Source organism: Gossypium hirsutum, chromosome D06 (genome assembly GCF_007990345.1).
Source record: "Gossypium hirsutum isolate 1008001.06 chromosome D06, Gossypium_hirsutum_v2.1, whole genome shotgun sequence".
Classification (NCBI taxonomy): domain Eukaryota; kingdom Viridiplantae; phylum Streptophyta; class Magnoliopsida; order Malvales; family Malvaceae; genus Gossypium; species Gossypium hirsutum.
Window position 1 is genome coordinate 33,950,192 of NC_053442.1, and position 72,089 is coordinate 34,022,280.

General features: G+C 34.2%; 2 protein-coding genes and 2 non-coding genes across 18 annotated transcripts; 3 read left to right on the plus strand and 1 right to left on the minus strand.

Annotated features, from left to right (window-relative positions):
* Window positions 1-15,382: 15,382 nt before the first annotated feature.
* LOC107904891 (choline/ethanolaminephosphotransferase 1) lies at window positions 15,383-28,113 on the plus strand. 15 transcript variants are annotated; one of them, XR_005914637.1, is made up of 9 exons: window positions 15,383-16,145; window positions 16,474-16,552; window positions 16,662-16,737; window positions 16,835-16,857; window positions 16,938-17,054; window positions 17,283-17,349; window positions 17,537-17,668; window positions 27,602-27,694; window positions 27,882-28,113. XR_005914637.1 is itself a non-coding variant. In XM_041095532.1 (8 exons), exons 2-7 carry the CDS (start codon window positions 16,509-16,511, stop codon window positions 17,618-17,620), a joined length of 381 nt encoding a protein of 126 aa, XP_040951466.1. In that variant the 5' UTR covers window positions 15,383-16,145; window positions 16,474-16,508; the 3' UTR covers window positions 17,621-17,668; window positions 27,602-27,689. The 15 variants fall into 15 exon arrangements, 6 of the variants coding, with proteins under 6 accessions (XP_040951466.1, XP_040951464.1, XP_040951465.1 ...); XR_005914634.1 differs by having other exon boundaries at window positions 16,835-17,129; XM_041095532.1 differs by lacking the exon at window positions 27,882-28,113 and having other exon boundaries at window positions 16,938-16,997; window positions 17,283-17,376; window positions 27,602-27,689.
* Window positions 28,114-30,162: 2,049 nt separating this feature from the next.
* On the plus strand, window positions 30,163-31,504 carry LOC107941840 (glucan endo-1,3-beta-glucosidase 14). The gene is made up of 2 exons (XM_016875466.2): window positions 30,163-31,187; window positions 31,269-31,504. Exons 1-2 carry the CDS (start codon window positions 30,369-30,371, stop codon window positions 31,356-31,358), a joined length of 909 nt encoding a protein of 302 aa, XP_016730955.2. The 5' UTR covers window positions 30,163-30,368; the 3' UTR covers window positions 31,359-31,504.
* A 3,301-nt stretch (window positions 31,505-34,805) lies between these two features.
* On the minus strand, window positions 34,806-34,913 carry LOC121218939 (small nucleolar RNA R71). Its single transcript, XR_005915420.1, has one exon. It is a non-coding gene; the product is annotated as a small nucleolar RNA R71 (small nucleolar RNA).
* A 6,429-nt stretch (window positions 34,914-41,342) lies between these two features.
* Window positions 41,343-41,449, plus strand: LOC121218773 (small nucleolar RNA R71). Its single transcript, XR_005915250.1, has one exon. It is a non-coding gene; the product is annotated as a small nucleolar RNA R71 (small nucleolar RNA).
* Window positions 41,450-72,089: the final 30,640 nt, after the last annotated feature.

Sequence of the window (72,089 nt, forward strand, 5' to 3'; positions counted from 1 at the left end):
ATAAACAGTCATCACAATGTCGCTTTAACGAGCCATTCGATAACCGCTATCATGGTGCCACTCCATAAAGCTGATAAACTGTCATCATAGTGTTGCTCTAGCAAGCCAGTCGATAACCTTCCATGATGTTGCCAACCTTCATTGTATTCCCTTGACCATCCACCCATTCGTCCATTTCGCCAATTATTCCTAACTTCATCAACCTCGTCAAGGTAAATTTCCTTCGTACTTTGCATAGAATATAAACATGATTTACAGACAGCAGCAAGATGCTTGTTACATAATACAAAATCCAATTTCTCAATCACCATGTGATTACCACTTGTTATTTAGCAATCATACTTATACAAAGAATGCATCCACAACATACTCAGTCAACATTTTCATACATAGCTACAAATTCAGATAACTTAGAACAGTCACAACACATTTTCATCAACCACAAAAAGGTAGAGTACAAAAACTCACCTGAACTTGTTCGTCCTCATCAGCTTAGCTTTTCCAAATGCTAGAGCCTCCATCGTCTCGACAACTAAGCACGCCAACCATACATCAGTTAAATTGAAGACATTCAAACTTATAACCCAGAACCCAATTTATAGAAACTTCTTAGGAGTCCTTACCTTTCTTCTTTCTCTAATTCTCGAGCATAGAAAGTTAAGAAGCTTACCAGTTTCTCAATTTCTCTACTTCCAAACTTCAATTCTTACGATGTCTGTTCCATGTAGAGCTCTTCTAAATTCTCCTCTACTTCGAAACAACTAAAAAAGGCAATGCAAGTAAGAATAAATTTTCCAGACAAAATTGAGGAAAATTGAGGAGAATTTCCTTTTGCAAGAATGTTCATTCTCACCTAAATATATATAACTCATATACACGGTCTCCCAATCTCTTTTGTCTAATCATCAAAAATTATTGTGTCTCCCACTTTGAAACTAGTCAGCTCCATCCTAAACAAACTAGAATTGGAACTTGAATATTCTCCCAACAATCACAAAATTTTTCAAAATTCCTAATAGAGTTTGTCAACTCTCTACTTTGCTCAATTAAATCCCAAAGCTCCTTTAAATTCAAGCCTTAAAGAAATATAGGTGTGACATGTTTTCTATGTGCTTGAGCTTGTAGAAATACAAATGAATGGTTAGTATCATGTTAATAGGATTTTGTGAATAAAATGTAAATTTAGTTTGATAGTAATTGATTCTAATTAGTCTAATATTACGTTGTGAATAGATTTAAGATGTTAAGTATACCACATGATAAATAGATCTCTATATCATGCATGTTTAATTGAATTATAGGTTCTATAAATTGATAAACTTGGCTAAATTGAATCCATGAATTGAAATAGTTAGGGATGACCTATGGCATTGTTTGGTAGACAATTTTTCAAGCCAAAAAGATATCATGTATATATTGTCCCTAGTACCTATTTTGAAGCTTGAATCCATTTTATTGATGAACCCCAAATGAAACTGTAAGCTTATTAAATAATTTATTTGATCATTTATTTTCTTGGTCCTTGCATGGATTTAGATGTTCGACCATTGATATTGAGGGATTATGTAGATACATCACGGTGGTTTCAAAAGAAAAAAATGAGTGAACTAAGGAATTGTATGGTATAGTCAGTATAAGATTTTTTAGCTTGTAGAAAAAATATAGAAAAAGAAAAATTGTCAAATCGAGAAAACCTCGAAGAAAGAAAAAATAAAAGCAAAGTGAGTTGGAAGAAAAAAAAGTATGCTCACATTTGTCAAAAATACGAGCTCAGATGATTGTACTCATACATACTATACTATGCCTTAGTAAATGGAGAAATAAGAAAGGTGAGAGAAGTGGATATATGGTGGTGAGCTATATGTACATTTGGGGAAGTATAGGGGACAATATAATGTGCCAAACTACTTTCGTGCTTATCCATTTTGTCGAGCCTGTTCTTAAATTTTGAACCAACCTAAGTCGCAGAATGTTACAGGTTGAAAAGTCCTATGTGACCTAGGTAGTACTTTATGGATGACCATTGTGCCAAGTTTTGATATTTTTTACCACTAGTATTCATTTGAACATAATTGTATGTTTATATATTTATTTTGATGGATACTTATACTTACTATTCTTTTATTTGTTTGCTTTGTAATTTAGTGAACTAATTTGTTTAACTTTAGAAATTGTGAGTCAATTATATATCATTCTAGAATTATATATTTATTAGCATTATCTTGTTAATATAATTCCATTAAATTTTATGTATCATACTAGTTCAAGTACATTTTGTAACCCCCTAAACCCAACATAGATGTTATGGCTGAATCTCAAAAATCACATTGGCCATATTTGTAGCTCCCTAAACCCGGCCTAGACATTATGGTCAAATCTCGAATATCACATTGGCCATATTGATGGCGCAGAAAATCATTTAGCTATTTTCTCTTAGAAATTGTCGTTACTAAAAACGTCCTTGTTGGGAAAATCGAATTTTGTTCGAAATTGTTTATCTTTAGGAAACTCAAGTTTTGATATTTTTTTCAGAAAATGTCGTACTTTAATTAAACCATCTCAACAGATAATTTGCATATCTAAAACTCATTTGTCATTTCCAAAATGTAGATTTAATATATATATCTCATAAAAAATCAATTTTGTGAGAAGATAGTGTCCAATTTTGAAAACAAAGTATTGAATTTTGAAATCACCCTTGTTGAGCCTTGTTTGACTTAGTTATAAAAAATCCATCATAAATTGTCAATTTCAAAATCTTTTAAATGATAATTCTAAAATTTAAATCATGTAGAAAAATCCAAAATCAAAATAATCAAAGTCTAAAAGAAAATCCCATGAAAAAGTCCACAGTAATAGAACACATCCCCAAAATATCGAGAACCAAAATAATATATTTTTCTTAAAATGACTGAGAGCACCTCCATAAGCCGAGCCCGTCCTAACCTCAATTGTTATATGAAAAGTCAGAATTAAAAAAAGGTGAGCTTTAAAACCCCAGTGTTAGATCAACACAAATATAATCAAATACATTTCAAAATATTAATCTCATTATATCAATCATCATAATAATCACAAGTTCTAATACTGATACTTATGCATGAACATGTCGATGCATACTTTAAAAAAATGATGCACATTTTATAAAATTTCTTACCCATCTCCGCTACACACCATATATCGAGTTCCCCAAAACTCGTCCATCCAATAGCACACCATTTGCAGATAAAACACCACATAAATGTTGAAAATGGCCACATAGCACATTGTGGACAAGCCGCCACATAATTGCCGATGACAGCTACATAATCATAGATAAACTGCCACATATTATTCACTTTTTAACACATATTATTCACTTTCACACTTAGGCATGTAAACATGCTCTCATAATCACATATCACTTATTGATCACTTATAATTACTTTAACATGTTAAACATGTTGTTCACATTAGATCATGGATCTCAATTTTCACATACACATATATAAGTCTCACATGCTTAAATCATCACATAAGCCATACATCACATCTCATGAGGATGAGATTTGCACATACATCATAATCACAATCATAATCACATAAACTATCACGCGTTTCATAGAATCACTCGATTAGAGTCACTTACTTGGTGTTCATCTTGTTACGTTTTTCAATTTTTCATGAATATTTAGTGTACTCATTTTTTAATATAATCAAATTATTAATGTAATAAAATAACTATATCACACAAACAAATGGTGACAATCCCACACCTTATACCGTAGATTTGATTTGTCACAATCCTTAATAATGATCTTACTTTGATCTAACTCGAAAGATGAATCTAACGCATGAATGGCACTTATTAGTTAGGATCTATTTGAAAATATTAATCACTAATATATCGGTTACCAAAGTCCTCACCAACACTTACCCCACAGTTTTGGACTCTCGAAAAGATGATTCCGAATGCGAAACTAGGGGTCTCCCCTACGATTATTGTTTGGTCCTTCAAGATGCTAAGGAGTAGTATTAGTACGATAATAAATAAATGATAATAAAATGTAACATTGTCCCTATGGACACTATACAATTTAGCCATGATATGAAACCACTAAAGGAAGGATTTTACGATCCAAATAACCACACTTACTACTTGATTCAATACGGAATGGTTGATGAATCAAGAAAGGAAAGAAGTCAATAAATCAATTGATATAAAAAGATTGACAAAATGAAGGGAATATGAAAGTTTAATCAATCAAAGAATCGACAAGTGAAAGAGGAAGAGAAAGAAAGAATTTTCGATCATTGGAGGCGGTGACAACGGTGGTCCAACAGCGTCAACGATGGTGGTTAGATGGTGAAGACGGTGGCGGTTCAGCAATGGTGGAGTAGTGGTTCGACGTCGAAGGGAAATAGGGTTTCAACGTAATGGGGGAGGAAAAATGAGACCTATGGTGGAGTGCGGCGGCGATGGGAGGAGAAAAAGAGGAGAAGAGGAGCTGTGACAGCCACGAGGTGTGGTGAATGGTGGTGGAAGGGTTTGGTCACGGTGGAGGAAAGGAGCAAAGATTAAAGGAAAGGGTGGTGGTTATTTTGCAAAACGGAGAGAAAATGGATGAGAGCAAAAATGAAAAAAAAATAAAATGAGAACAAGAGGGAGGTAGGGATGACAAAGTGAGGTTGGGAGAGTGGGAATAGGTTGGTCAACTAGGTCTAGGTTCAATGAACCTCTTGTATGGTAAGGATGAGAAGTTTTGGTAAGGGAGGGAAACATGGAGTAAAAAGGAGGATCATACACCCTCAACTTAAGGTAAGTTTGGCCTATATTGAAGGAAAGGGATCCTCTTAGGAGAACTTAACCACTTGACCACTTCACATTCTTTTTTTAATTCCTACCACATTTATTTTAAAAATATTGTGTCACCTCTGCTAAGGTTTGAGGCAAAATTGCAGCACATAGAAAATAATGTAAGGGGAGGGATTCGAACACAAGTCATCATGGACAACTCCACCACTACTCAACCACTATACTTGATATTTATTAATATCAAAAGATATTCTAAAATAAATAAATAAAATTCGGGCGACCACTCTCTCGATTCATTAACCCGATTTCTACTAACCTGGTTTTTTAGATGTGACACATTTTCTTTTCTTACATGTTTATTTCTTGTTTTCAGTTGTTTTGTTTTCTAGTTGATGTTATTTTGGTTTTTTGTTTTCGTTTTAGTTTGCATGAGGGCAGGAAAAGACTTAAGTTTGGGGGTATTTTACCTAATTCCAAATGTAGTAATTATTTTAGTAGATGAAAAAGAAAAATGAAAATGACCTGAAAAATAAATTTATATTTTTTGAATTAAATGAAGTTCAAAAATGAAAATAAATCATTCGGTCATAGTGTACTGTTGAATAATGAAAAATTAAATATATTTTCTCATGGATTCTTTGACATTAAATTTGTCATGATTTTAACAGAATTAGAATTGGGTTGAAAAGATTATTTAATTAGAAATATATTGAGATGTTTCTTTTCGGAAATAGAATAAGAAATATGTTAGATCAAATTATAAAGTATTGGGTTAAAGGATTAGGAAGTACTTGTAATTGGACTCGATATGGGAGAGGCCCAAAAGCCCTTTATGTTAAAGGGGTTGACAACAAACCCTAGTAATATTAAATATGGTTTTCACCACCTATACTACTAGTTAGGCTAGGAGTTCATTTTTCTTGTGGAAATAAACTTCTACAATTCAACAAAGGTTCTACTTTCTCTCCCTATAAATAGATGACACCGGTAGTGTGACAGCCCTAAATTGACCCTAGTCGGGAAGTGGTTTCGGGACCACAAAACCGAGTTATGAAAATAATTAATTGTTATATTCTATGCTTATTATGTGTGTACATGCATATGTGGAAATTTCATTCCCTAATTTTGCCAATTGTATGAGGAATTATTAAATAGGGATCAACATGAGACATGGTGAAATATGATAGGCTAATTTTAAAGGGCTTATTAGTGCATGTCAACACAAAGGTGGACTTGCATGTCAAATTTGCCCAATTCCCTTATAGTGGCCGGCCAAGATGGATTGATGATGGGCAATTTATTTGTTGAATTAGATATTATAATAGGAAATTGGGTTATTGGAGACATAATGAATTAAAGAAAGAATAAATAAAAAAAGAGAAAGGAAGCCACTATCATATCATCTTCTCCATTGTCGAAACTGGAGAAAGAAGAAAAAGAGAAAAGCTTGGCTAAGGTTCGGCCATTGGGAGTTAGATTAAGGTTAGTCTTTTGTTTGGTTTTTGATAATTTTCACATTTTTGATATCATTGCTTTGTGTTCTTTAAAACCCATGGTTCAATTTTGTGAATTGATGATGATTTTGTGTTTTGCCATTGATGAGTGCTTGAGCTTTTTGATAGTTGTTGATGAAAAATGAAAGATATGTTAAAGATTAATATGTTTTGTGTTGAAGTTTTTGGTGATTTTGAGTAGTTAGGGCTAAATTACAAAAATAAATTTTTGAAGGACTCAAAGGTGAAATAAATGAAATGTATGGACTTATATGGGTACTAGGAAGATTCGGCCCTTAAGGAGTGTGACCAAATTTTGTGTATTTTGTGTTTTGTGGAATAAAGACTAAATTGTGAAAGTGCGAAATATTAGGGGTAAAAATGTAATTTACCCATTTATGCGTTATTAGACTAAATTGAATGAAAATATGTTAAAATGAGATTTATTTGAATATGTTAAGATCAAGAAACCAAGAAATTGGATTTAGATCGGGGAAAATCGAAAGTAGTTGAGTAGCCGATCAATTAGTCGACGACATCCGAAGAAAGTTTATAAGCAATTAGATATTAAAATTTCGGAATAAATGTTAGTTATATATGCTGAAATGGAAATATGATAAATGTATATATAGCTGAATGTGATATGTGTGAATTATATGTTAAATTAAGGCTTGGTAAGCTAGCTATTAAGGTGAAATGCTAATGTTAGTATTTGATTTGGTAATAATCTGTTTGGGGACAGCAGCAGTAAGGTGATTTTGGAAAATCGCCATAATTTGTAGGAGTTGAATTAGAAGCTGAGTGAATTATGTCATTAAAGCTTGAAGAGTCTATTTTCTTACAAAAGAAACTATAAAAACAAAAGAGTTACCGATCTTGAGATATTTGAAGTATTGTGGGCTGAGTCAAAATGACTACTAGATTCCCTGTTCTGTTTTTAGAAAATCATTATAAATTGTACAAAAATGATTATAAGATAAAATTTATATGCTTAGACTCCTTAATGAGTCTAGTTTCAAATGAGATCAAATACAACACATTTTGAATTCTGTAAAATGAGAAATTTGATTCGTAGTGAAGAGTGATCAGAATAGTCAAACAGTGAAACAGGGGAAACTTTAAGAAAAATCTGGTATTGATTGGCCAAGCCTAAAATTCTGAAAATTTTATGGATGGAAGATATACGAGTCTATATTCAGGGAAAATTAACGGAAAGTGATTTGGAGTTTAGTAGCTCCAGTTATAAATGATTTAGTAACTGCTGCTCAGGAAAACAGCTCGTAGTGAATATGTGATTTTGTTGTAAACATTAATGAAAATTTGCCAATGAATTATTTATTGATTATTATAAAGCTTACTATAATCTATGTGTGTGAAAGTCGGATCAATATATATATTATTCTGAAAGTAATACTTGAATAGTCGATTAATGACTATTTTAAATTTTGTTGAACTTAAGCTCAAGAGCAAAGGGGAACTAGATCCGATAAAGGGAAGGAAAAAGTAATTGAATAGCCATTGAAGTCGTTCGACAACATCTGAGGTAAGTCTTCGAGTAATGACCCTACTTGAATTATATTGAAATGATTAGTCATACTATGATGGATAGTCGAATGTGCATAGAGACTATGTTATAAAGCCAATTGAAATCATGCTCTTTGTGTGTAGCTATTGAGCCGAAATTGGAAAGGTTTAATAAATGCTTTGTGTTTCAGCCTTAGTAACGAAAGTGAAATATGGATGTGTCATGATTGTTGATATATGTGTGCATGAGCATTTGAATGATATCCGGGCTAAGACCCGAAGGCATTTGTGCGAATTGATATATCCGGGCTAAGACCCGAAGGCATTTGTGCGAATTGATATATCCGGGCTAAGACCCGAAGGCATTTGTGCGAATTGATATATCCGGGATAAGACCCGAAGGCATTTGTGCGAATTGATATATCCGGGCTAAGACCCGAAGGCATTTGTGCGAATTGATATATCAGGGCTAAGACCCGAAGGCATTTGTGCGAATTGATATATCCGGGCCGAAGGCATTTGTGCGAATTGATATATCCGGGCTAAGACCCGAAGGCATTTGTGCGAATTGATATATCCGGGCTAAGACCCGAAGGCATTTGTGCGAATTGATATATCCGGGCTAAGACCTAAAGGCATTTGTGCGAATTGATATATCCGGGCTAAGACCCGAAGGCATTCGTGCGAGTTGCTATACCCGGGTTAAGACCCGAAGGCAATTGAGCTTGTGGTTATATCCGGCTAAATTCCGAAGAAACTTGGGTTTGAATGTGAGCGTTTTGTGCTGCAATAAATTCAATTAATACGCTCGATAAACCCAAACGATAAGGTATGTTTGCATGTGCTTCGAAAAAATAAAAAAGTCGATTCGCTTTAAATAATATTCGTTCAATCGACTAACGAATTTTCGGCTTTTAGATAGGTTGATACCTTGTGTGTATATGTTGATGAAGTGTGAAGTAAGTATGCTTATGAGAATGTGAATTAATAAAGTGATTTATTTAGCTATGTGAATGCAATACTTTAGTCAAAGCCGATTTCATTACTTGAAACTTACTAAGCTTTAAAATGCTTACCCCGTTGCTTTGGCTCTCTGTTTTATAGATATTGTTCGTTAGCTATCGGATTCGGGATCATCGAAGTCGAAGTCATCCACACTATCAAAGCTCTTTTGGTACTCTTTTAGTTGAACTCTGGATATGGCATGTATAGGACTACCCGTTTGTTGTGGGTCATGGACCCTTTGGACTTGTATAATTTTGGTTAGCCATGCGAAAATGGCTTATATATGTTTGAGTATAATGTTATAATCATTTAGTGTGAATATGCTTGACAAGGATTGGCCATGGGAATGGTTAATCACCATCATCATTTGTGCTACTCATGTTAAAAGGGCTAGTTGAATTATGGAAACTATGAAATAGATAAAGTCTACCTTAAAGGCAGATGCTGACAGCAGCAGTGATGTAGATTTGGGAAATCACTAAAAATAGTAGGAATGGAATTAAATAGTGAATAAATTATGTAAATGAACCCTGATGAATCTATTTTCATAGGAAAGTAACGAAATGATCATATGGACAGTATGTTAAGCGATATTCAGGTTCTCGTGAGACAGGGCCAGAACAGTTTCTGGATTCCCTGTTCCGACTTTGGAAATTCATTATAAATTAACCAGAGATAATTAGGAGTCATACCATATATTTATAGATTCCTCTCTGAGTCTAGTTTCCATAGAAACAAACGGCATCAGTATTGAAGCTCTGTGCAGGGAGATATCCAAGTCGTAATGTGCAAAGGCCAGTGTAGTCGATCCCTGTAACATGGGGGACTTTGACTAATAAACTGTACTAATTGGCCTGACCAAAAATTCTAGAAAAAAATATGTAGATGGGCATATGAGTCTAGTTTCAGGGAAAAATCACGAAACTGATTTTCGAGTTGTGAAACTCAAGATATGATTTTTAAAGCGACTAGTATGCAGATTGGGCAGCGTCTGGGAAATATTTTTATAAGGGGTTTAAAGTCTGTTAACACCTCGTGTTCGACTCCGGTGTCGGTCTCGGGTTCGGGGTGTTACAGGTAGTGCTATTTACACAACTTTAAGATATTGTTACTCTACCAAAAAATAGAGAGAATTTATTCTCAAGTATTGAATCTATTTTCCAGAATAACAAATTCTGTCGGTTTCTATTTGAGAAGAGATTTTTTGTTTTCATACTAAAGAAAAGAAAAATATTTCTAGTTCTGTGTTTTGATTCAAATCGTTCGAGCCCACACTTGAAGCTGTTCATGGTACAAGAATAGCGAAGAAGATCATTTGGTCGAAAGTTAGGAACGACAAGGATCCTTCTATCCTAAAACACAGGTGCGAATTCGGTCTAGGGTTTATTATTATAAATATCACAAACCAAGTCAGTTTTCAAAATTTTTATTTTTCACTATGCAAGAAAACCATTTTAGAACTGGATTTTTTCCAACACCTTTATCACTAGGTTTTTTTTTTTATCTCTCGTCCTTTGGAAGAGAAAAGGGGTAAAGGAGTGGCTCTCAAATTTTTAGCTCTTTTTTGTCGATGAAGGAGGTAGGGAACTAGGAGAGTTTCTTTTTCCATGTGTGGCCCCTAGATTCTACTTGTTGCTTGTAGGCTTTAATATCTTCCAGCTTCTGTGCCCTCTCATATAGGGTGGTAAACTCTCTCAACTCCAGGGCTTTCACCAACATCCGCATGTCTTCGTTAAGGCTCATTCAAATCTAGTACACTTATTTTCATTCATCGTCAAAAGTTCCCTGCCATATTTGCTTAGCCACACAAATTCTCGTTCATACTCAACCACCAACATGTTACCTTGCTTTAATTAAATAAACTCTCTCTTCTTGTTCTTCTTCTCTGGATAGATGTGGCTTACATGTTTCTTATGGAATTCAATTTGAAAGAAACCTCAATTGAATTGATCTCGGGGTGTCATGATGGTCAAAGTGACCCACCATGAATATGCCTTTTCCTTGAGTAAGGAGACTTCAAATCTCAAACAGTCTTTGATGTGCAATAAAGCTTATTAAGGACTCTTTGAGTGTTTTATAGCCAATATTCAATCATAGGTGAATCATCCCCATTTTTACCTTTGAATTCTTCATTTCCAAAATTATGGAGTTTCTTAAGTGGGGGTTGGTGTATAGGTTCAAGAATAGGGGTCGGTGGTTGAAGAACAACAGAGGCTATAAGAGGAAAAGGTGGTCCTTGAGGTAGGGGAGTTGGAGGAGTGGCTCCCACATAATGATCAAACCATTTATTCATCGTGTTAAAGAAAGCATCCCTCACCTCACCACCAATTCCATGAGGGGCTTGAGGATTTGAAGAATTTTTGTTAAGTGTAGGAGCATTACTCTCTACCTCCTCATCAACCACATGTTTGGAATTGGCAGACATTGGTGATCTATAAAAAAATTGAAGCCAAATTTAAATTAGAAATACATCACACTATCATGGACCATTGTGGTATGTACTTCTAGACTCAATGCAATGTCTCATTTTAGTCCTAGAATCAACCAAACTCAAGCTTTAACACCACAAAATGTAACATCCCTCACCTATCTCGATGACCGATATGGATGGGAGATGCCACTTGACCACTTTCGTGTAAAAAATATCAAATTTATTTAATAAATTAAACAAGAAAACATTTTTTATAAAATCATAGAAAATAGATAAAAATTAATTTTTGAGATTCTGAATCTTGTTAAAATAATTTTGAATTGATTTATGGGTGTTCAGAGGTGTCCAAGACCATATAAGGGCCTTAGGGGGCTCATTTTCCATGAAATAGTGCAATAACACTATCAAGACCCTAGATATCGGTACCTAAGGTCTTATGGTCCAAACCTAGGTCCTTGTACTATTTTAGAAAACATTTTACTAAACTAGGTGCGATACTTTTGACAAAAGTACTGGACCCTAGATATGGGTATCACACCCAAGGTGTAAAGGACTAAATGTTTTATTTCTAAATACTAAAAATTCAATTCAAAACACCTTTAGATAATAAAACCAAGAAAAGATACTTCAAAAACAAACTTGTAAATACAAGACTCAATATAAAGCTTACTCAATTTAAATCATTAACTAACAAGCCATCCATAGAATAAGACTAGAAAATTAAAGCATTTGTAAAAGCATTCAAATGAATGTTACCATCACAAACCAAAGCTCAAAATTCTAGTGACCTACATGCATTCGTGCAAAATGAAACTTCTTTAAAATCATAAACTTAACAAACAAGAAAGCTTTCTATTTCTACATCACCACTAACATTTCAAGTGCTAAATAACATAGAAATAAGCATATTTATACAAATTAATGTCCTAAGTACATGCCACAATATATAAATACACAAACTCTAGCATTCAATTTCTACATCACCACTAACATTTTAGGTACTAACTAACATATGAATAAGCTTATTTATACAAGTTATTGACCTAAGTACATGCCAAAATATATAAATATACAAATTCCATACTCTTGTATTCTTGACAGTAGTGTGATGCTTCCAAAAGAGAGTGATGACTTTAATGATCTGATAGTGCAATCTATACGTAAAACAACAGTGTAAGCATATATATATATGTTTAGTAAGTTCAAATGGAAAGTACTTTCCTTACCTTGCCTCACAAAGGTCATACCAACTACATGCTTAACAAGCTCTGACAAGTCATGCATAGAACATAGCAAGCTAAGTTACAATAGCTTAACTAATAGTTAAGGCAAATAGCATACACTTTTGCAACTTATAAGTAATTCCCACATCAATTCAATTTTAGCTTATCATCATATATTGAATTTATGCCCACTGTAATCTCGGTAAAATAGGACTCAGACATTACGAGACTCCACATACACCAATAAGCTCAGAATATAATGTCCGAAGACAACAAAATTCCATTATATCGTATAATCCTAATGGTTGGCAACAAATGCTTAACTAAAGGCATCATAACAAAACTCCAAAATATATAGCACAACCCCAAGCCCCACATAACACCAATACAAAATCCAATGTAAATCATGCACATATGACCCTAATTGACATGCTAACCATACCCTAACTCTTCTACCAAACTTACATGAGTGTAAAGACAAATTTTAATGAGAATTTCATATTTTTTTATGATTCACGATGCCAATGAAAATTAATTTACTCTTTTTCATAATAAAATGGGGTAATTAGACCCTTCACAAACACATATCTCATTTCAATGTTGATTTTATCTATTCCAACCAAATTCCATTTTATTCAATGCATTAATCATATCATTACATACTCATGACTCATTCTTACATTTCTTTAACTTAAATATATTCATCATCATCATCACACACACATGACCAACTAAATAGTTTAACTTAATTCTTATTGAATATTATTATCACTACACCAAAACAGGCTTTTAGCGGCATTTTTAGTGGCGTTTGGACAAAAAACGCCACTAAAAATCGAGCATTAGCGGCGCTTTACACAAAACGCCGCTAAAGATCGAGCATTAGCGGCGCTATCAGGAAAGCGCCGCTAAAAATGAGCATTTGTAAAAACGCCGCAAAAAACCTAAGCCCAACGGCATCGTTTTCGGACTTTTCGGGGCTTTAGTGGCGTTTTTAAAAAGCGCCGCTAATGCTCAGGGCTTTAGCGGCATTTTTGGAGAAGCGCCGCTAATGCTCAGGGCTTTAGCGGCATTTTTGGAGAAGCGCCGCTAATGCTCAGGGCTTTAGCGGCGTTTTTGAAAAAGCGCCGCTAATGCTCAGGGCTTTAGCGGCGTTTTTAAAAAAGCGCCGCAAAAACATTTTATCTGTCTATTTACTATTTAATTTGTTTATTTAATTATATTAATTAAAATTAAATTTATTTTTAATTGAATATTGGTTAAAAATAGATAAATTTGAAATAATGACACGTAGAAATAATTTGAAATAAAAAACATAGAAAAATATTTGTTAAAAATGGAAAAATTAAAATACTATTATTTAAAATAAATTTAAAAATTTTTGGGTACATGACTGATTGATTTTTAATTTATATATTAAATAATTTCATATATAATTGTAAAAGATACAATAGTATTAATTTTAAAATATTTAATTAATTATCATTATAGTTTAGTGTTTAATATATATGGTTTAGGGTATATGGTTAATTTAGGATTTAAGGTCGGTTTAGGAGTTGCAATTTTAAGGTTTATAAATTATGGAATTAGGGACTATGGATTAGGAATTTTGGTTTAAGGGTTGTGATTTAAGGGTTAAGGGTTAGGGGTTAGGGATTAAGTGTTAGGGATTTAAGGTTTATGAATTCAATGTCAAATTATAGGGTTTAGGGTTTAGATTAATTAGTGCGTTTTAATTTATATTAAAAAGGTTTAGGGGTTAGGGATTCGAGCTTAGATTAATTAGTTTTTTTAATTTATATATTAAATAAGGTTTAGGGGTTAGTAGTTAAAGGTTAAGGGTTAGGGGTTAGAGGTTAAGACTTAGTGATTTAGGGTTTAGATATTTGAGGCCAAGTTAGGGTTTAAGGTTTAGATTAATTAGTATTTTTTAATTTATATATTAATTAAGTTCTTATATAATTGTAAAAGAGGGGTTAAGGGTTTGAGGTCAGTGGTTTAGGGTTTATGTTTTATGATTCAGGGTTTAAAAGATAAGGGTTAAGGGTTTAAGGTTTAGATTAATTGGTGTTTTTTAATTTATATATTAAATAATTTCTTATATAATTGCAAAAGAGATAATATTAATTTTAATATATTAAAATTATGATTATAGTTTAAATTATTTAAGAGATAATAGATCAATTATATATATATTAAATGGTTTAAGATTTAAGGTTTACTTTAAAATTGTTAAATGATTAAATTTTATACAATTAATTAATGTTTTTATATTTAAAAATATTTAATCTAAACCATTTGATATATTTAAATATTAGATTTAAAAAAGAACATTGATAAATAAATAAATAAAAGTAACAGATTGATATTGATAGATAACTATCTATTTTGGATAGGACCAAATTATAACAAATAAAAATAAAATACAAAAACTAAAATCATTCCACATTGAACATCATGGATAATTCTAATAAAATGGAGATTAGATCGGAAAAGAATAATATAAAATCATCATTAACATCTCAGTCTTTAACAAAAATTTGATATGTGAGAGATTGATTGCTTACATTGGATAATTCTAACTTAATAATTAATTACAGCCATTTAATCATTTGTTTTTTTATTAAAATATATGATATTTATTTTAAGAGTACTTGATTTTTTTAATAAACATCCAATAAAAAATAGTTATAAAAAATATTTTATAAAATCACATAACTAATAATTTTTAACAGACAAAATAAAAAAATTTTAACAGAACAAAACGACGTCGTATTGATCAAAATGAAATAATTTTTGCAGCGTTTTTATAAAAATACCACAAAAGATAAGCAATTGCGGCGTTTTTATAAAAAACGCCACAAAAAAATTTTGCTTTAAATAAATGGCGCCATTTTATCCCTAAATTCCCCCTAAAACCCCAAATTTTCCCCCTAAAAATAATCACCTCAGACACTATTACTCCCTCAGCTCTGCGTGAAACCCTAAAGTAATGCCTCCCAAAGCAGCTAAATCCATAGAAACAACGAACTCGCCTTCGACCTTCTTCTTCAAACCAAGTCCCCCTCTCTCTCTTGCTCTATCTTTGCTTTTTTGCCTGATTTTTTTTTGTTTTTTCTTAGAAAAAAATTGTTTGCATTTATTTGCATTTTTCACTTTCTCTTCTGCATTTCAGTTACGTTTTCTGCTCGTTTACTCGGAAAATGATACCACTTTTTTCTCTCTGTTATCATTTTCTAACGTTCAACTTTCTCTTTTGCTGCATTTCATTTTCCATGTATCCAAACAAGCTCTTTTAATTAAAAAAAAGTTCATTGAGCTGTTATTATTATTATTATTATTATTATATATTATTATTATTATTATTATTTTGGTTAATTTTCATACTAAAATGACGACTTAGAAAGGGGCTTCACCTAAATAGGGTAGGGAACTTTATTAACAATTATTATTATTTTGGGGTAATTCCTGATGAGTCCCTGGATGGTTGGAGTCTTATTGTTTCAACGAGGCAAGTGGCTGTTCCAGATCCATCATCGAAGCTGGAAATACATATTTCCAGGATTTTAGGCAGTTTTTCTTAGTTGTTTTATGGGCTTAAATTGAAGCCGTTTAAGATCTTCTACTCCGTTTCACTCCAAGCCTTTGTTTCGTAGACATCTTCAATCCATGAAGTAAGTTCCTTTTTCCAAATCTTTGTTTCGTATAAATGCTTCATATGAAGTGAGATGGGCCATATAACGGCAAATTGTGAAGGAAAGGCAAAGAGGTCCCCAAGTCAAATCCATTTAGGCTTAAGATGTCGTTGAAATGGCAGTTTTATTTTATAGTAATGTGATGCAAATTCTGTGTTTGAGACACAACCGTTGTTGCGTTGACTTTCTATTTAATTAACGTAGTTTTCATATGTAAAATACGTATTTCAACAAGCATTTTAGCTATGTGAAGCTTTTTCTGCTATTTATCTTTCCATTTGGTTTATTTATTTATACCGATGTTCAGGTTTATTTCCCTCACTTGGATTCACCTCCAGCAAGATGGGTTCATTTCGCTCATGGGTTACTTCTATTTTTTATATCAGGTTTATACACCTTAAAGTTATTTCTTCTTTATGGTCTCGTGGTGCGTTATGTTTTTTACTTTAATTTTTAGTACCAATCTTTTTTAATGTATTACTAATTGCCTGCTAGACTTTTGATGCTGTCGATCGGAAGCAAGCAAGAAGAACAAACTCCTCTAGTCCCCTCGAAGAACTTTTTGACCATGGTAATATTACCTTATCTCGTCTTTTCTCTTTGCCATTTACATTAGAAGTTTGTATTCTTACGAAATAATTATTTTTGGCGGTTCTGAAATATTACAGGGTGCGATGCGCTTGCATGTGCGGTACATGTATTTAACTTGTTGCGTTGCATGACAAAGGCTAATGGCATTCCTCATTATATAAGATTTGATTCTTTTCGTAGTTTGAAACCATGGCCTTTGGGAGCACTGCTATGTGTGGAAGGGACAGTTTCTGGTTCTGGGTAATTTCAGCTGTTCCATTTTACTGAGCTACATGGGAACAGTAAACAATCCGAAGTGTATTCATTTCTTTCCTTGCAAGAAACCATGCTGTACATTGTGCAATTCTTCAATACTTGGTTTTTTTCTAAAAGGTTTTATAAATTTGTTTCCAATGTTGCGATGATTTCATGATATGTTTGAGGTTTTTTAAGTATGTTGCTTGCCTCCAATGCAGGTTCTTTTTGCATACAGGTCAAGTTTTTAGCAGTGCTGATCCTTATGTTGTTTTCTTTTTGTGTTTTCAGCTATTTCACCAATACGCTGATCCTTCCCGTAGATAATGGGCCAACTGAGGGTCTTGCTCTGATATATGTAATGCACTTTTTGATAGGATTTTTGGTACAAAAATCCATTTGATTCCTTCTTTTATTATTAGGGGTTAATATACCATTTAGTACCTGAATTAACTAATATTTAATTTGGTACAAAAATTAAGTATCACTTAGTACCCTTATGATTATTTGTAATAATACACTCTGTTCTTGCACCTTTTTTACAGCTGAGCTTCTTATGTTTGAAACGCGGGAGACAAAAAGAAAAATATCTTTGTTGCCTTTTGGCCTTACTTGATTTGATTTTTTGATTCCTTTGCAAATCAAATTTCTAAGCTTTTGATCTCTGCTTCAAACAGGTATACATAAAAATTTTCTTCAGTTTTCTCATTGTTTTATTGTGTTTACTTGGTTTTAACTTTTTGCTTGCTTTTGAGTCTTAGATCTGCTATATTTTTTCAGTGTTTGATCATTTTGTTCCTTGTTTTCACTTTAAAATCCCTTTATTCATGATTTATACTAACCTATTTCTTTAATTCTCTGTTTCCAAAGTTAATGGAATCTATTAACTTTAACTATTAATTCAAAAGTTAATCTTTTTCTATGTAAAGAACAAGCATGGGGTTTTCTTTAAATTGATTTCCTTGATTTTTTTTTACACTTAAATTATTTTCTTTGCTTGCAGATCTTTTCTTTATTAAAATTTCCATCTAATTTTTGAGTGCTGGGAAATTAAAACATCATGAGGCACCATCCAGCAGCTCAATATTTTTTATCTCATATTCTCTGAATACCATAGCACAGTGGCTTGGATGGCTTGCTAAATTTTCTTAAATCTCTGAACTTCCTGTACATTGATGAATTTCTTGCCACATTTTTGTGTGGAACAATTCTTCTTTTTAAATTTGAAAATAATATAAAATAAAATAAAATACAAACCAAGTGTTAAAAGAAGTAGTCCAGTAAATTAACAATTTAGAATCTAGTTGTATCTTTTTTCAGTTAGTATACTTGTATTACTTGACATCTTTCGAAGGATTGTTATGAGAGAATACTTTATTGGGTTGTGTTCTGGATCAAGATCTTCACTTCTGCTTTAACATTTAGTTCTATTGTATTCTTTTATTGGAAGAACTAGAAAGAAATGCAGCATTGTTTTATTGTTTCAGTCATTAAAATTGGCATATATACAATTGTGAATTTTGAATTCTACTGTCTAATATATAGTAAAATATGAAGGTATAATGTGTCTCTGCCCTTTTTAGACCTTATTTTGTTGCAAGAGGATTATTATGACCATAGCATATTACATATATACAAAATTCGTATTATTTTTAATGCACCTCTGATATGGGGGTTGCGCGCGGACCAAGATCGAGTTGCCAAGTCACGAGAAATTCCTACGAAAGATCCTAGACGAACAGATCTGAAATCAAAAACAAAGATTAAGATTAAACCGAATCAGATTTGAATTTAAAATTCCCAAATTCAATTAAAAGAGCAGCAAGAAGAAAAGAAATAGAATCGATGAATCAAACTAAATTGAGAAGAAAGAAAAGATGCGAATCTGCCAAGGAATTGATTTGGCCAAGAATGCCCAATTTCCAGCAATCAATTGATTCTCAAATTGAAAGAAATCTAATCGGGCAAACCCTAGGAATTGGGGATTTTTGGGTTCGAATGGGTGCTGCCAATAGGGGAACAACTTAAACGATGAGATTTTGAGTTTAATCAATGCTGGAAAACAAACAAGAATAGAAAAATATTAGATGAGAAATCGGCACAAGTATAAGCAAAGAAAAGTAAAGAAAGAAATCGAAAACAGCAAGAATTAAAGGATAAGTCCTAAAGATCCTTGAAATCCCGAAAGATTTCACAAATCTCTTCAAATGGCTCTAATCTCCCCTCCAAAGAATATCGATGGCAAGAAGAAGGTTGAAGATGGCTCCCACAATCAAAAGATTGTTAAAACAACTTCTAAAGAAAACTCAAGAGAGAATTCTTGGAGAAAACCCCAAAGAAAATTCTGCACTCAACAAATCTGAAATTTGATAGAAAAAATAATAATAAGATGTTTACAAAGGGTGGCTGGCCAATGCTTATATAGGCCTCCAACAAATCCTAATCTAATTAGAAAACCTAAAAAATTTAAACTTAATTAAAAAAAAACAAAGGAAAATTCGGCCATGCATCCTATTGGGCTGTTTTGGGTCGAATTTAACATGTGATATTCCTAAAACTTAAAAATTAACTTAAACAACTAAAATGTTTACAAATTGGGCCCTTTGACATTTTGGCCTGATTTTCAACTAAATATGTATGGATTTCTTGATTGGGCTGGGAATTTGCTTATTGGGCCTTGCCTTTAAGAATTTGGGCTCGTGATCCATCTCCTACCAAAATTGGGTCGTTGACGCTCGTAATGGAGATCCAATGCGTTTTGGCTGCAAGATTTGGTTTCTTGGACCAAGATTTCCAAGATTTGAAATCTTGATTTTCTTGATTCTTGAAATCTCTTCGAACAGCAAAATTGGGCCAAGATTCGGTTTCTTGATTTTCTTGAAAACAAGAAAGTGAATCTTGATTTTCTTGTTCTCTCGTGTATGCATCTAAGGCCTTGCTAACAAGCTCTTGAATGGTCCCATTTAGTTTGGACCGCATTTGTCGGGCCTTTGATCTTGTTATTGGGCCTTGTGGCAATTTGAGCCCATCACGTTCTTGAACTTGGATTTGGCCTTTATGACTCGTATCATTCCCCCCTTCCTCAAAAAGATTCGTCCTCGAATCTGAAAAATCAAATGGGGACAAGTCAGCCACATTAAAAGTAGAACTTACATTGTACTCACCAGGTAGATCAATTTTATAGGCATTATCGTTGATCCGCTCGAGTACTTGGAAAGGCCCATCGCCCCTTGGGTCCAACTTAGTCTTCCTTTTTGTAGGAAATCGTTCTTTCCTCAAATGGACCCAAACCCAATCTCCGGGTTCTAGTACAACCCGTTTGCGCCCCTTGTTTGCTTTGTTGGTGTTGGCGTCATTTGTTTTGGCTATTCGCTGTCTAGCCTTCTCATGTAAGGATTTCACCAACTCAGCTTTCTGTTCGCCATCTAAATTCATAACGTGTTCAAGAGGTAATAGCGCAAGATCAAGTACTGTTAGTGGGTTAAAACCATAAACAAGTTCAAATGGGGAATAACCAGTTGTAGAATGAATAGATCTATTATATGCAAATTCAACGAATGGTAGGCATTCTTCCCAATTTCTAATGTTCTTTCCCACAACAGCTCGTAATAGAGTCCCTAAGATTCGATTAACTACTTCAGTTTGACCATCAGTTTGGGGGTGACATGTAGTAGAATAAAGCAATTTAGTACCAAGTTTACCCCACAATACCTTCCAAAAGTGGCTAAGGAATTTGACATCTCTATCAGAAACAATTGTTTTAGGGATGCCATGAAGTCTTACCATTTCTTTAAAGAATAAGTCTGCCACATGTGTAGCATCATCTGTTTTGTGACAAGGAATAAAATGTGACATCTTTGAAAACCTGTCAACAACAACAAATATACTATCTCTTCCTTTTTTGTTCGAGGCAAACCTAAAATAAAATCCATGGATAAATCTACCCAAGGTGAAGTAGGAATCGGTAGAGGAGTGTAAAGGCCATGAGGCATTACCTTAGATTTTGCTTGTTTGCATGTAATGCACTTGGAACATACCTTTTCCACATCCTTCTTCATATGTGGCCAATGGAAGTGTTCTTGCAATATGTCTAGTGTTTTGGCCACTCCAAAATGTCCCATTAATCCCCCACTATGGGCTTCATGAATCAACAATTCTCTCATGGAACACTTTGGTATGCATAACCTGTTTAAACGAAAAAGCAAGCCATCTACAAGATAAAATTTTTCAAAAGCAGTATGTCCACAATTCTTATAGATATGGCTGAAATCAGTATCATCATCATATAACTCTTTAATATGTTCAAACCCTAAGACTTTAGCATTCAATGTAGTTATTAAAGTATATAGTCTAGATAAAGCATCTGCAACTACATTATCGTTACCTGTTTTATATTGAATCATATAAGGGAATGTTTTAATGAATTCTACCCATCGGGCATGTCTTTTACTCAACTTACCTTGTCCCTTTAACCATTTAAGAGACTCATGATCTGTATGTATGACAAATTCATTAGGCAGCAAATAATGTTGCCATACTTGAAGTGCACGAACTAATACCAATAGTTCTTTGTCATAAGTCGAGTAATTTAACTGTGCACCGTTCAATTTCTCACTAAAATAAGCAATAGGTTGCTTATCTTGCATTAAAACAGCGCCGATTCCAATTCCTGAAGCATCACACTCAAGTTCAAAAGCTTTAGCAAAATCAGGTAATTTAAGCAAAGGAGCAGAACATAACTTAGCTTTTAGAGTCTGAAAAGCTTTTTCTTGGGTTTCACCCCATTTGAAACTCACTGATTTCTTTATAACTTCAGTCAATGGGGCAGCAATAGTAGAGAAATCTTTCACAAATCGTCTATAAAAACTGGCTAAACCATGGAAAGATCTCACCTCAGTTATCGATTTAGGAGTCGGCCACTCCTTAATTGCCTTAACTTTGTCCTCGTCGACATGAATACCTTGAGCACTAACTATGAAACCTAAGAGTATTAGTTTATCACAACAGAATGTGCATTTATCAAGGTTGGCAAATAATCTTTCAGTTCGTAGAATATCCAAAACGGTTCGAACATGGAAAACATGATCATCTAATGACTTTGAGTAAATTAAAATATTATCAAAGTAAACTACTACAAATTTACCCAAATGTAGCCTCAAAACATGATTCATTAATCTCATAAATGTACTAGGTGCATTAGTAAGGCCGAAAGGCATAACTAACCATTCATACAATCCAAATTTTGTTTTAAAGGCTGTTTTCCATTCATCCCCTTCCCTCATTCGAATTTGATGATAACCGCTTTTTAAATCAATTTTTGTAAATATTATTGAACCATGTAATTCATCAAGCATATCATCAAGTCTAGGGATTGGGTGTCGATACTTTACCGTTATCTTGTTGATTGGGCGACAATCAACACACATACGAAACGTACCATCTTTCTTTGGCACCAATAAGACAGGAACAGCACAAGGACTTAGGCTCTCACGTATGTACCCTTTGTCTAGTAATTCCTCAACTTGCCTTTGCAATTCCTTTGTCTCCTCGGGATTGCATCTATAGGCTGGTCGATTTGGGATTGAAGCTCCGGGTACTAAGTCAATTTGATGTTCTATCCCTCGTAAAGGTGGTAAACCTTTAGGGGCCTCACTAAAAACATCCTCATAATCCTGCAAAAGAGATTGAAACATACTAGGCAGATTTTCGTTAATGTTAGATAAAGATAAATAATTTTGCCTAAACCTCACAAGGATACAAGGCTGTTTATTAAGTAGGGCTCTCTTCATATCTTTTTTGTTGCCAAAAGATTTTTTCCGTTCATTTTACCACTAGAGGGTTCACTCACCTTTGGGCTTTTTAAATTTTGACTTTTTCCACTACTATTAGCCTCTTTTCTCTCTGTCTTTTGAACTTGCTCTTTCTCCCTTACCCCCTCACAAAATTTTATCATCCTCAATTGATCTTTATATACATCAGTAGGATTTAAAAGAGCAAAAGTGAATTTCTTACCTTTAAATACAAGGGAGTATCGATTAAGTTTACCTTGGTGTGTAACATCACGATCAAATTGCCAAGGTCGTCCAAGGAGCAAGTGTGCCGCATGCATTGGGACTACATCACACCATACTTCATCCTCATAATTGCCGAGTTTAAAAGTGACCAAGGACTGTTTCGTAACTTTAACTTCGGAACATTCATTAAGCCACTGAAGGTGATATGGCTTAGGGTGTTTGGTGCAAGGCAACTTTAAAGAATCAATCAAATAGCTACTTACCACATTTGAGCAACTACCACTATCAATAATGAGTGAACATAAGTTACCTTTAATAAAACACCGAGAATGGAAAATATTGGCCCTTTGGCTATCATCATCTTTTATCTGAATGTTAAGGGTTCGACGAACTACAAGGCATTGAAAATTAGCAAAGTCCCCTTCCTTTGGTGGTTCGACCAACTCGTCGCCATTATCACTGTCATCCACAAGTTCTGGCATATCTGGATCTGTATTATCAGAGTCGGAAGTGTACTCACCGTTATCTTTTAGAAGAAGTAATCTCGTGTTAGGGCATTCTCTACTATAATGACCACGCCCTTTGCACTTAAAGCATTCAATCTCACGAGTCCTCTTCGCACTCGAATCACCTAAATTGGGCTGCTTAGAAGGTGTTTGCGTTTTAGCAAGAGCCCCTTTTTTCCAATCTGATTGTTTACTTCCATTACTCAAAGAAGACTTGTTAGTAACAAAAGGTGGTTTTGAACTCTTAGAATCAGAATTGGAATTGTTACCTCGATAATATTGTGAAGTAGAGAAGGACCCAAACCTTTGTTCCTTTAATTGTTGCTCGATCTCAATGGCTTTGTGAACTGCTTCTTCCAAATCAATGTAACAAAAGGTGGTTTTGAACTCTTAGAATCAGAATTGGAATTGTTACCTCGATAATATTGTGAAGTAGAGAAGGACCCAAACCTTTGTTCCTTTAATTGTTGCTCGATCTCAATGGCTTTGTGAACTGCTTCTTCCAAATCAATGTAAGTTTGTAGCCTCAATGTATTAGCTATCGGCCTGTTCAAACCATCAATGAATCGAAACATAGTTGTTTCTTCATCTTTCTCTACATTAGCTCTCTGAATGAGCATCTCCATCTCTTTAAAATATTCATCCACCGTCCTACTACCTTGGATAAGTCTTCTCAACTTTGTTTTAATTTCTCTATAGTAGTGAGGTGGAATAAACCTTTTACGCATAATCTGTTTCAACTCATCCCATGTCGAAATCTCACCTTCATAATTCCGATGGCGGTTTACCCCAAGTTGAGTCCACCAACTTAATGCATAATCAGAAAATTCCAGTGTTGCTAACGCTACCTTTTCATCATCCGGGCATTTATAATACCGAAACATGAGTTCAATCTTAGATTCCCATTCACAATAAGCGTCAGGATCATTCTTACCACGAAATTGGGGAATTGTGAATTTCGGTTTTGCCAAAGAAGGTTGTCCACGATCATGAAAATCATCATCCATTCTAGGGACACGTCGAGGGCCGCGCCTATGGGGCTGGTTATTCCTATCTTCCCTGATTGGATCTCGATATTGAAGTTCTTGATTCATTCGTACCTCATTCAAGGTAGTATTCAATGCTTGAAGGGTAGCATTTATTTGTGTGATTGCAGCAGCGTGTCCTTCTAACTGTTGTTGGACTTCCATAAGTGTATCATTATAGTCATCTTTAGACATCTTCCAAAAAAAGCTGCAAAAATAAACACTCAACACTCAAAAATAAAAGTTAGCAAACCTCACCGTTAGTCACTCAAAAAGAAAATTCAAATTCTCAATGAGGTAGAATTCAATCTTGTGAGTTCTTTATCAGAGTTTATATCAACCAATTAGAGAGTGTGAACCAAACTACCAAAGAATCCTAATTTGCACTAGGATGCCAAAAACTGACGAGACACCAATTGATTCGTGTTGCACCGAGGAAGAAGTTGTGCACACGTTTAAATCCTACTAACACAAGAAACAAGAAGGTGTTAGATAACGTAAAGGAAGAATAAAGGCAAACAAATGAAAACCTACAGCTAAGAATCAATAAAAATTGCTGAAAACAGAAAAACCTGAAAAACTGCGGAGTAACTTGACAACTTCGTTCGAGGTGTTCCCGATCTCCAAAAATCACGAAAATAAATCTGGAGTGTCCTTATATATTGAATTTTTGATCTGGAAATTTTGGGAACCAAATTCAACCCGCTGAATCTTTTTTTAAATTTTTATTGAATTTCATAATTTTTGATTTTTTTTGACTTTTTTGACTGATTTTTTGCGGGAATAATTTTTTTATATTCAATCACAGCGCCAAAAACATGTATGTAAAATTTCAGATCAATTGGACAACGTTTACCCACTCAAATGAATTTTTTTGAACAATTTTTCTGGGTAAAACTGCTGTTTATGCTTTAAAAAATAGAGATCAGTTTAGAAATCAACCAAGAACACCCAAAACGCCCAAAATCTGATACCAAATGATACGGGGGTTGCGCGCGGACCAAGATCGAGTTGCCAAGTCACGAGAAACTCCTACGAAAGATCCTAGACGAACAGATCTGAAATCAAAAACAAAGATTAAGATTAAACCGAATCAGATTTGAATTTAAAATTCCCAAATTCAATTAAAAGAGCAGCAAGAAGAAAAGAAATAGAATCGATGAATCAAACGAAATTGAGAAGAAAGAAAAGATGCGAATCTGCCAAGGAATTGATTTGGCCAAGAATGCCCAATTTCCAGCAATCAATTGATTCCCAAATTGAAAGAAATCCAATCGGCCAAACCCTAGGAATTGGGGATTTTTGGGTTCGAATGGGTGCTGCCAATAGGAGAACAACTTAAACGATGAGATCTTGAGTTTAATCAATGCTGGAAAACAAACAAGAATAGCAAAATATTAGATGAGAAATCGGCACAAGTATAAGCAAAGAAAAGTAAAGAAAGAAATCGAAAACAGCAAGAATTAAAGGATAAGTCCTAAAGATCCTTGAAATCCCGAAAGATTTCACAAATCTCTTCAAACGGCTCTAATCTCCCCTCCAAAGAATATCGATGGCAAGAAGAAGGTTGAAGATGGCTCCCACAATCAAAAGATTTTTAAAACAACTTCTAAAGAAAACTCAAGAGAGAATTCTTGGAGAAAACCCCAAAGAAAATTCTGCACTCAACAAATCTGAAATTTGATAGAAAAAATAATAATAAGATGTTTACAAAGGGTGGCTGGCCAATGCTTATATAGGCCTCCAACAAATCCTAATCTAATTAGAAAACCTAAAAAATTTAAACTTAATTAAAAAAAAACAAAGGAAAATTCGGCCATGCATCCTATTGGGCTGTTTTGGGTCGAATTTAACATGTGATATTCCTAAAACTTAAAAATTAACTTAAACAACTAAAATGTTTACAAATTGGGCCCTTTGACATTTTGGCCTGATTTTCAACTAAATATGTATGGATTTCTTGATTGGGCTGGGAATTTGCTTATTGGGCCTTGCCTTTAAGAATTTGGGCTCGTGATCCATCTCCTGCCAAAATTGGGTCGTTGACGCTCGTAATGGAGATCCAATGCGTTTTGGCTGCAAGATTTGGTTTCTTGGACCAAGATTTCCAAGATTTGAAATCTTGATTTTCTTGATTCTTGAAATCTCTTTTTGCTCTTTTTCATTCTCTTTTTCTTTTTCCTCACTTGTTTTAACAGAATTTCTCAGTTTGATTTGGTCCTCATGGACTTGTTCCGGAGTGAGCGGCACTAAGGTGAGTTTCTTTCCTTGATGCTTGAAAGAATACCTATTGGTACGACCATCGTGAGTGACTTTTCGATCCAGTTGCCATGGTTCTCCTAGCAACAAATGGCAGGCTTGAATAGGCATTACGTCGCACACAACTTCGTCTTGATACTTACCGATAGAAAAGGCAATGCGCACTTGTTGAGTGACCCTAAATTGGCCTTCGTTGCTAAGCCCTTGTAGTTGATAAGGTTGTGGATGCTTGGTAGTGGTTAAGCAAAGCTTTTCCACCATCGTCGTGCTGGCTATGTTCGAGCAACTTTCACCATCAATAATAAATCTACAAAGCTTACCTTGTACATGGCAGCGAGTATGAAAGAGATGTTCTCGTTGCTGCTCGCTCTTTGGTTTTGCCTATGAACTTAGACCAGCTTGTGAAGCTGTGATGCAGCAGTGTATGTGAATAAATTTTCATCACTTGCTTTCAGGTGGTTGAAAATTATAAAGATTTTGCATTCTTAGACTATGCATATTATACCAAATAGAACATTTTACAATCCGTTAGCTTCATAACTTCATTCATACTTTTAGCCCCATTTATTTATTTATTAATTGAAAATAATGTACATTATACCAAGCAAGCAAATGTACATTTTTTTTCTGAAATCTGTCATGTTTACATAATGTTTTTATGCCATTTCTTCAATACCTTCTTCTATAAAATGGTAGTTTCTTGCTTCTACCTTCAGCTTTCCCATACTTTACTTTGCTTGTTCATGTAAGTCTTTGTAATTATCATTTTCTAAACTACTTTTTTGTTTCTAAATTATGATGCTCAGTTAGTGAATCCGGAGAGTGGCCATAATTATAGAGCTGTCAAAAGATGGACTTCACAAAGGAAGCTGGGTTACTGCCTATTGGACTGTGATAAAGTAAGTATTTATCTTTAACACTTTGAATCAATCATTTGTTTTGCATGATATATTTATTCTTCCTTGTATCTATTATTCCATGATTATTCCATTTTGCTCAGATATTTGTCCCCATACACAAAGACATACATTGCTGTTTAAGGAACACATGCCCTATACTCAGTTGGATTTTTCCATGCTTATGTAGGAACACATGCCCTATGCCCTATTTTTGTTTAAGGACCGCCAAGGAAATTCTGAAACTGAAAACTGATTCATCGGATGTGTATGTCGGCTTTCATCAACTACTTTCAAAGGCCTTACTAGGAATTGAAATGGTGTGCAAAGACATTGCTTCTTCTGATCTAGGATCTTAGTTTCTTCACTTGTATTAGACTCAACAATGGCTTGCATTGCTTAGTGTTGATTTTACCTAAATTTTGAGGTTTATAATTTATAATTTTTATTAATTATTTATGTTTTCTCACTTTTATTAATTTTTATTATTATTTAAGCTTCCTTTATTTGCCTTCTTTTATCATTTTTATAAAAAAATTAATTTAAATAATATTTTTTATTTATCCTTAAAAGTATATTTAAAGTTAAAATTAAAAAATAAAACATAATATAATATTTATCATAAAAATAAATATTATTTGATTAAAACAATTTTTTTGCATGATATGTTTTTAGCGGTGTTTTTGCGAGAAGCGTCGCTAAAGGTTTGATCTATAGCAGCATTTGTGGGAAAAGCGCCGCTAAAGGTCATGGCCTATAGCGGCGTTTGTGAGAAAAACGCCGCTAAAGATCATGGTCTTTAGCGGCGTTTGTGGGAAAAGCGCCGCTAAAGGTCATGGCCTATAGCGGCGTTTGTGAGAAAAGCGCCGCTAAAGGTCATGGTCTTTAGCGGCGTTTGTGGGAAGAGCGCCGCTAAAGCTCATGATCTATAGCGACGTTTGTGGGAAAAGCGCCGCTAAAGGTTGTGGTCTATAGCGGCGTTTGTGGGAAAAGTGCCGCAAAAGTTAGCGACGCATTCAATAGCGGCGTTTTTGCGGCGCTTCTAAAAGCGCCGGAAATACTTTTAGCGGCGTTTTTTAGCGCCGCTAAAGGCCTAAAACAGCGCCGCTAAAAGCCTGTTTTGGTGTAGTGTATTTAGTTTTGTTCAAAGGTTTCCACTCTCCACAAATGATAATCACTTCTAATGATCACTAGAATATTCAAAATAGGCTTTTCATTCAAAATATCAGTCTCTAACGAGTCCTGCCACTTATAAATTTGTAATCTGTCCAAAGAGTGAATTAGGTCACTGGAGCTTCAAATAAAATATTTTTTAAAATTTATACTTCCAATAAATTATTATTTGATAATAAAATATTTAAATATATAATTGTAAAAATATAAATAATTATAATATAAAAATAACTTTTTAATTATTTATAAATAAGAAAACGAATCATCCGACCAGATCGAATCTAATTTAAATAAGGAACTTGAAAAGATCGATTTGCAGACTCGCTTAGCCGAATACGTATAATGCAAAAGCTACAAGCAAAACCCGACCTTATTTCAATGATAAACCTCTCCAACTATGATTCACTTCGCCTTTCGTAAGAAAGGAATTCATAAACTTTGCATCTGCTAGTATAGAGCTCATGTTTTCTTTTCTTTTCGAGGGAAACAACGTCTAAAGAGAGATTTGAACCAATAAAAAAACATCTAAAGAGAAACGTTTTCATTTTGTTTATTAAAATAAAGAAGAAGAGAGACAACCCAAGATTAGAAAGTTGCCAAAAAAAGTATACTTTGGGAGTAAAATAAGAATCTATCACCTCTTTTGATTTTTGGGTTGAGGTTAAGAATCTTCTTCTTCCTCTTCTTAGTGTACTCGAGAACATTTTCGTATGTGTTTTTTTGGCATATCGACTTTAAAATAAGGTTAAGAATCTTTTATTATTATTTTTTAAAAAAATTTGTTGGTGGTCTATATGACATCCCTGCAGAACAAGTATTGCATTCTTTTTGCTTCTGCTTTTAACTCACAGAAGACTGGAAATTCCCAGTCCTTTTTATACAAATGGATTGCAATTTCTTTGATTATCTTCCCACATCATATATGGCTTCTTCTTTCTTTCTCTTGCTCTTCCTCAGTTTCTCTCTTGTTTGTTCTCTTGGTATGTTGCCTTTTTTTTTTCTTTTTCTTTTTTTATTGGTTTCTTACTTATTGAATATGGAAGATAATTACTTGACATAAGGTGAATGTGGGATACTTCTTTTTTTTTCTTTCTTTTTAAGATCATTCCACATCATTGGTATCCATAAGAATATTTTAGCTAAAAAATCCATGTAGGTGAAAAGTCTCTTGTTCACAATCACCGATATGGTTGATTCGATTTTTTCACCAATATTTCTTCAGCATGCTTGTCTCAATATATATATATTGGTTAGTTAAGTGTGTTTATGAAAGCTTATTTTACGTTGTGCAGTATCAACAAAACATTCAGTGACATGGACATATGGAATAAACTACGGGAGAATAGCGGACAATTTACCGGCACCAGAAAGTGTAGTAACCCTCCTAAAAGCCGCAAAGGTAAACCACATTCGAATCTACGATGCTGATCATGGAGTTCTTACGGCTTTCAACGGTTCTGGTATAGAAGTCATAGTTGGACTTCCCAATGGGTACTTGAAAGAAATGAGCACAGGAGAAGATCGGGCGATGAATTGGGTTAAAGAAAACGTACAAGCATTCCTTCCCGGAACCCAAATCCGAGGAATCGCGGTGGGAAACGAGATCTTGGGCGGTTCCGATATGGAACTTTGGGAAGTCTTATTGCCTGCAGCAAAGAACATTTTTGGCGCTGTTTACAGGTTGGGTTTAAAGGAGATTGTTCAAGTTTCAAGCCCACATTCAGAGGCTGTTTTCGCCAATTCTTACCCACCCTCGGCCTGCATTTTCAAACCCGATGTTGTTCCATTCATGAAGCCACTACTACAGTTGTTTTCTCAGATTGGTTCACCCTTTTATATAAATGCCTACCCATTTTTAGCCTATAAGAACGATCCTCAACATATTGACATTAACTACGCTTTGTTCAAAGATAACCGTGGGATTTACGATGCCAAAACCAAGCTTCATTACGATAACATGTTTGAAGCTCAGGTTGATGCGGCTTATTCGGCATTGGAGAAAGCTGGTTTTAACAAAATGGAAGTCATTGTTTCGGAAACTGGTTGGGCTTCGCGTGGGGATCCTGATGAAGCCGGTGCCACGGTGAAGAACGCCAGGACTTACAATCGGCACCTTCGTAAACGGCTGATCAAAAAGAAGGGAACCCCGTTGAGGCCCAAGATCCCTGTCAGGGCTTATGTTTTCGCTTTGTTTAATGAAAATTCCAAGCCTGGACCAACCTCTGAGAGAAACTTTGGATTGTTTAAGCCTGATGGTAGCATTGCCTATGATATTGGATTCACTGGCCTTGTTCCTTCTTCAGCACCCCCTCTCTCTTTTAAGGTATGCTTTTCTTTTCTTTATAAATTTAAACTTGTGCAAGTAGCATTTCTTTGACGATTCTTTTTCTCCATTGATTTTCAGGATATTGCAGCTCAGGGATGGTTAAGATGGTCTTACTCTTTGCTCTTCATGGCTTGCAGTGTGGTTCTACAGCAGGGTTTAGGCTTGTAAATACTCAAAGCCATAAATTAACTTTGTTTTCTTTGACAATGTAAGTCAGATTTAATAAGAAAAAGTAACTAATAAATATTGGAAAGAAATTAATCATTAAAAAAAGGAAAAGAAATTCGAATTGAATAAAGATGGAAATAGCCAATTTTGTGTTGAATTGAGGTTCGGTATTGTTGCTCATTTTCATTTGGGTGACTTTGATTGGATGAAAAAGTAAATGCATAGAAGGGCGGAAAAAAATAAATGTAATGATGAAACAGAGAAAGTTAAAAAAGAGAAAGGTATGAAATTGTAATTCTATATTATTTTTATCATTTTCTATTAAAAGAATAACAATTCAAGTTTTTCTTCTTAATTTTCAGTTTTTTTTCTTTTTAAAAATTTAACTTCTACAAATAAGGAAAAAAAATCTGAATAAGGAAAAAAAATCTGATTTGTTAATTTTCCATTAAAAATAAATGAGGATATCGTGAAATCACAATATTATACAAACATTTCTCCTCAAAATTATACAATTTTTAAATATTTTATTTTCTTTCCAAGCTATAATTAAACTCTTAAAAGTAGTAATAAAAAACACACCAACTCAAAATTAATAATGATTCCAAATTCTTGGAATAGAAAACCCACCAAAGATTTATTGTTAACTTAAATGAAAACTCTTGGGATAGTTTTTTAATATAAATTTTTCGTGAGTTATAATAGAAGATAAAATTTTTAATCGTTTATTCTCATAAACTTTTAAAATTTCCAATCAAATACTAAATTTTTTTATTAGAATATTTTAAATATGTTGGTACATATTATATAAATAGATTTTGAAATTGATAGTGTGACACATTGATCGGTCTTGACCCAATTTTGTAATCAAATACTAAAATTCTTATTTATATAATATATAATCAATTTGTATAATAATATTTTTTATAACAACTACAAAAATCTATAACTATTACTAAAATTCCTATTAGAAACCCAATTTTGTAACAAAATACAAAAATTCCTATTGGAAACCCAATTTTGTAACCAAATATTTCGTAAAAAATAATAATTTAAAAACGTTAATTAAAAATTATAATTCCAAAAATATTATTTTTTAACCTTTATGATTTTTTATTTTTATATAAATATATTTTTCAAATAAAAATTATAAAAATCATAAAAAAACTATAAGTACATCACAAAAATTATAAAATTACTTTTTGGCATTATACAGTTTTTTAAAGAATTTTTTCAAAACATTTGGTTACAAAGTATGGTTTCAATAAAAATTTTAATATTTGGTTATAAAATTGGGTTTCCAATAGATATTTTACTAATAATTATAAATTTTGTTAGTTGTTATAAAAATAGTGTTAACAACATATCGATTCATATAACAACGACCAAATTCTACAAATATCACTAAAATTCTTATAGGAAACCCAATTTTGTAACCAAATGTTAAAATTTATATTGGAAACTCAACTCTATGATAAATACTTTGTAAAAATTCTTTAAAAAAATTTATAAAAACTTGTAAATTAAAAATTGTAAAAACTAAAATGCCAAAAAAAATATTTTATAATGTTTATGATTTTTATAATTATTATGATTTTTCAACATATTTATTTATGTAACAACCTCCCCATTAGTTCGTATGCATAAAATAATTTTGGTGATAAATTATTTTTTCTTTTTCTTTTCAAATAGTAAGGCGGAAGCTCTCTACAAGAAAAAGAAAAAGAATATATGCGGTCTTTCTTACCTTTCAACTAATGTGTGAATTAACAAATTCGAATTAAAATTTATATTAACTTTTTAGCTTTTAGTTTTTTTTAAATCTAGTAAATAGATAAAATAAGGTTTTTATAAAAATAATATAAAAAAATAATTAATTATGAAAATACGTTGGAGAAAAAATTACTTATGAAAATAGGTTGTTTGCTATGGTACCTATCGGTGTCACCTAACCACCTTTTTTCAGCCAATCATCAGATAATTATCAATTTTTTTAAAAGAAAATTTTTTATTGGTGTCGCTATTGTGTTAGGTAGCACCCGTATTTATTTTTTAAAATACTTGAAAAAATAAGGGTATACACGGTAGGAAAAAAATAATAACTTTTTAGTTGTGTTGTTGGTCTATCAGGTAGCACCAATGGTTTTTCTAAAAAAAATAATTTTTAGGGAAAAAGGATGAGAAAAAAAATTGTTTAATAGGTGTCATCAGTTAGGTTTATGTGATTAAATTGTTTCAAACCTAACCCATCCATGTTACTTTACATGAATTCTAAGAAACCTTTAGTTGAATATGATCAGTAAAATGCATGTTTTTCTAAGTTAAAGATTCTGAAGGACTTAATTTTGGTTTCAAACTCATGAAAGATCGAGTTGTCTTGGATTATTTTTCCGGAACATTGTATGAATGATGAAAATGAACTAAGTTAAATAATGTAATTATTCTAGCCTATGCATGTTATCATTGTTAAAATCTTGTGAATTCTGCTGTTAAATCTATCTCATTCATTTTATTGCATCCATTATTTTTAGGTTAATTGCATTAGGGATCACTTTGCATCTAGATTATTTAATCTAATTTAATCATCAATCACCTAAAAAATATTTTGTTTTCTTACCAAATTGTTAGTATTAATTTTACAATTAATTGATTAACATACACAATCCTTGTGAAGACGATAACTCTTATACTTACGTAATACTTGATAACGACTGTGTACACTTGCACAAACCACACATTACAAGTTTTTGGCGCCATTGCCGGGGACTGTTGCCTTAATATTTTTTGTGAAATTATTTGTTACAATTTGATTTATTAATTATTTTCATTCTCGTTCTTATTTAATTATTATTTTTATTATTCTTTATTTTTATGATTTTCTTTTCAGATCTTCATGAGCATAGATTCAATCATCGATTTACTCCCTGTAGACCTTGAAATTGAGTAGGAATTTAGACAAAAAAGACAAGAAAGATTAGCCCAAAGACAAACGACAGAAATGGAATTCGAAAATCAAAATGATGTTCAAGAGAATGGAGTTGTTAATGCTCATAATCCAATCCTTATTGCTAATGATATAGATCGAGCCATAAGGCAGTACATTGTGTCATGTCTGAATGAGTTAAATCCGGGAATTAGGAGATCAGAGATCGAGGCACCGTAGTTTGAATTGAAGCTTGTGATGTTTCAGGTGCTTCAAACAATAGGCCACTTTAGTGGAATGCCCACAAAAGATCCACATCTATAGCTTCGATTATTTATGGAGGTGAGCAATTCCTTCAAGATAGCTGGCATAACTGAAGACACATTAAGGTTGAAGTTGTTTCAATACTCATTGCGAGATCCAGCACGAGCATGACTTAATTCGTTTCCATCCAATTCAATTTCTACTTAGCAAGAATTAGTTGAACGCTTTCTGGTAAAATATTCCTACCTAGCAAAATTGCTAAGTTCTAGAGTGAGATCACCACTTTTCAAAAAATGGATGATGAATCCTTATACGAGTCATGAGAATGATTCAAGGAGTTACTTCGTAGATTCCTTCACCACAGGATTTCGCATTACATCAATTGGAACAATTATGGTCTCAACACACACACAAGGTTGGTGGTAGATGCTTCTGCGAATGGTTCGCTCTTGTCAAAGTCTTATAATGAAGCTTATGAGATCATTGATAGAATAACCAATAACAATTTCCAGTGGCCGACAAATCAAGCAACTTCAGCAAGACGAATAGCCAAAGTGCATGAAGTAGATGCCCTTACTTCACTCTCTGCTCAAGTATTGTCTATCTCTTCAAAGTTGAAACAATTTACAACTAACGGTGTAAATCATGTTGCAACTCAGCCACCAATCCACTACCAAGGAGGTGGACCGAATAATACTTACATGCAACATAGATCAAATAAACCTCTTAGTTTCAATCAACAAGTTCAAAAACCACTGCAAGCTAAATCTTTCAATAATTTGGAAAATTTCTTGAAGGCATACATCGCTAAAAATGATGCCTTAATTCAAGGCCAAGCAACAACATTGAATAATCTAAAAAATCAAGTAGGGAAATTAGCTAATGAGCTTAGAAGCAAACACCAAGGTGTTGTCCCAAGCAACATAAGAAATCTTCTAACAGCTGAGTCTTCTAATAATCTTGAGAACTTATTAAAAGCATACATGGCGAAGAATGATGCAGCTTTGAGAAATTTAGAGAATCAATGGGGTAGTTAGCCAATGAACTTTGAAATAGACCATAAGGAGCTTTGTCTAGTGACATGGAGAACATAAGAAAATTGGGTAAGGAGAATTGCAAAGCGGCCACTTTATGAAACAGAAGGATTTTTGAACCAAAGGAAGTTAAGGTTGAAGATGAGCCTCCCAAGAAAGAGGAAAATAAAGCAACAGTTGAAATTCTTGCACCAGAGAAGTTAGATTCTGTAAATTCTGAAGAGGTAAAATCTAAACCAGTGAATTCTGATAAGCTAACCCCTTCATTAGATGAAGATATATTACCTCGGAGGAGCTGTCCATTCCAAGCCAAAGTTCCACAACCTCTATATCCTCAAAGAATCTAGCAACATAAGCAACAAAATGATACTCAATTCAAGAGAATGTTGGATATGTTGAAACAACTATGTATCAACATTTCGTTGGTCGAAGCTTTGGAGCAAATGTTGAACTATGTAAAAGCTATGAAGGAATTTCTACCTAAAAAAAGAAGGCTTGGGGAATTTGAAACTATAACCCTGACTACAGAATGTAGCTTATCTTTTCAAAACAAGTTGCTTCCTAAGTTGAAGGATCCAGAAAGATACACCACACCTTGCAATATTGGAGAATCCTATTATGGTAAGGTTTTGTGTGGTTTGGGATCGAGTATCAACTTGATGCTTGCATCTCTGTTTAGACGATTAGGTGTGCTAAGGCCAGATCGACTACTGTTACACTCCAATTGGCATATCGATCTTTGGCATACTGAAAAGGAAAGGTCAGGGATGTGTTGGTACGTGTTGATAAATTCATATTTCCTGCTGACTTTATTTTTTTAGATTTTAAGCAGATAAAAAGTACCAATCATCCTAGCAAGGCCACCTTTCTTGGCAACCTATAGGACGATAATCAATGTAAAGAAAGGTGAACTCACCATACGAGTTCAAGATGAATAGGTGACCTTTAATGTACTAAAGGCCATAAGATCTCATGATGAGGTTAAAGATTATTCCGCTGTCTTAATGGAAGATCCACTAGTTCCTACAAAATTAGAATACAATGATTCATTAGAAGGTATTTCATCTGACACTTCACATCAAAATAAGGATGATACATGTTTGGAAGCTAACTCAGAAGAATTTAGTTCAAAAGTTCTGTTCGAGTCATTAGAGCTATCATCACATGAGTACAAGCAACCCAACCCATTGAGAGAAAACTCACTCAAGTTAAACTTAATGATTTTGAAAAGATCATTAGATATTGAAAAGAGTTCTATCGAGGGACAGAAAAGTCACTCGAGTCTCAATGGTTACAAGCAAGAATCATAGATCCTATCTACTACATTTAGTGGATGAGACTTGTACCCAAGAAACAAGGTATAACGGAAAATGAGTTCATTTGTTAAGGATCATCACAGGTAGACTAATTTGAATGAATGACAGGAAGTCGAGCAAAGCAAAGCAGAAAGACCATTTCCTGCTACTATTTTTTGATCAAATATTAAATATAATTGCTGGGCAACATTATCTTTTCTTTTTAGATGGATACGGTTGGTATGTGGAAAGAAAAAATATGCAAGTGTATACAATGACAAAAACCAATAAAGTGACAAGTAAATGTCGAGTTATCGTACCCATAGGGAATGTAAAAAAGAATATTTATGAAATTAATGTTAAAACACTTTGGTGATGGAAAATATTTTGGTTTAAAGATGATTAAAAAACTAAGGTTAAAAACTAAGTAAAAAAAATTAAAATAAAAATGTTCTAATGCACTATTTCAAATAAGGTTTAATCAAGATGATATAATTGTGTTGGATTAATTACATTCCTTTAACTTAGAATTATTAAAATTATGTTTATACTGCTACGAACAAATTCACGACAACTCGGTAATTTGCTAACTACTGCTCATACATACTTATTAAATTAATCAATCTCTTGAACATTTTTCAACGTCAATCGAAGCGATTAATCAATCTTCACAAGCATATAAAAAGATCAAGTGAGATAACAGAGTATTTCTACCTTGAAATAGTTTAGTCACAATAATCTTGCAAGTTCTGTAAGGCATATGTATCGCCAAATACAATGCTAAATTAACTTCAACTACCTTAGAAGAATAAACATGCACTGATTAAGTATTGTGTCAACTAATTACAATTTCAATATGATTTAATAATTAATTCATTAGTTATCTAACAACTAATATTGCAAGAATAACTTAGGCATGTTTTTACTTAATCAAGCATCTTACCGAGGCCTATAACAACACAAACACAATTTCAATAATTCAAGCAGGCAAAATATAATCAACCCAACACGGATTAAATTCAAGATAGATTGATTAAAATAACCATTTCAATAGCATAAATCATAAACATGTTTGTCAAAACAACAACGAAATTTAAAGAGATAAGGAACAAGAAGCAAATCCAGTGTTTCTTCGTGGCTCGACTGAGTTCTCCGTTCTTCATTCTTCGTTGTCCTCGGCTATCAAGGTGGCTTATGAACACTTTAATTGCTGCAACAATGGCTGATGAGGATCACTTTCCCAAGAGAAGAAATCGACACTTGAACAAAAGGGAAAATGGGAAGGAAAAGTTGAGAGAATGTGAGAGAGGAGAAGAGAGAATGAGAGTGTGAGGGATGAGTTGAATGATCAGCAAGGGGTGGCTTTTATAGCTGATTTTGGCTGCTAAAAATAGCAAATTACATCAGCCACACACATGGCAAAGTTGAGAGATTCAACTTTGCTAAAAATAGCCTGGGGCAAATCCATAAAGCCACATTTTTGGAGGGGTTTGAATGCAAGGTTGAAAGTTCTTCAAGGGCTTCTTTGCAAGCTTATTCAGTCAGCTAAAATGCTGATTTGGGTCAGCATATGGACGGTTCTGGGCAGCCCAATTGGTGGCTGGTTCGGTTCACTAGATTCGGTTCAACAAATGGAGTTCAACTGGACCCTTTTTTTCTATAATTAATTAACAATAATTTATTTAGCCCAAATTAAATTGGGAATAAATTAAAATTAATTATATTATGAATTAACACACATTTTTGGACCATCTTAGGCGAAATAAATTTACCTCGATGCTTCAAATTGGTTCTCGGTTTTATTCTTTGAGCATTGTCTGTTGAGCCAGGTTTCACCCTTTGTGCGAATATGTCGAAAATAGTCAAAATTAATCAAAATTAACTATAAAATTAATTAAAATTCATCATGTTCATATTTTTAACATAATTTAATTATTTATAATATTTAATTATTTTTCGACAAGAATTTAACCGAAATAGCATGATTTTAAGTTAAAAAGGACATGTAAAAATGCATAAATTTTTGTTTCCAGTATGATAAATGGTCGTTTGACATCGTTTTTTTCGGTGACAATCATCAATAACATTGAGGGAGTTCTTTTCACTCTCTCTGTCGTTAATTTATTTTTAGTTTTTTCTCTCTTATTTGAATAAATGGCATGCTTAGAAATTATTTTTCTTAAATTAGTACTTTAAATTAATTCAGTCAAAGGAGATTGGAACTTGATGATACCCATGAACTGTCTGAGATAGGATAGATGATACCTGCATCTAACCACTTGATGATCTCTTTTTCTACTACGTCTTTTAGGATGGGGTTCAGTCTCCGTTGTCCATCAATCGTCCCTTTTTTGCCATCTTCCAGGATAATCTTGTGCATGCATACAGATGGACTAATGCCGCGAATATCGGCTATGGTCTATTCGATGGCCTTCTTGAATTGTTTCAAAACTAAGATAATTTTCTCTTCTTGCTTAGTGGTAAATTCTGCTGAAATAATCACAGGCAGAGTAGAAGCGTTACCTAAATAAATGTATTTAAAATGAGAAGGTAATACCTTGAGTTCTAATTTAGATGGCTCCTCGATTGACGCTTTTGGTTGATAATAGTCCCTATTTTCTAACTCCAAAGATTCAAAACGGGATTGCGAATTAAATCCCCTTTGATTAGCTTCTAGCAAAGCTAAGTATTCATCATTCTCTTCATCATTTCGAGGATCCGATGTCAAAATTCTTTCCAGTGGGTCCTCAACACAGTTGAGTTCCTTCTCCATTATTAAATCTTCTAAATTGGACACTGCAGAGCAATCATCCATTGTGTCAGGAAATTGCATAGACTTAAAGACGTTAAATGTTACCTGATTATCCTGAACACACATAGTGAGCTCGCCCTTCTGCACATCAATAAGGGTTCTTCCAGTTGCTAGGAACGACCTTCCTAGGATGATTGGTACTTTTTTGTCTACTTCAAAATCTAGAATTACAAAGTTAGCAGGAAAGATAAACTTATCTACATGTACCAATAAGTCCTCGATTTTTCCTTCTGGATGTGCTAAGGATCGATCTGCTAGTTGAAGCGTAACTGTAGTTGGTCTAACTTCTCTTATCCCAACTTCCTAAATATTGACATAGGCATCAAGTTGATACTTGCACTTAAGTCACATAATGCCTTACCATAATATGTTGCTCCAATGTTGCACGGTATGGTAAAACATCCAGGATCCTTCAATTTTGGGGGTAGTTTGTCTTAAAGATATGCACTGCATTCCTTCGTGAGAGCTACCGTCTCAAATTCTCCAAGTCTTCATTTGTTAGACAAGATATCTTTCATGAACTTTACGTAGTTTGACATTTGCTCTAGTGCTTCAACCAACGGGATGTTGATGTGAAGTGGCTTGAGTACGGCAACGAACTTCTTGAATTGAATCTCCTACTTCTGTTTCTGAAGTCTTTGAGGGTAGGGTGGTGGTGGTTTAATTACTGGGACTAATTCTGGTTGATTCGTCTTTGGCAACAATTCTGCATCTAACAACATTGTTAGTTGATTAGAATTAGCTAGTCCTGAGGTTACATTGTCGGGTTTTACAGATTCTGGTTCTAGTAAAATTGGAATTTCAACACTTGGTTGAACTTCTTCTAAATCTTGAGTGCTAGCTGACTCCTTTTCAACTTCGACAGTCTTGGGCTCTGATGTGTTTTTACTCCTCAATGTCAACGGTTTACAATGTTCCTTCCCCAGATTTTTTGGATTCTCCGTGTTACTAGGTAGAGCACCTTGTGGTCGGTTTCTGAGTTCAGTAGCAAGCTGGCCCACTTGATTCTCCAAATTCCTTAGAATGGCATCATTTTTTTGCCATGTATGCCTTCAATAGATTCTCTAAGCTATTGGATGGTTTCAATTGGGTTGGTTTTTAAACTTGTTGGGGAAAACTAGGCAGCTGAGTTGGTCTAGGTTAGGCGTAAGTGTTACTGGTTCTAGCCCTCTGGTTACTCCAGGAAAAATTCAGGTGATTTCGCCATGATGAGTTATAAAAGTCAAATTGTAGTCCTTGCCTCCCTTAGTTTTGGTTTTGGTTAGCCATGTAATATATAGATTCGGGGTTCAATGGACATTCTTCAAAAAAATGTCCTTCCTCACAATACACACAACTATATTCTCAAATTGGTCGTGGTTGGGCTGCAAAACTGTTAGACCCATTAGTGGTAAGATTCTTAAGCATTATGGATATTGAAGATACCTAAGATACGAGTGAAGTGAGAGTGTCCACTTAATGTACTCCAGCAACTCGTCTTCCTGATGCTGCTGATTGGTTGGCTATTGATAATTGTTGCTGGCAATCCTCTCAATAATTTCATAAGCCTCATTGTAAGACTTAAAAAGGAGAGCACCATTAGCAGAGGTGTCCACTACCATCCTCGGGTGAGCGTTGAGACCATTATAGAATGTCTCAAGTTGAATGCAATGTGTGATTCCATGATGAGGGCACTTTCATAATAACTCTTTGTACCTTTCTCATGCCTCATACAGGGACTCATCATCCATTTGTTGGAAGGCAATGATCTCATTCCTCAACTTGGCATTCTTGTTCGGCGGGAAATACTTCTTGAGGAATCTCTCAGCTAACTCTTGCTGTGTAGAAATGGAGTTCGATGGCAATGAGTTCAACCAGGCACGAGCTCTGTCCCTTAGCGAATATGGGAACAGCATCAGCCGTAATTCATTTTCGAATACTCCAGCTAACTTGAAAGAATCGCTCACTTCCATAAATAGTCTTAAGTGAAGATGAGGATCCTCAATAGACATTCCACTGAATTGGCCCACAGTCTGAAGCATCAGGAACATGACTGGCTTCAGCTTGAATTGCTGTCCCTCGATTTCTGGTCTCCTAATACCCGGATTAAGATCGTTAAATACTGGCACGGCTTACTGTCGTAAAGCTCTATCCCTATCATCAGCAATAAGGATAGGATTCTGAGCAAGGTTTGCTCCGTTTCTTTGATTTATATTCTCAAAGTTTATCTCTTCGGTCCTTCTCTAGTTCGCTTGTCTTTTTTGCTGTCGAAAGGTTCGTTCTATTTCAGGGTCCACAGGCAATAAGTCAATAATCTAGTCAATACTCATAAACACCTGAAATAATCACAAAAAGATTAAGTAAGTAAAGATTTAAACAAGAAAATAAATAAACCAAAATGTAAAAACAGATTCACAAATAATGGCTCTTTTTTTAAAAACAGTCCCCGGCAACAACGCCAAAAACTTGGAATGACGAAAATGTGCAAGTGTACACAATCCAACAAGTAATAAAGTGACAAGTAAATGTCGAGCTATCGTACCCACAGGGACTGTAAAAAAGAATATTTATGAAATTAATGTTAAAACACTTTGGTGATGGAAAATATTTTGGTTTAAAGATGATTAAAAACTAAGGGTTAAAAACTAAGTAAATAAAAATAAAAATAAAATGGTTCTAATGCATAATTTCAAATAAGGTTTAATCAAGATGATATAATTGTGTTGGATTAATTACATTCCTTTAACTTAGAATTATTAAACTTATGTTTATACTGCAACGAACAAATTCACGGCAACTCTGTAATTTGCTAACTACTGCTCATACATACTTATTAAATTAATCAATCTTTGGAACATTTTTCAATGTCAATCCAAGCGATTAATCAATCTTCACAAGCATATAAAAGATCAAGTGAGGTAACAGAGTATTTCTACCTTGAAATAGTTTAATCACAATAATCTTGCAAGCTGTGCAAGGCATATGTATCACCAAATACAATGCTAAATTAACTTCAGCTACCTTAGAAGAATAAACATGAACTGATTAAGTATTGTGTCGATTAATTACAATTTCAATATGATTTAATAATTAATTCATTAGTTATCTAACAATTAATATTGCAAGAATCACTTAGGCATGTTTTTAGTTAATCAAGCATCTTACTGAGGCTTATAACAGCACAAACACAATTTCAATAATTCAAGCAGGCAAAATATAATCAACCCAACACGGATTAAATTCAAGATAGATTGATTAAAATAACCATTTCAATAGCATAAATATTCATAAACATGTTTTTCAAAACAATAACGAAATTTAAAGAGATAGGGAACAAGAAGAAAATCCGGTGTTTCTCCATGACTTGACTGAGTTCTCCGTTGTCCTTGGCTATCAGGTGGCTTATGAACACTTTAATTGCTGCTCAAAAATGGCTGATGAGGATCACTTTCCCAAGAGAAGAAATTGACACTTGAACAAAATGGAAAATGGGAAGGAAAAGTTGAGAGAAAGTGAGAGAAGAGAAGAGAGAATGAGAGTGTGAGGGATGAGTTGAATGATCAGCAAGGGGTGGCTTTTATAGTTGATTCTGGCTGCTAAAAATAATAAATTCCATCAGCCCAAGAAACCCCCCTTGGCTTGCCACACACATGGCAAATCCATAAAACCTCATTTTTTAGAGGGGTTTGAATGCAAGGTTGAAAGTTCTTCAAGGGCTTCTTTGCAAGCTTATTCAATTATCTAAAATGTTGATTTGGGTCAGCATATGGACGGTTCTAGGCAGCCCAATTGGTGGCTGGTTCGGTTCACTAGATTCGGTTCAACCAATGCAGTTCAACTAGACCATTTTTTTCCATAATTAATTAATAATAATTTATTTAGCCCAAATTAAATTAGGAATAAATTAAAAATAATTATATTATGAATTAACACACATTTTTGGACCATCTTAGGCTAGAATTGAATTTTCCTCGATGCTTCAAATTGCTTCTCGGTTTTATTCTTCGAGCATTGTCTGCCGAGCCAATTTTCCCCTTTGTCCGAATCTGTCGAAAATAGTCAAAATTAATCAAAATTAACTATAAAATTAATTAAAATTCATCATGTTCATATTTTTAACAGAATTTAATTATTTTATAATATTTAATTATTTTTCGACAAGAATTTAACCTAAATAGCATGATTTTAAGTTAAAAAGGGCATGTAAAAACACATAAATTTTCGTGTTTCTAGTATGATAAATGGTCGTTTGGCATCTCCTTTTTTGGTGACAATCATCAATAACATTGAGGGAGTTCTTTTCACTCTCTCTATCATTAATTTATTTTTAGTTTTTTCTCTCTTATTTGAATAAATGGCATGCTTAGAAATTATTTTTCTTAAATTAGTACTTTAAATTAATTCTGTCAAAGGAGATTTGGAACTTAAGCGGGACCATTTGTGACTCCTCCAAGCTTTCCTGGGAATTTAATTTGATTTAAGTTTTCGAAAAGAAATTTTCTAAGTAGCCCAAAAGAAATATTTCATTTTCGTTTTTATTACCAATTTTATTTTATTATTTTATGTTCAATAAGAGGGTTAAATTGGCCCAAGGTTTAATGATTTTATTTCTTTCAAGTTTTATTTCAGTGCAAGTAATAAATTCCAACACTCGCCGCCCCTTCCCTTCGCCAAAACATCACTTCCCCACGTTGCAGCGATCTCGAAAAAAAAGGGATGACACAAATTAATAAAAGGGGAGAAAGTTATTTATTTTCTATAGTGTTTATTTTTAAGCATTTATATTTTTAGTTAGTATTTTGCTTTCGAACAATAAGTAGGAATTTGCAAACATGAATACATTAAGCTCAATTCCTCTTCATTATAAAAAGTGAAGTAGTGTGGTAATGAGAATGAACATGTATAGGATTGGATTGTAAAGAAAGACGTGGTACTTAAGTAGTCTTCATGACTCACCTCTCTTTTCTTGCTATCCTACCTGGTGTGCAGTTCTCTTTCATTACTTTGTTTACACAATGAGGACATTGCTTCTTTTTAAAGGGGGTAAGACAAAATTTGCATGAATTTTAAAGCAAAATTACATGAATTTTAAATTTTTTCTTAAGTATGATTCAATGTTTACACATAAGTATGCTGAAATAAAATGATGTTCAGGAAAAAAAAAGTTGTTCATAAGTTTACACATAAGTTTACACATATGTTTACACATAAGCATGATTTCTAATTTTATCTGAGTTTTTTTATGTTATCTTAGGTTATGGAATGATTGTATGTTCTTAGGTCTTATGTAGTCTCTTGCCATGAAAATTTAATTTCCTTAAAAATATACATGCATGAAGGTTTAAGTCCTTAGAATTGACTTTGTAGCTTTCTTGAGGCAAAATCCTTAGAGACATAAGTATCTAAACATGATATAGACACACTTTCTTTGCATCATTTAAGCCTTTCAAGCCTACCATATGAATTTAACCCTTGAAACTTTAGTTTGAGCCTTTAAGCCTATTTTATTATTAGTCACTACATCATAAGCCATATTACCATCTTTTAAAGTTTTATCCTATTGTTTTGCACCTATCTTAACTGTACTTGTCTTGATGAGCAAAGATTGAGAAAAAATTCAGAAAGATGTATATATTCTCTGTGTGTTTAAAAAAATAAGAAGAGAAATCTCTATTCAAATGTCAAGCAAAAAAAGGAGTAAAATAAATACTCAAAATATTGAGAAATATTGTTGGGCATAAGCTTCAAATTAAGTTTGGGGCTGGTAAAACCCGTTAGTAGGAAGGATGTACCTCGAAAAGATCCAAGGAAAAGTTAAGATTAAGATTATTGAACCTAAAAAATTCACTTCTCCTTATCCCTACCTTGATCCTAGCCCTATTGCAACCCTATAAAAGACCCATTGATCTTGATAATTATGCTGACTTCATTACTGGACAGGAATTGCTAAGTTCAACATATGAGGACCATTAACTAAACCTTGTGATTTTTTTCCTAACTGATAAGGAAACTTTGATAGAATAGTAAATATTATGTATGATCTTTGAAAGCATGCACTCTATGAGTTCTGCTAGTAGTTTTTCGCACTTATAATAAAATTTTGAAATAATGTTTGCATATGAGTGACTTATCAGTAAAAAGAGTTTGTGAGCATGATTTTGTGGATATATGTTTATGTGAAAAAGTTGATTCTACTTAAGGATTCTATTTAAATCTATTGCACGATTATCTTATTTAAATTTTTGCTTTACATTACTTGGGACGAGTAATGGATTAAGTTTGGGGGTATGTAAAATCTAATTTATATAGGGTTTTTATAGTTGTTTTGACACCTTTTTACTTAAAAATAATATTAATACCAAATATTTGATTACTTATTGGGTGAATTTTATTTATATTTCAATAATGAGCTTGATTTAATGAAGAATGTGATTTTATGCTATTTTTGCATTAAATTTATACATAACTTAATTATTTTATGCTACTTATTAATCTTTATTTAATTAATGCAGTTCAACCAAGGAATTATGCATGATTTGTTTATAAAATAAGGTTGTATGGCCATGCCCAATTTCACTCTACATGGACGACAAACACATGCAAAATGGGTCAAGATAAAGTTAATTTGATCCAATAAAAGAAGGGTCAATTGATGGACAAGCCCTTTTCACAGCTCGTGTGACCATTATTGAAAAGGAAATGTTACAGTTATATGGAAAGGCACACTATGTGTGAGCGTTCCTAAGTATCGAATGCAATTCTAGATGGTTCAACGGGTAAGTAAGGGAAATGACATGATATGTAGACAATTGGATATTGATTCATGGTCTTATGAAAAGGATTTATGTGATAAATGATGTGTACATGAAAATCTACTTATGATATGGTTTAACTTATATGCATCATGTATGAACTTAGTAACTTGTGAAATTGACGGTGATTGTATAGGATTTTACTAAGCATTTGGTCTTGGTAATGATGTTATGTTTATTCTATAAATTATGCTTAAGAATGGTAAGTTATGTTCATGTTTATACGAGCTTACTAAGCACTAGTTGCTTATGTAGTTATTTTTCCTTTGTTTCGTAGACTATCAGAAGCTCAATCTATTGGAAGCCTGATAGAGATCTATCACACTATCCAACAACCATTTCGATAGTTTTTGAGTTATTTTGGCCAAGGTTACAAATGGCATGTATAAGACTTTATGTAATCGTAGTTCATGAATGTGTTAATGATAATTTTGGAACAAATATGCTTATGGAGTTTAAGTCTTGTATAATGAAATTTAATGCTTGACAAGTTGAAGTCTTTTGGCCTTTTAGGTACTTGGAACATATGGTCCTTTTTGGAATGTTTGAGGTGAAATGTGAATGTTTATAATTGATGTCATTTGGTAGTTAAAGGAACTAGGTTTTGTTCTTGAAATGTGGCTATGTTGCTTTGTTTTTATCAATGATGTTTTGGTGTAAATGTGGTGTCTTTGAATGACATATTACCTAGGTGAAATAATTTGATTAAGTTGGTATGTTTATATGTGTTTAAAAGGTATTTAAGTCTTTTTAATGTGTACACAAATGAAATGGTTGATTAGGTATGTTTTGGCCTTGACATGTGTTCCTTTTTAGGGTCAAATTATGGAGCACACAACCTGGGACATGAGCTATCACACTGCCGTGTATCACTTCTTATTTTTTATGTAAATTTCACACGGCCATGTGTATCAAGTCAGTGTGTTACACAGCCTACAACATGACCATGTGATCCAACTTAGTGAGTTACACGATTTGAGACACAGGCTGGGTCACGGCCATGTGTTCCTTTGTTAGATTGTTACATGGTTTGGGCTATGTCACACGGCCTAGTCACATGGCCGTGTGACCCCTATTTTCAAAATTTCTCACATTTTCCCAAATCTTTTGATTTGTTTCAAATCAGTCCCAAATTGCTTCTAAACGATTTTTAGGTCCTCGAAGGCCCAATATAAGGTACAAATCTTCATGTTTGATTGGCTTATAATCATTTTCAGTTTAATTAAAATTTAAATGATTATTGTTTGGTTTTGCATGGTAATGCTCCGTAATCCTAATTTGGTGACGGAGACGGGTTAGGGGTGTTATAGCTGACCACCTAGAGCAGCAGTTTGTGGAGGAGCAACCGTGAGAATTGGAGGAACCCTCCATGATTAGTTATCACACTATCAAAGAGTTCTTTCTTCCTTATGATTTTCCTTAATTATTCATTATGTTTGCATATTGCTTTGTTGTTTTTTCATTAATGATGATAGCTTAATTTTGTTTAGCTAGCATGAATACATTTATTTAATAAAGTTCATTTAAAATTGTGTTTATGATGTTCTGTGCCTCAATCGTTCATGTTTTCAATTAAACTCAAGTATGTATTTCATTCATATGTGATTGAATGCATTAGAAGTAGTTGAGCGATCCTAACCAAACAACAGCGAATGGACGCAATAATTGAAATGAACATGCTTAATTTAGATCCTAACCAGACTAAATTGAAAGTTCATAATAACTCGAAAGAGCTCTATTATCTTGCATGGTTTTTAGGTTTATGTGATTAAATTGTTTCAAACCTAACTCGTCCCTGTTCCTTCACGTGAATTTTAAGAAACCCTTAGTTGAATATGATCAGTAAAATGCATGTTTTTCAAATTAAAAGTTTCCGAAAGGACTTAATTTTGGTTTCAAACTCATGAAAGATTGAGTTGCCTTAGAGGTTTTCCAGAACATTGTAAGCATGATGAAAATGAACTAAGTTAAATAATGTAATTATTCTAGCCTATGCATGTTATCATTGTTAAAATCTTATAAATTCTGCTGCTAAATCCATCTCATTCTTTTTATTGGTTCCATTGCATTTAGGTTAATTTGGATTAGGGATCACTTTGTATCTAGATTATTTAATTTAATTTAATCATCAATCACCTAAAAAATATTATGTTTTCTTAGCAAATTGTTAGTAATTACAATTAATTGATTAACATACACAGTCCTTGTGGAGATGATAACTCTTATACTTACTTTTTATTTGATAATGACTATGTACACTTGTACAAACCACGTGTTACTTAAACACACATAAACACACAGATTACTTAAACAGAAAAAGTTTACAAATTCACACATGCAAGTGAACCTTGCTTTCTAGACAATTAGCCCTAACAGGACAGAAGCTTACCTTGGTTCCTACGAACTTGGTTCAGAATAGAGACTTGACAACAAAATATCGATGAGAGAATTCTCATGGAATAAGGATCGTAATTTTAGGCACTAAGTGTCTTGGAAATCTTAGGATACCCTACTTGACTTAGGAAAGGTGTTTCTTTCATGAAAATTATTCCCAGATACATCATATCTTTTTTTCCTAATTTGAGATTGACTTTGACTTCGATTGGCAAACCTCGATTCACAACTTCACTGGCACCTTAACTAGTGAACACTAGCTTGCCAAATAGACTAGCGAACATCTTTAGGGTTCGTAAACATCACTCATCATCAACAAAGCATAAAACATCTAATTGACATGCGATTAAAATCGTAATCGAATAACTATATGAGGTTTAAGTCTAATCTCCCTTAGACGAAGTTAGAGTTCGCTTAAACATACAATAATCGAACTGAACACAAGTTAAAAGCATGCTTAAAGTCTAAAAGATCATGTAGGTATTGATACTCAATCAATGGTATCGATAATTGTCATAGATGGTATCAATACCGCTTAGAAAATCGATACCAAATTTGTATTATGTTTTCCTGCAACATTCAAAACCAGCAAACTAGGTGTCGATACTAGTACCCGAATATCAATACCTCTGCACAAAACAACAAAAATAACACCAAAACAAGGCATTTAACACAACCACACTTATAAAAATTCAACATGCTTCATAACTTCAAAGTTCGACATCAAAATTATCCAAAATTACAATTCAAAGCATCATCAATAGTTTAAGCTAAGCAATACCAATAAACCAATGTCAAACATCTATAAATTCTATGAGTAGCAAATCCAAGTAATCATCCAAAACATCACGAAAATATTCATGTAACGAATCTACCACATTGCCTTATTCCCATAGTTCAAATAATAGCTATAAATCACCTACTCAAATGCTAAATCTACTTGGATCACTCCCTTGGAAATTTCTGCACCGCTCACACCACAACGCTAACTGTCTACAAAGGTTTTAAAAGAGTGGGTGAACTTAAACAAGCTTAGTAAATGTCGGAATAACCACAAAGTATACACAACATCAAAGGTTAAACAAGAGCATACTACCACACATTCACAACCATATTCTAACCAAGTCAAAATAACATATTCATGCTTCATTAAACCATAAAACTAGGATGTACTCTCACATGCAATTACACTCAACCCATATAGATATATAATTCATTTAATGATACTTCATCAAGACAAAACAATGTATCCATGTTTTAATGACCCACAAGTCTAGCTTATAAATTCACATGCATTTACACATAATATTTTCATGTATTAATGAATTAATGATAGTTTGGCAACTTAGAAACATGAAACATAAAAGTGGGCTCTACCACCACACATTGGATACACGGATCTCTATCACTCCAATGACTCAAAGAGTGTAACATATCCCATAAGTGTACATAAAGCTAAACACTCTCAAACACATCAACAAATCTCAGTGAATGGAGATTAGCTCGACATTCCTTTATCTCTCCAATCTATCCCGGGGCCTCAATGCCCAAATTACAGAACAAAAAGGTGAGTACTCGCAATCCTATGGCACGTCAACTATATCCAACAGTTTCACGAGATCACAAGGCCAAAGTATCCGCAAATACATACATTAAATGGTTTTTCTTATGCACTTAATCTCTGTTCATAAATATCAATTCACATCACAACTTGTACACATAGCACACTTATTGGATTCACATTTAATTGCACTATAAGTGCCATAACTATGCTCATTGAGTCATCACATATTCGTTAACATATGAATGAATTAAGAATTAGTTTATCACATACCACATACAATATTCACTTACTTTACCTGTCACATCAGCATCACATTCCACAATTCAACACATATGTACTTATCGTTTTCTACACACTTTCACTCCACATTTATATCGCTAACACAACATCATCGCTGTCATTCGGCATGTTTAATATGCCTACAACTAGCACAGTCACAAGAGTTATCACAATATATATCACATGTCAAAACGTCACATCTTAATTCTCAAGTCCACAACACTTAAACACACATTCACAAATTAAGCAAAGGTATGAGAAAGCATACACTTGGAACTTAGAGTAGAGGTTTAGCTTACACTCAGAACTTAGAGTAGGGATTTAGGCTACTCTTAAGCTCCCAAATAACACTATGAATCATGTCTAATAGCAACGATTCCAAACACTAACTGTACGCACTTTCGCCTTTGTGGCCAAAAGCTTACACTAGTTTCTCCTTACCTTTCGCTTTACTCGTAAAAGGTCCTAACAATTCCAAAGCTTCACCAAACTAAATCACACAATAAATACAATAAAAAATCAGCCAAAGACTCAACTAAACTAATCAAAAATGCAAGCCTCAGCCATATTCCTCATGAAACTAAAATTTCGACTAACAAACTTGAAACTCAAATATCTTAATCTTTACTCATTCCCATTGCCTATAATCGATTCCAATAATCTAATTATATATCTAACAATAATTCCTAACCGTCAAACTACACAAAAATATATAGATTCATGGTTTCAAAATTTCAATATAAAATAGCCATTTTTAATGTAAACTGATTAAAACCGTAGGTTCTCTTAATGAGACTTTAAGGAAATTTTAAAAACCTTCTAATCTCATCAAAACGAGTTGAAAACACTTTGAAACATTGATTTTATACAAAATCTCAAAATTTACCATTCACGAACCAAATTTTGACATTTATTCAAAACTTTCAATAGATAAAAACTCAATCTAAAAGGCTAGATATCATTAAAAACTAATAGGAATATGAAACATTACTTTCGATTGAGATAAAACGAGTTTTTCATTGAAAATATGGAAAAACTCACTTGAAGAAAAATCAATGGATTTCATGGTGTTTTTGGTGTCTTTGTTTGAATTCAAAGGGGTTTTTATGTTTGAATGATAATAGAAAAACAAGAGATTGGAGTGTTAGAGACCAAAAATTAAAGGATGAAATTTTGGGGTTTTCTTCTCTAATGGACGGCACAAAGAAAAGAGATGAAGGGTTTTCATTCTTTCTTTTTATTCACATCAAGAGATTAGAATAATAGAGACCTACTTGGTTTATTTGCTTTAAACTACTCTTAATTGAACCTTTTTTACAAAATAGTCCACTTTTCAAAATTGAAGTTTTTTCCTACCTTATTTTCAAATACTGATTTGATTTTCAAAAAGCTATAGTCGAAAATAATTTCGGGTTACCAAAATTCATAATTTCCTAACCCATTCTGAGCTCAAATTTTTAATTTACCCTTCAAACTTCTATACCCATTTACGAGGTATGACAAGTTCGCATAGCAGCATTGAACGTGAGTACGCATCACACATAAAGTATGAGTTCGCACATCAACCTAAGTTCACAACAATAATATAGGTTCACATGCTAACATTAAATATAGGTTCACTAAGTAAACAGAATTCGCTATAAAATGAGTTGTAAATGCATAATGTATCATACTCTAATAGGGTACGCATAGACACATGGGTTTGCATACCTATATGGGTCCGCACAATTTACCTCTAAAAATCATGTTGAGAATTGAGTTCGCCGTAAAAATGTGAGACCCAGTTCTCTGCTTTTCCTTCTTTTCAAAAAACATATAAGTCTGTAAAATTAGTTTCAATTATGCTTGTAAAAAAATCATACTTGAAAACTTCGCTTGTAAACAAAACTTGTATAGCATGAACCATGCCCACATACTTGCCTTATCAAAATGATAGAGGAACATGAGATATGTTCACACCTACACTTATCTTATCAGAATCTGTTGGATATACGGATTTCCTTATAACACCTCAGAATGACTTAAAGAGTCCTTAATATTTCCCATAAGTGCAGCGCCAAGCAATGAACTCTCTTGTACACCAACATGTCCTATTTAATGGAGAACAGCTCAAAATTCCCTTATCTCTCCACATGTCTCAGGGCCTTCACGCCCAAACCGGAAGAAACATGTCGAGAAAGCCTTTCACAGTTCGCATCTTGCGAACCCCTTTCACCATATCCGGCGAACCAATCACAAAAGAGAGATAGGCTTCGCAACCCTTACTGAACATCTTTTTTATGTTACATGCTAAGATCACTTTGGACATAATTGAGCTCGCTCACTGTCCACAACAATTTCCTTACATTCACCCCTTCAAAAATTGACACCTTTTAACTCGAAGTCGATCTTGGCTTTATGCTCAATCAACCAATCCATCCCCGATATCACATTAAACCCATAGAATGGCAACTCCATAAAGTTCACATAGAGGAAGACTTGGCCTTGAATCATCAGAGGATACATAAAATACACTCTATTAACTAACACACTGTCCCCAAATGAACTAGTGACATTCACACCCTTATTAATCTGGCGAACCCTCTTATCGCATCTTTTGGCGTATACTGCTTACTAATCCTTACTAGGACTCTTAACTAAAAATCTTTTGGCGAACTTCTTACTAATTCCTTCGACGGGTATCACATAGCCAAAACACTGGTGAACACCTTGTTGATATTCACTTGGCGAACTCCCAACTCACCGAAGGATTGGCGAACTCTCACTAACGAGGCCAAAAGTTCTAGGCCCTACTCGGTGTGCTACAACTCTGCCCCACTTAATGAAATGTTCGTCATTAAACAACTGAGGATAATGTTGCTTCAATGCTTCTTCAATCTCCCAAGTAGCTTTGCTGGTCTTATGGTTTTGCCACAATACCTTAACCAAATGTATCTTTTAGTTTCGCAATACTTTCACTTCGCAAGCCACAATCTCCACTAGTTCTTCTTCAAATAACAAATCCAGTTGCACTTCGATTTCAACTATTGCTACTAAATGAAATGGGTCGGTGCGATACTTCCTTAGCATGGATACATAAAATACACCGTGAATTCGATCAAGTTCGCGGGGCAACTTGAATCGATAAGCAACTGGACCAATTCTTTCCTGTGGATAGACTATGTGTGACATACGACCGTGGGGCAGCCTGTGTCCCGGGACATATGTCATCTAAACCATCATCTAAACATCATCAAATACACTTTAAAACAACTCCAAGCATGCATAGTTCTTACAACCTAAGTGCCTAACCAATGTGCCCTCATTGACACCACATTTTAATCAACTTTAATTACAATATCCTACCAAATCAAAATCCAACTAAAATAACCTAAATCATTTACATCCAAAAGAGCCAATTCCATAGAACATAAAACATCAACCATATGCAATATCTTCCACCCAAAAATACACATACATACACCTAAAAATCAATAACCACCAATCCAATTTATCTCAATCCAAAATCACTTAACATATAACATATATATCCAAAAAAGTCAATCTCATAATCCATATCTTGGTTAACAATTCAAGTCTAAAACCACCCTCTAAACATCATCAAATACACTGCTAAAAAACTCAAAACATGCCAATTTGATACAACCTAAGTGTCTAACCAATGTGCCCTTATTGACACCACATTTTACTCTACAAAAGCAAAAGCATTTAACCTTAATCAAACCATTCATTCATCTTACACCACAAATAAGATTCATCAACTTTAATTACCCAATCCTACCCTATCACAACCCAACTAAAATGTCCTAAATTACTTACTTCCAAAAGAGCCAATTCCATAGAACATAAAACATCAACCATATGCAATATCTTCCACCCAAAAATACACATACATAAACTTAAAAATCAATAACCACCAATCCAACTTATCTCAATCAAAAACCACTTAACATATAACATATACATCCAAAAGATTCAATCTCATAAAACATACATATACTTATCCATATCCAATACAAGCATTAGCTTTAAGGAAAAATATAAATCAAAGTTCAAATGACAACATCCAATACAAGTAACTTTCACTAAGTTTAACTATATACCTAAAAACTATTTCTCTAAACATTAACATCCTAGGTACATGCCAATACGCAAAAATAAATACGTCACCAACGTTGAGTTCAAGATTGGCATTAGATGTTGAGTCGACAAAAAAAATTTAGGTACCTAACCTACATACAAAAGGAGGATCAAATACTAAATAAATTCATTAACTCAAAGAACTATATATGAGTTTAATAGTCCATCAATTCCAAAATATCTAATATGTAATGGTTGTAACCACATAGTGTGCCATAAGTCCTTATGAACATTTCATATACAATTCAAACTAACTTTCATTTACCAACCATCTTCAAGGGTTAGATTAAACGTTATCAATACTAACCAACCTGTTATTAGCACCCGGTGCCTGACGGATAAATCGTCACAAGTTTTTGCACCCGACGATATTGAATATGTGCCCAAAAATAGTCGAATTAACTGAAAAAGATTTAAGCCCACAATTACATGCTTAATTACATACTCCACAATTACTCATTTCGTAATTCAACATTTACAGATATATAGATATAATTAAGATATTAAAGTATTAATTAAATTATTTAAAGTAAATACATAGAGTTCGATTTCAAGGACTACAAACTTGCCTTAATCGAAACGGTTGTAAAATAACATTGGTAACTAATCCAAAGTAATTCAACATTTACAGATATATAGATATAATTAAGATATTAAAGTATTAATTAAATTATTTAAAGTAAATACATAGAGTTCGATTTTAAGGACTAAAAACTTACCTTAATCGAAACGGTCGTAAAATAACGTTGGTAACTAATCCGAAACTTTTGGATTTTTCTCATTTCAATTTCAGTTGACGAGTTCCTTGATCTAGATGATATTTTCATTCGATTAATATCTTTTCAACACTCAAATAACATTTTTATACAGTTACACCCATCCATCACCATTTTACAAAATTATCCCTACATATTTCCTTTTTATCTTATTTAGTCCATAAACCTTAAAATTAATAATTTATCCCATTTACTTGTTACAGTCCAAATTAACAATGATTTTATAACAATTCCTTGAATTTTGGCATTTGCACATTTAAGTCCTTATACCTTAACAGTTACAAACATGCTTGAACACTTCATAGTAGTCCTCAAACTTTTAACATTTCAAAAATTTAAACCTTGGGTCAACTAAATTAAGCTTTCATAATTACGAAAACATAAATTCCAATAAAAATAAAACAAGAAATACATACCATGCAAGACCAAATACTTAAATTGAAGTTCATTATCCTTAGCTATGGTGTTTTTGATTTTTTAGTGGAAAAAGATAGAGAAGATAGCTCATTTTTCTTTTCTTTTACTTTAATTCCTTTTATTTAGCTAATTACACTTTTGCCCTTTATTATTAACCTAATAATAATTAAACCATGTATATGTTTGTCCACTAAAAATTCATATGGTTTATTTACTTTTTAAGTTCACCAAATTATCCTTCCATAGTAATTTAGCTATAATTTCCCACATTAATAATCTTTTCAATTTAGTCATTCTTAACTAATTAACTATTTAATGTTTGAATTTCCAAACCAAATTTCAATACAATACTCATTTGACCATAAAATTAGTAAAATAAATATAAAGACTAAATAAATATTGACTTGCTTTCTGAAATTAGGGTATCGAAACCATAATTTCTGACTCCACTAAAAAAGGGCGTTACAGATACCTTGAGTAATACATGCTATCCCACCTGATACTCAGTGTCTCTCTATTTCAAGTTAGCATAAGACTTTTGTCTGCCTAAAGCAGACTTTTTCCTGCCTCACCTTGTCCTCTATTTTGCAAACCAACTTAGGACCAACTATTTGCTTCTCATCCAATTCAGCCCACCGTAAGGGTGTTTGACACCTCCGGCCATACAATGCTTCAAAAGGTGCCATTGGAATACTAGCTTGGTAACTCTTGTTATATGAGAACTCTACTAAAGATAAATAATGTTCCATCCATCCTACCAACTCAAAAACACAACTTCGGATCATGTCTTCCAGCACTTGTACCACTCTTCCAGACTGACCGTCTATTTGAGAATGGTAACTTGTACTAAAATTAAGCTTCGAGTAAAGAGCTCCTTGCAAACTCTTCCAAAATCTTGAAGTGAATTGAGCATCTCGATCAAAAGTTATGAAAACTGGCACGCCATTAAATTGAACTATCTTGGTAATGTAGATTTCTACAAGCCTTTCAAATGTATAGCCTGTGCGTACAACTAAGAAATGCACAGTCTTGGTGAGGCGGTCTACAATCACCCAATTAGCATCTTTCTTGGTCATATTCAGTGTCAAACTTGACAAAAAATTCATGGTTCTCCTTTCCCACTACCATTCTAGAATTTTGAGTGGATGAAGCAGTCCTGAAGGGTACTAATGTTCTACTTTGACTTTCTGACAAGTTAAGCACTTCGCCACAAACTCTGTAACATATCGCTTCAATCCAGGCCATCAATAGAGTTCATAGAGGTCACGATACATCTTGTTTTTTTCTAGATGCATTGCATAAGTACTATTGTCCGCCTCATTCAGAATAACTTATTGGAACTCCTTTTCATTTGGTATGCAAAATCTTTCATGAAAATAGAGTATTCCTTCACTATTTAGTGCGAAGTCCCCTCGCACTCCCTGTTCCGCTTGGCGAACCCTCATCGCTAAGGCTTCATCTGAGACTTGCTTCTCATTGAATTTCTATACAACAATGGTCTCACTTGTAATTTCACAAGCAATCCCCCATCACTAGTCACACTTAGCCACGCAAACAAAGCTCCTAGCTCCCTCATAAATCATCTAGTTAGAGCATTTGCTACAACATTTCACTTCCTAGCTCCCTCCTATCAAATAGTCGTAATCCTTCAACAACTCTATCCACCTTTGTCGTAGATCCTACTCCTTCCGCATCAGTAGATACTTAAGAAATTTTTTTCTATGCAGGTGGTACACTTCTCACCATAGAATTAGTATTGCTAAATATTAAGTACGAACACCACCGCGACTAGCTCCAAGTCGTGTGTTGGGTAGTTACCCTCATGAACCTTCAGTTTCTTGAAAGTATAAGCTACTACATTTCCTTCCTACACCGGCATGCATCCTAGCCCCATATGAGACGCGTCGTTGTAAACCACAAATTCCTTCCCTGATTCTGGTTGAATCAACACTAGTGCTTTGGTAAGTATCGCCTTAAGCTTTTCGAAGCTCTCCTGCCTTTCTTTTGTCCATGCAAACTCTTCTTTCCTTTGGAGCAACCTCCTTAAGGGTGTTGCAATAGTGAAAAACCCCTAAACAAACTTGCGGTAGTGCCCTACGAGCCCTAAAAATCTTCGCACTTTAGTATCATTCTTTGGTGATCTCCACTCCACAATGACTTCGATTTTCTTGGGTCAACTAAATTAAGCTTACATAATTACAAAAACATAAATTCCAATAAAAATAAAACAAGAAGTACATACCATGCAAGACCAAATACTTAAATCAAAGTATTAACCAAAAAAGATTTGCGCCCAACGTTAGTCGAACAAATCGACAATTACGTCCTTAGTTACATACTCCATAATTACTTATTTCATAATGCAATATTTGCATATGTATATAAATATAATTAAGATATCAAAGTATTAATTAAATTATTTAAATTAAATACATAGAGTTCAAGTTCAAGGACTACAAAATTACCTTAATCGAAACGGTCGTAAAATAAAGTCAGCAACTAATCCGAAACTTTGGATTTTCTTTGGTTTAATTTCGGTTAATGAGTTCCTTGATCTAGATGATAATTTCATTCGATTAATATCATTTCAACACTCAAATAACATTTTTGTAGGGCCCAAATTTTGCCCGGAGCCCAAACCAAATAGAAACTCCAATAAAATAGCAGTCCAGTATTACAAGCCCACTAAATGTCAGCCCAAATCTCCTAAGCCCAAAACTAAGAACAGAAATCCTAGGGTTTCTGGAAACCAAGCCGCCGCCAACACCTCCGCACGTGCGCCACCGCCAGGGACCACGCCTTCACACGTTGCACCGCGCCACGTCTTCGTACGCCCGTATAGCTACAGAAACACACAGAAAGCAGCAGCAAAAAAGGACAGAGCAACAAAAAAGGAAAGGAAAATGGATGTATTTTTTTTAATTCGGCCATATAAGGCCATTTTGTTAGCGTTTAGTAAGGGGGACTCACGAAAACACACAAAAACATATTGTAAGAACCCACGCATATTGTATTAGAAAAATCGATACAAAAATAAAAGCAAGGTGATTTTGTATCGTTCTTTGGCTTCTTCTGCGTATTTTTTTCCTTTTGCTTTTTTTGATTTTCTTTTCTGTGTTGGTTGGATTCATATTCGAATAAAGAATAAAAACAGAGATTAGAAGGGGGAGAAGTTACCTTGAGGCTGGATTTCTGTCTTCTCTCCGTAGCAATCGGAGTTGAATCGGAGATTGTGAGCTTCTGGAAGAGATGAATGGTCAGGGCGGCGCTGAGGGGAGAGCATTCGATCTCTCTGTTTCATTTTTATGTTTCTTTTATTTTCCTTTTTTCGTTTAAAAAATGAAAGGGAGGTTGATCAGATTAGGGTTTTACTTTGGGCCCTTATGTGATGTATGAAACGACATCGTTTGGAGTCTGATCAGTGGCTCCAAAACGGCGCCCTATTGAACCAAACCCGATGACCCGACCCAACCACGGCCAGATCCGCGTGTTTTGGTAGAGGGAGGGATAATTCACTCTCGGTCCTTTCTCTTTTGCTCTGGGTTCAAATCGGTCCTTTTCCTTTTTAACAAATGGCGCCCTTAATTTGCTTTTTATTTCATCTTAGTCCGTCGCTGCGCACCGCTTGGGGAAGAAGCAGATTACTTCCATTTGGGCTCCCTCATACTTGTTTTTTTCAAACTTGTTTTTTTCAAGCTTACCTCTGGTCTTATTGAGGATGGTTGAGCAGGAGGATAGACAGATCTTACCTCATAAGGAATCATTAGGAATTCTGAGCTTGGTAAAGATTAGAGTTGACCTGTCCTCAAAGATGAAGCAAGAACTTGTTCAAAGATGTCTTTATAGGACCATACTAGGATATGCCTAGGATAAATGCTGATAAAGAAATCTGCACGATAGCACAATGATAGAAATTTGCAGTAGGAAAGATGCAATTCTTTGCCGGGGCAACGCCTTTCTCGTTGAGTCAGCATAGCTTTGCCCATTTGAAGTCGAGTTTCTATCCCTTCAAGATGTTTTCTTGTTGTAGTTGCGCCTCAAAGGGCTCTATGAAGGAAATCCGATATCAGAGAAGATTCTTCGAAAGGGATAACAAGGACTTGCCTAATCCCAAGAGTTCAGACCCAATTCAAAAAAGAAGAAAAACAAAAAGAAAAATCAAAATCAAAGTCAAAAAGAAAAAAAAAGAAAAATCAAAATCAAAATCAAAATGAAAATGAAAAAGAGAAAAGAAAAGCAAAGAAAAGAAAAGGAGAGGCCAAGGCGAAAACCCAAAAAGGGGTGCTTTGTAACCGAAGGTGGTTTTGAGTTGAAAACCCGAAAAGGGCGACTCAAATTTTGAGCAAAATGGGGCATGAACATCACCATTATCGAAGACTTCTAAGGGGCATTGATTCACTAATGAGATCATTAATTACTTCATCAAATGGATAGAGGCTACTGCATGCGTCAATGTCATCATATGCCGATGTAGAATTCTAGAGAGGATGGTATTGGAAATTGCATTGAACTTGAATGACAGCACGATAACTAAAGGCTGTAATCAGACACCACAGTTTGTCACTGTATTACAAGAAATTGAATTTTAAAAAAAAGAGATGAAAAATGAAAATGAAAAATGAAAAATGGAGAGGCTAAGGGGAAAACCCACAAAGGGCGCCTTAGGCCAAAGGGGATTTGAGTGGAAAACCCGAAAAGGGTGGCTCAAATATTGAGTGGGGCATGAGGTAATCAAAGCAACTCGAATCTGGATCAGACTAGGCATGTGGTGATCTTGCTATGCCTGAATCAACAAGAAAGGATAGGCGACATCCTGGGGCATCGACAGGGCACTGTAGATCTCCTAAACACATGTCCAACTCAAAATGGTCTTCAGAAAGTTTGTGCAGAGAAGTTCAAGCTACGATATCTGGGGCACCCAATTCTCATATCATTTGTTGTTCTTGGAATACTTTTTTTCCTTTCGAAGATATACATTCCCAAGTAATTTCTTTGTCATCCTTCTTTACTATTTTCGATAATTTGTTCTTTCGAGCTATGCTCAGAACCAACTTTATTCTTATCCATTGTTATGACCTTTTTGAAAACATGTTGCATTGGAATAATGATTAATAGACTAATAAAACTTTCACAAAGGAAGTTTTGCATATTACTCTGAAAAGTTTCTAAATAATATAGGAGCCTAAAATAGGACTATTTTTTAAAACACACCAAATTTAAAGGTTGGAAATTTGAGAAGGAATAGTCTAAATTTAGACTATCTCTTTAGATTTTTGTTGTCAAATGCGTTGATTGACAAGACGCCATGTTGGTGACAAAGCTTATATAAACAAGCAAGCAATGATCATCAGGCAAGAGGAAGGGGTTACCTCGGAGAAGAGAGACTTCATTTGCGCATGAGTTTTTGGTACAACACCTTAAGAATGGTGTAAGAAACCAGAACGATTCAAATCCTATATCCTTGAATTGGATAAGAGAGGATTGAGGAAAAGCCATATTTCTATCCTTGGATTACAGTGGGAGAATGATGGTACAAATTTTGCGCCCCAATGGATTAAACTTTGAGGTCTACAGTGGGGGCAACCTGGCTAAATGTTTCTTCAGAAATCACCAGTCAAGAAGGAAGGTGTTACAACACTTAGGTGATAAGGCCTTAATAAACTATGAGTAATTACAACCTAAGCGGGATTATTCTCGGAAAAATAAAATTCTGCATTCATGCAAACACCATTCACACATGTCTAGTTAGGAGCATTTGATTCATTTTGATCATGCCATCCTAATCATTAGGCATAATTTAGTTCATTATACAGGTCATGTTCCCCAGAGAATAGATTAGCAAAGATAGCAGATCTTGCCTTCCTGCATTGACAGCGAAGCAGATAGAAAACAAAGTCTTGCCTCCATCGGTTGCAGTGGAGCTAGTTAAAGAAGCAGATCTTGCCTTCCCGCGTTAACAGCGAAGCAGATCGAAAACAAAGCCTTGCCTCCATCGGTTGTAGTGGAGTTGGTTAAAGAAGAAATCTTGCCTTCCTGCGTTAACAGCGAAGCAGATCAAAAACAAAGCCTTGCCTCCATCGGTTGTAGTGGAGCTGGTTAAAGATAGCAGATCTTGCCTTCCTGCATTGACAGCGAAGCAGATCGAAAATAAAGTCTTGCCTCCATCGGTTACAGTAGAGCTGGTTAAAGAAGCAGATCTTGCCGTCCTGCGTTAACAGCGAAGCAGATCGAAAACAAAGCATTGCCTCCATCGGTTGTAGTGGAGCTGGTTGAACATAGCAGATCTTGCCTTCCTGCATTAACAGCGAAGCAGATCGAAAACAAAGCCTTGCCTCCATCGGTTATAGTGGAGCTGGTTAAAGATAGCAGATCTTGCCTTCCTGCATTGACAGCGAAGCAGATCGAAAACAAAGTCTTGCCTCCATCGGTTGTAGTGGAGCTAGTTAAAGAAGCAGATCTTGCCTTCCTGCGTTAATAGCGAAGCAGATCGAAAACAAAGCTTTGCCTCCATCGGTTGTAGTGGAGCTGGTTGAAGATAGCAGATCTTGCCTTCTTGCATTAATAGCGAAGCAGATCGAAAACAAAGCCTTGCATCCATCGGTTGTAGTAGAGCTGGTTCAAGATAGCAGATTTGCCTTCCTGCATTAACAGCGAAACAGATCGAAAACAAAGCCTTGCCTCCATCGGTTGCAGTGGAGCTGTTTAAAGATAGCAGATCTTGCCTTCCTAAGCACTAGCGGAGCAGATCGAAGACGGCGAATCTTATCTTCCCCAGGAGTAGGGAAACAGATTTAAGCCACAAGTTCTATGTCCTTGACCAGCAGTGGAATAGGTTGGGAATTACAAGTCTTATCTCCCTAAGCAGTAGTGGAGCAGACAGAAGAAATCAATCCTATCTCCCTGAAGTTGCAGTGGAGCGGATTAAAACAATAGGTCTTATCTCCCTAGGCAGTAATGGAGCAGATCGCATCGGGTCTTATCTCCCTGAAGTTGCAGCGAAGCAGACTGAGAAAACAAGTCTTATCCCCCTGAAGTCATAGTGGGGCAGACTGAAAAAGCAAATCTTATTTCCCTGAGGTTGCAGTGGAGCAGATTGAATTCGATAATCTTATCTCCTTGAAGTTGTAGTGGAGTGGATCGAAGCACCAATTACAATACCTCTGAAGATGCAGTAGGGTGGAATGAAGCTACTTGAAGAGGAAAAGCACTAAGGTCCAAGCACGACCGGGCAAAATTGGTCCTCTTTAGTCTTTGCTCTATTCTCGTTACACAACAATGAGCAAAGAGGGGAAGCTTTAGGGCCCAAATTTTGCCCGGAGCCCAAACCAAATAGAAAGTCCAATAAAATAACAGTCCAGTATTACAAGCCCGCTAAACATCAGCCCAAATCTCCTAAGCCCAAAACTAAGAACAGAAATCCTAGGGTTTCTGGAAACCAAGCCGCCGCCAACACCTCCCCACGTGCGCCACCGCCAGGGACCACGCCTTCACACGTTGCACCGCGCCACGTCTTCGTACGCTCGTATACCTACAGAAACACACAGAAAGCAGCAGCAAAAAAGGACAGAGCAACAAAAAAGAAAAGAAAAATGGATGTATTTTTTTTGATTCAGCCATATAAGGCCATTTTGTTAGCGTTTGGTAAGGGGGGACTCACGAACACACAAAAAAAACATATTGTAAGAACCCACGCATATTGTATCAGAAAAATCAATACAAAAATAAAAGCAAGGTGATTTTGTATTGTTCTTTGGCTTCTTCTGCGATTTTTTTTCCTTTTGCTTTTTTTGATTTTCTTTTCTGTGTTGGTTGGATTCATATTCGAATAAAGAATAAAAATAGAGATTAGAAGGGGGAAAAGTTACCTTGAGGCCGGATTTTCATCTTCTCTCCGCAGCCATCGGAGTTGAATCGGAGATTGTGAGCCTCTGGAGGAGACGAATGGTAAGAGCGGGGCTGAGAGGAGAGCATTCGAGCTCTTTGTTTCGTTTTTATGTTTCTTTTATTTTCCTTTTTTTCGTTTAAAAAATGAAAGGGAGGTTGATCAGATTAGGGTTTTACTTTGGGCCCTTATGAGATGTATGAAACGACGCCGTTTGGAGTCTGATCAGTGGCTCCAAAACGGTGCCCTATTGAACAAAACCCGATGACCCGACCCAACCGTGGCCAGATCTGCGTGTTTTGGTAGGGGAGGGATAATTACGCTCTCGGTCCTTTCTCTTTTGCTCTGGGTTCAAATCAGACCTTTTCCTTTTTAAAAAATGGCGCCCTTAATTTGGATTTTATTTCATCTTAGTCCGTCGCTGCACACTGCTTGGGGAAAAAGCTGATTATTTCCATTTGGGCTCCCTCATATAACGAGTGCATTGCAATTTGGTCCCCGTTCTATTTTAATTCCATTTTTTGGTTATTTTGTGTTTTGCAATTAGTTTTTTTATTTTAAAATTATTACTATATTCTTTATTATCATTTATTATTATTCCTATACTTATACATGCATTTTTTATATAGTATAGACATATTCCTTTATATAACATATATATTTTTTCAAACTTTTATAAATGCATGCATTTTACATACGTTTTTTATTTTTATTTTTTTTATCATTTCATCTTTTTAACTTTTATATATTTTACATTATATATACATACTTATACATTTCTTTTATTTTGTAAATATATACATATCCACATACTATTATATCTTTTTATATTATTTCATTCCTATAGTTGTTTGGCATTCATATACGTACATATATATATAAACATGTTTTAATACATGCATAATTCATATATTTGTATATATTTTTTATGCTTTCATAGTTTTCATAAATAAGTATATATATGTATATATGTATGCACGCTTATATTTTACAATGCATATGCATTTTCTTTATTTTTGTACATATACATTTTTATGAAATATACATGCTTATTTTTGGAGGTTATTATAAGTTTTTACATATGTGTACTTGTATATGTGTGTTAAATATACCCAAACACATATTTTCAAATTTACTTGTATTTTGTGCCTGCGTTTATATTTTGTAAACACATACATTTTAAAATAAGGTATTTGTATCATATTGATTCTTTGTTGCTCATTAGCTTGTATTTAGCTTACGAATTTTTCTTTCGCGATATATATTGTCGTCGCATTTCGTTTTATTCGTCAAAAAGTTTATATTCTATTTAATATATTAAAGTCGTTTTACTCAAAAATTTTCAAATTAATGAGACACTCGGAATTTGGAATATCCTTGAGAAATTGTGTCCTAACTTACTAGATTCCAATCTTTCTTGAGATTTAAGAAACCGAATATCCCTTTTAATTAAAACATAAATAATAACCCATTTTGAGAAATTCGACATGTTGTGTCCTAACGCATTGGGTATGACACGTTATTTTCTCAAGACGAGGATTTAAAAAAACAAAGGCAATGTTTGATATTTAGGAATTTTGTGAAATCGAGCCCTAACTTATTGGGTCTTTATTTTCTCATTTAACCCAAATAATCGGATATCCTTCTCAAAATGCATAGGTTTTAAAAGCTAAGAGATAAACTTAATTTTGAGAATTTAAAATGTCGCACTCTAACTTACTGAGTGTGACGATTTATTTCTTTGAAATAGGTGAATCTCATCGTCCAATTTATTTCACTCAAATTTTCTTTTCAAGGGATCATATTTTAAAACATTTTCAAAGTTTCGACACTAAGACATTAAACAATCGATTCGGTACCAATTTTGCGCGTCATGAGGGTGCTAACCCTTCCTCGTGCGCAACCGACTCCCGAACCTATTTTCTCAAAATTCGCATACCAAAATTGTTTTTAAAGGTGAACCGACCACACCTCAATAAAGGATCGGTGGCGACTCCCATTTCCCATTTTTAAAATCGATACCCGTTTTTTTCAAACTTATAAAAAATGGTTTCGACAATTTTTATACAATTATACCCATCTATCACCATTTTACAAAATTATTCCTACATATTTCCTTTTTATGCTATTTAGTCCTTAAACTTTAAAATTAAGAATTTATCCCATTTACTTCTTATCCACATTAACAAAATATTCTAGGATCTTGTTACAATCCAAATCAACAATGATTTTATAAAAATTCCTTGAATTTTACCATTTACACATTTAAGTCCTTATACCTTAACAGTTACTAAAATCACTTAACCAAAATTATTATTTCTAATTACCACACCCATGAATTCCTCAACTAAATTCACAAATATTCTCGAACACTTCATAGTAGTCCTCAAACTATTAACATTTCAAAATTTAACCCATGGGTCAACTAAATTAAGCTTCCATAGCTACAAGAACATAAATTCCATTAAAAATAAAACAAGAAATACATACCATGCAAGGCCAAATGCTCAAACTGAAGTTCCTTATTCTTCGCTATGGTGTTTTTAGTTTTTGAGTGGAAAGAGATGGAGAAGACAACTCATTTGTCTTTTGTTTTACTTTAATCTGTTTTATTTAGCTAATTATTTTTTACCCTTTATTATTAACTGAATAATAACTAAACCAAGTCCTTGTTTGTCCGCCAATAATTCATATGGTTTATTTACTACTTAAGTTCACCAAATTATCCTTCTATAGTAATTTAGCTATAATTTCCCACTTTTATAATCTTTACAATTTAGTCCCTTTTAACTAATTAACTATTTAATGTCCAAATTTCGTCACCAAATTTCAATACAATACTCATATAAACCTATAATTAACAAATAAATATTCACTTGCTTGCAAGAATTAGGGTCTTGAAACCATAGTTTTTGAGTCCACTGAAAACAGGGCATTACAATGCTCTCCCCCTAAAGAAATATAGTCCTCGAAATTTACCTTAGAAGAGGTGAGGATATTGAGATTTAATCATTTTTTCTGACTCCCACGTTGCTTCCTCAATACTTTGGCTACACTATAGAACCTTCACTAATGGAACATGTTTGTTTTGTAATTCTTTCACCTCGCAAGCTAAAATTTCAACTAGTTTTTCCTCGTAAGAAAAGGCAGGCTGAATTTTTACGTCTTTCACTAAAATAAGATAAGATAGATCTAAACGATATCTCCTAAGCATTGATACATGAAAAATATCATGCATCTTATGTAACTCAATCAGCAATGCTAACTGATACGCAACTGGTCCAAACCTCTCTGTAATTTTATATGGCCCAATAAGATGTGGACTCAATTTCCATTTTCGAACAAATCGAATGAGTTTCTTCCACAATGAAACCTTTAAAAATAGCCTATCACCTACAGGAAATTCAATGTCCCGTAGCATTAAATTCGCATACGATTTCTGTCTATCAAAGGCTATTTTCAATCTACCACGAATCTCTTTATCTATATCTTCTTTTTCTTGAATCAATTCTGGTCCAACAACCTTTCTCTTATTTAATTCAAACCAACAAATAGGTTTTTGACACCTACGACCATATAGAGCTTCGTACGAAGCCATTTGAATGCTAAATTGGTAACTATTATTATATAAAAATTTAGCCAAAGGTAAATAATGTTCCCAACCCAATTCAACAACAATCACACGGGCTTGAAGCATTTCTTCCAAAATCTGAATAAAACTTTTAGATTGCCTATCCGTCCATGGGTGAAAGGCCATGCTAAAATTTAGCCTCGTACCAAGTGATTCATGCAATTATTTCCAAAACCTCGAAGTGAACCAGGAATCTCGATTAGAGATAATCGACAAAGGTACACCATGTAATCTTAAAATTTATTGGATGTAGACTTCACCTAACTTTGAAAGTGACCAATCAATTCTAACAACAATAAAATGAGCCGACTTTACGAATCGATCAACTATCATTCAAACGGTATTTTTCTTGCTAAGAGTTGTCAGTAACCCGGTTATGAAATCAATCATTATGTGCTCCCATTTCCATTTAGGAATCAATATAGGCTGAAGTAATCTGGTGGGAACTTGATGTTCCGCCTTAACCCTTTGATAGGTTAGACATATAGCCATAAATTCAAAAATTCCCTTTTTCATGCCAAGCGACCAATACAGGTCTCGAAGGTCGCGATACATTTTCGTTCTACCAAGGTGTAAAGAGAACAGGCTGTCATGAGCTCGCGGATTATCAGTTGTTTTAATTTGACAACATTCGAAACATAAATTTATTACGAAACCTCAGACAATCACAATCATTAATATTGAAATTTCCAATCGGGCCATCTTTAACCATATTCCTCCTCCCCATCAGCTTGACATCCTCTAACTGTACTTCTCTAATATGATCAAATAATAATGGTTCTACTTTTAACTCGGCCAACAAACTGTCATCACTGTTAATATTGAGTTCAGCATATATTGCTCGAAACTAAACTGCAGCCTTTCTGCTCAACTCATCCGCTACGACATTAGCTTTACCAGGGTGGTACCCAATAATGCAGTCGTAATCTTTCAAAAGCCCAACCCAGCAACGCTGTTTTAAAATCAACTCCTTTTGAGTTAGGAGGTATCTAAGACTTCTGTGATCCATGAATATATGACACTTTTCACCGTACGGGTAGTGCCTTCAAATTTTAGAGCAAAAACCATTGCAGCAACCTCTAGATCATGTGTCGAATAATTACGTTCGTGCATTTTTAACTATCGAGACGAGTAAATAATCGCCTTCCCTTCTTGCATCGAAACGTAGCCTAAGCCACTCAATGAGGCATCATTGTAAACCACAAAATCCTTTCCCAGTTCCATTAAAGTTAGAACTGATGCTTCAATTAACATTTGGTTCAATTTTACAAAACTTTCTTAGCACTACTCAGCCCAAACAAATTGAACGTTCTTTTGTAACAACTTTGTTATCAGTAAAGCTATATTCGAAAATCAACTAACAAATCTTCAGTAGTAACCGGCTAAACCATGGAAACTATGAACTTCTGACACATTTCTTTGTTCTTTCCACCAAATAATTGCTTCAATCTTTTTTGGATTGATGCTAATTCCATCAACTGATATCACATGCCCAAGAATACCACTTCGATTGATGATAATTCACATTGATTGAATTTCCCGTACAATTACTTTTGTCATAAAACTTGCAAAACAGTCTGCAAAGGTTGTTCGTGCTTAACATCTGACTCTGAATAGATCAAAATATAGTCAATAAAAATTACCACGAACTGGTCAAGGTAGGGTTGAAAAATATGATTCATGAGATCTATAAATGTCGTTGGAGCATTCGTAAAACCAAAAGGAATCACCAGAAATTTATAGTGGCCATAACACGTACCGAATGCAGTTTTCGGTATGTCGCGATCTTTCACCTACAGTTGATAGTAAGCCAACCTCAAGTATATTTTCAAAAAATCGAACCCCTTTTAGCTGATCAAATAATTTATCGATACGAGGTAGGGGGTACCGATTCTTAATTGTTAACTTATTTAATTTTTTATAATTAATACAAAGTCGCGTTGAACCATCTTTCTTCTTAACGATTAGAACTAGAGCTCCCCAATGTGATATACTAGGGCGTACAAAACCACATTCCAACGAATCCTACAACTAAACCTTCAGTTCTTTCAACTCAATCGGTGCCATATGATAAAGGGGTATTGACACTGGAGCGATACCAGGGAACATTTCTATTACGAATTCAACCTCCTGATTAGGTGGTAATCCCGATAATTCCTTAGGAAAGACATCGGGAAATTCACAAACAATATGCATATTCCTGATTTTACTATCCCCGGTCTTCAAATTCATAATATGAGCTAGAAAAGTTTCACAACCTTACTTCAATAACCTTTCAGCTTGAATCAAAGAAATAATCCGAGTTGATCCACCCGTTTTAACACCATTAACTTCTATAATCTCCCTATTCGAATCTTGAATAGAGAACTTTTTCTTCCGAAAGTCGAGAATTACTCCATGTTCGGTTAACCAATCCATACCCAGAATTACATCAAAATCACCAAAAGGCCTAACTAATAAATCCATGGGAAACATCAAATTTTGAATTTTCAGTGGACATCGTTTACAGACTTGATTAACTAACACTATTTGACCCAAGGGACTTGATAGTGACATAGCTCCTTTTGACATTTCAGATTACATACTCCCAGATTTGACCAAACCAGTATTAACATACAAATGAGAAGAACCAGGGTCTATCAAAGTGTAAATAGGTGTAGAGACTAATAGAAAAATACCTATTATAATATCTGTAGCATCTCCCTTATCACGAGTCCGTACCACATAAGCACGAGCCGGTGCTCTAGCCTCATGCTGATGAGCAATTGCTTCACTCCCTTTTCTCGATCCACCTCTTGAAACTGATGCACCTCTACTAGTCCCTCGACCCCTAAATGCTCCAATGATCCACATTAGAAACAACCCTTTGCTAATTTCCAGCATTTTCCCTACTGCTTACTTCCACAATGTTCACAGGTCGGCATTTTAGAAGTTATATTCGAACCTTTTACACTTCCCACAAAAATTATAGGTTGACAGTCTTATATTTTATTCGATGTCACTGATCTTGCAACTGTCTTCCCAAAATATCGAGACTCTTTGCTCTATTTTGGTACTGAATGAGAGCTAGGAGCCCCAAAATGTTTTCCTGTAACACGAAAAGGTTCTGATTTCTTGCTTAAACCCAAAGATTGCTCCACCATTTTTACTGGTTTAGATAGATCCACAAACTCTTTATTAGCGTAACTAACTGAGTTCTAATTTCATCCCACATTCCACGTAAAAATATTTTAAACCTTTCCTCCTCAGTAGGAACAAGTTCCATTGTGTATTTTTAAGTCTGATATATTCCCGTTCATAATCTACTACTGATAAATCTCCTTCTTTAATAAAAGAAATTCTTGTTTTCTATCCTCAAGATATAATTCTCCAACGTACTTCTTCTGAAACTCTCTTTGGAAGAACTTTCAATAAATAGATTCCGCAGAAACATGTCGTGTAATAATCTGCCACCATGTATAAGCCTCACCTTGTATCAATGAAACAACACAAGTAACACTTTCTCGGGCAATGCATTCTAGTTGTTAAAGAACTTGAGTTGTCGATTCCAACCATATTTTGGCCATTGACGGATCAACTCCTTTTAGTCCAGCAAATTTTGTAGCACCATATCTCCTCAATTCATTAATAGGAGCTCGTTTGACCACAACAGCGGCCATTATCGGTGGAGTGACTCCCGCTACTCTTTAAAGAGCTTCAGCAATGATACGTAGTACGTTTCTATCACATTGTCGTTCATTAGTGCCAACATTAGTACATGGTTTTTAAGCACCATTAGATTGAATAATTGGTGTTACCGACTTAGTTTCTTCTAATTCTTTAGAGGAATCATCCCCAATATGAATTTCTTGATTAATATTATTAGAATCATCCGACCTCTTTTAACAATAAAACAAGAATAATTATAATTAGCATTAAATCCTGACTCAAATTCAATTTAATTTTGGCATGTAACTCTAGATTCAATTTTGAATTCAATTTAGTTCTGAGAATCGACTAAACATGTAGCTCTGATACCACTAAATGTCAAACCCGTAACCCATCTCCATCGTTGGCTTAGGGTCACGAAGTATTACAATAAAATATTTAACACATACAAGCTTACAAACACACATTCAAGTATATTTACAATTAATCAATCATATTCAGTTGGTATTCAAAATACACATGCTGGCCTTAAATCAAGTCTACAGGGACCAAAAAATAGTTTCGAAACATTCTGGGATCAATTTGAATCAAATCAAACAAATTAAGAAAAAGTTGAAATTTTTGGAAACAAGGGTCACACGATCATGTGACACAGCCTAAACCATGCGGACATTCAAAGTCCAGGCATATGATCATGTCCCAAGCAGATGTTGGCCCGTTTGTACTTTCAAATTAAGGCCACACGGTTGTGTCGAAGGCCATATCTCAGACCGTGTAAAACACTGTTTTGGGACACACGACCGTGTCGGAGGCCTTGTGCCAAACTGTGTGAAACCTACACCTAAAGACAATAAGACACACAGCCGTATGGATAGACCGTG

Excerpts from the sequence above, each read along its gene's own strand:
- LOC107904891 (XM_041095530.1), top strand. Across the intron at positions 16,738-16,834 it reads CGAAGAACTTTTTGACCATG|GGTGCGATGCGCTTGCATGT; the intron begins GTAATATTACCT and ends GAAATATTACAG. Across the intron at positions 16,998-17,282 it reads GGGACAGTTTCTGGTTCTGG|CTATTTCACCAATACGCTGA; the intron begins GTAATTTCAGCT and ends TTGTGTTTTCAG.
- LOC107941840 (XM_016875466.2), top strand. The coding sequence starts at position 30,369 with ATGAGCACAGGAGAAGATCGGGCGATGAATTGGGTTAAAGAAAACGTA. Across the intron at positions 31,188-31,268 it reads CACCCCCTCTCTCTTTTAAG|GATATTGCAGCTCAGGGATG; the intron begins GTATGCTTTTCT and ends ATTGATTTTCAG.